Source organism: Tympanuchus pallidicinctus, unplaced genomic scaffold, assembly GCF_026119805.1.
Source record: "Tympanuchus pallidicinctus isolate F22 unplaced genomic scaffold, pur_lepc_1.0 scaffold36, whole genome shotgun sequence".
NCBI classification, from domain to species: Eukaryota; Metazoa; Chordata; class Aves; order Galliformes; family Phasianidae; genus Tympanuchus; species Tympanuchus pallidicinctus.
The window spans coordinates 470,542-538,808 of NW_026294754.1; the positions used below are offsets into that span (position 1 = coordinate 470,542).

Consider the following 68,267-nt stretch of genomic DNA (forward strand, 5'->3'; position numbering starts at 1 on the left):
CAAGGTGCTGACCTCAGAGCCTAAATCTGCTGTGTGATCTGGGCGAGTTTTCCACATCCAATTCCAGGCTGGATGTGGCTCTGGGCAGCCTGGGCTGCTGGTTGGCGGCCTGCACACAGCAGAGGGTTGGAGCTGGATGAGCATTGAGCTCCTTTGCAACCCAGGCCATTCTATCATTCCATGATTCTACCTCCTGGCTCAAACCAGGTCCCTCAGCACCAGCAATGTGCCCAACAGCTGCACACAGCTCACCCTCTCTGTGGCAATCAGGACTTTGCCCACAGAGGATATGGGAGCAGCAACGTTTGTGTGCTGTGCGCTGCCATGGGGCCTGCATGCAGAGCTCAGCTCTGTGCTGCTGGACAGATGCGATGAAAATCATGGCCAAAGGGAGGGGATTTGGGCCAGAACTCCTTCAGTGCAACCTGTCTGGGGGGATTTCAGCATGGGACAATGGGGGAGCGGGATGGGATGGGGATGGCGAAGGCACACAGATGATGGCACTGATGTGCTCCAGCCAGACCTACAGAGATGGCACAGGATCTGCTGTGCTCACTGCCTGCCCTTGCCTGTGTGGGCATCCGAAGGCTGCTTTGAACACCAGGTGATTAACACAGCAAACGTGTCTGCTCTGCAACAGGCATGCAGTGCAGTTCCTGCTCTGTGCACTCACTGCTGCCTTATGCTCTCTTTGGGGACATAAAAAGGAAATCCAATATTAACAGAGAGAAGGAACGGGAAACAGGTGGGTGAGGAGAGGGAGGCTGTGGGGGAATGGGAACTAATAAAAGGATGAAAACCTGGGTGCCCAAAATTAAGCAGTAAATCTGGATTTAGTGGCTGAAATGAAAGCAGATAGATTGCCTTAACTTATACATTCTCTTTCTTTCACTGAGCTGGGAAAACTGTGGTATGACAGCATGGGAATAAATATTTTAAAATTCGATTTTCAAGCTCCAGAAGATGGGATGTTTGCAGGAATTCACTGTTGCCAGCTGTTAGCCTGTGCCCCAGCACAGGAACTGCAGCACTTAGCACTTGGCTGGGCTGAATCTACTGCAGGAACACCTGATTTTCATCAAACGAGGCTCTCATGCCTCATTCACCCTCGAGATGTACATCTAACAGTTATTTCTGATGCCTGAAAACCAGCCTGAAGCTGGAATTACCTCTCCCAAACCTGGCCTGGATACCCCAGTGTGCGCTGTGCTGTCGGCCTGCAGAGCTCCATGCTGAGGTGGGGGCTCCTTCCTCCCAGCCTCGTGCTGGCAGGGCAGTGTGAGAAGCTGAAACATCTTTGGCTTGTGTAAGCACTGCCCTGTGACAGCACAAACGTATCTGTGCTATCGGCATTGTTCCCATCCTAAATCCTAAGCAGCTCCATTGCAGCAGCCAGGAAGAGCATGAATTCCATCCCAGCTGAAAGCAGGGCAGATGTCTGCAGGGAACAGGGCTGGCTGTGGCACTGCTCGGCCTTTGGGGGGTTGGACTCGATGGTCGTCCCTTCCAATCCCTAGAGTTCTGTGATTTCGGGCATTCCCTGTCCTGTCCCACAGCTGTCCCTGCAGCTCAGGTTTGAGAAGCGGGCGCAGCCTTCACGTTCCTGAGCCCAAAAGTGAAAACATGAAGGCAAACACGCGGCCGTAAGCTCAGCGGCTGTGCTACGGGCTGGGGCACGGCTCTGTGCTCAGCATCCTTCAACCCACAGCGGCTCCACTGCGCCTCCTCTGCAAAACGCCTCCAGGAAACCACTCGTCCGAGTACTTTAACCCGGAGACCTCACATAGAGCCTCAGAAAAAAGAAAAAAAACAAGAAGAAAATGCGGAAAGGTTGAAGAAAAGAAACAGGCTTTCCTGGAAGGTCCTGGAACGGGGATCCGCGGGAGCGCGCGGGGGGAGCGCCCCGCATGGCTGTCATTGCGCCTCTCTCCCGCCAGGGGGCAGCAAAGAGCCGCACGGGGCTCCGCTCCGGCCAACGCCGCCCCCAACTCCCAGCCCCGATCCCGAATGACAGAACGGCCTGGGTTGCAAAGGAGCACAGCGCTCATCCAGCTCCAAGCCCTGCTGTGTGCAGGTTTCCAACCAGCAGCCCAGGCTGCCCAGAGCCACATCCAGCCTGGCCTTGAATGCCTGCAGGGATGGGGCATCCACAGCCTCCTTGGGCAACCTGTGCCAGTGCCTCACCACCCTCTGCCTCAAAAACTTCCTCCTCATCTCCAACCCAAACCTCCCCTGTCTCACTTTAAAACCATTCCCCCTTGTCCTATCAAGAGGGAGTTTGCTGTGACAGTGTTGGTTTGGGGTGATGTATGTTTGCCAATCCAGTGCATCATGGAAAGGCAGATCTTGGCGATAAGGAAGAGCAGGACAGCATGGATGTGGGAGATGCAGGTGTTGAGGGCTCTGGGACACTCTCTCCAAGTCACAGCAGTCAGAACAGCCTTAAGGATCAGAAGATAGGATAGAAGGACAAAGAGCAAGTCCAAACCCCGCATGGAGGGAAGCACAAAAAGGCCACAGATATTGCTGCGTCTGCCTGCATGTTTGATGGTGCCTGGACGCAAGCAGAAAGGATGGAAGATCTTCCTGGTCTGGAGAAATACAGCTGGGTCCGTAGGATCGGGACGGGCAGCTGGAGAACTGCTATGTTCATAGAATCATCAAATCACGAAGGCTGGAAAAGCCCTCCAAGATCCCCAACCCCAACCCACCCACCATGGCCACTGACCGTGTCCCCAGTGCCACATCCCCACAGTTCCTGAACGCCTCCAGGGACGCTGATCCCAAAACCTCCACGGGCAGCTGTGCCACTGATCACCACTCTTTGGAAAAGGAGTTTTTGCTAAATCCAACCTGACCCTCCCCTGGCACAACGTGAGGCCGTTATCTCTCATCCCACTCCATGATGGAGTCAGTGAGGATGGAGGAATGTCGCTGTGGGTGACGGATGGCCTCATCATGGTCAAAGGCTACAGCCAGAATGAAGACACATTCAGTGTCTGTGAGGCTGTGAATGAAAAACGCTTGGAAGAGGCAGACGCTAAGCTGATCTCTTTGGCTCCAGCCACAGCAGCCTCAGTGTGGTTGGGATCTCAGATGTGGACAGGCCCTGGGCTGCCACAGCTGGCAGAGAGAGGAGGAGGTTCATGGGTACGGGCAGGCTCTGCTCTCATTAACGACAACAGGGACCATGCAGTTCCCCAGCAGCACCAGGAGATACATGGAGGAGACAGCTGAGTGGTTCTCCATGATGCAAAGCCACCCAGGAAGAATGTCAGCATCCTGGTCTGGCTGCTGTTGGTCCCAAGTGGGGTGAGACAGGGATGCTCCATCTTGTCCTTAAAGAGCTGAGGGTCACAAGCCACACTACAAAAACAGGCTGAGGGAGCTGGGCTTGTTGAGCATGGAGAAGAGAAGCTGCGGGGTGACCTCAGTGCAGCCTGCAGTGCCTCAAGGGAGCCTGCAGACAGGAGGGGAGTCAGCTCTGTGCAAGGGGAGATGGCAGCAGGACAAGGGGAAATGGTTTGGAGTTGAGGGAGGGCAGCTGGAGGTTGGATGTCAGGGGGAAGTTGTTTAGAGAGAGAGTGGTGAGGGGCTGGAACAGCTGCCCAGAGAGGCTGTGATGCCCCGTCCATCCCTGGAGGTGTTGGAGGCCAGGTTGGATGGGGCCCTGGGCAGCCTGGGCTGCTGTGAGATGGGGAGGTTGGTGGCCCTGCATTGGTGGGGGGTTGGAGCTTCGTGATCCTTGAGCTCCCTTCCAACCCAAACCATTCTGTGATGCTGTGATTCACACACACAGTGAAAACCACAAGTAGTCCTGGGGTCCTTTGGCCCAAAGCACTTCAATCAGAGGCTTCACCATGACCAGCAGCACTGTGACACAGCAGAGCCTGGCAGGATGAATGTGCTCATCTCCCTGCATGCACACACTGACACAGACACCAAGCAGTGAAAGAAAAGGGCTGACAGTGGGTCAGACACTGATCTGCATGTGGGAATACTGCTGCTTAAGAGCAGAGATCAGGAGACCTTGATTCTTTCAAACCAGCAAAACAACACGCCATGTACAAACCCACGGAGGGAAAGAAGGTCTTACTAAGCTGAAAGAAAGCGTTTACTGACAAAGCAACATCTGGAAATTGACCATGGATAGCAGTAAACTGGAAATCAGAAGGAAGCTGCATCAAAGCTGGATGTCTCAGAGGATCCCCGCACTAGAATACAGAAGTGGAACTGCTTTTATGGGCAGTTTTCTAAAGGAAGTTTTCTGGCAGGTGAAGGCAGGGTCTCCTGCTGCCAGGAGGGATGGGGAAAGGACTAAGCAACTCTCACATGTGGGGTCCTTTCCCCACAGTACCTGCAGACTGTTCTGCATGTCTAACTCTGATCCTCCTGTCTGCCTTGGAAGGGACACCAACCAGAGGGACCCCCACGTTCCCTTGGGTGGTTTGGTGAGTGGAAAACGGTCTGAAGAGATGCAGGGCTGCCTCTTCCCCCTCATAACCAGGGGAAAATGGGATTTTGGGTGTTTGAGAGTTTCCCATCGCTGCGGAAGCCCTTGGGAAGGGGGCAGAGCACAGCTCTGTGGAGCAGTGCCCACCTCATGGAGCTGACGTGGTGCACAGGGGGTGGTGGAGGGGCTTTACTGCAAAGAGAAACTACCTCAGGGAAGTGCCAGCTCAAAGGTCTAAACCGTGGACACTGGTTTGATGGAGATCTGGCAGGGGAAGGATGTATCCCCATCCTGGACACTGGGGTGTAAATGCCAGGGAGTGACACACAGAAGTAGAGCAAGCCTTGAACACGTCCCTGGAGGTGTTCAAGGCCAGGTTGATGAGGCCCTGGGCAGCCTGGGCTGCTATGAAATGTGGAGGTTGGTGGCCCTGCCTGCGGTGGGGCTTGGAGCTTCGTGATCCTTGAGCTCCCTTCCAACCCAAACCATTCTGTGATGCTGTGATTCTGTGCACAGGGCTGGACCCCTTCCCAGCTCAGCCCTTACACCCAGTGCCCGTGGCTCAGATTCAGGGTTGGGGGTGACCTCCCTGCAGCACAGCTCCATCTGCACGGGGGCACACTGTGTCACGGGGGGCTTTTCACAGTGGGGTGCAGCTGAGCTGCTTTCTGTGGATCAGGGTACCTGGAGGAGACCTGGGAGCCCTCCCAGCCCAGATGGGTGCTGTAGGAATCTGTGGCTGGGCTGGATAAGAAAGCATCCCAGTGCTTGTGCCCATGGCTGATGTCCACTGCAAAGAGGTGCGTGTGGGGTTCTGTGAGTGCTGTTATGGACTCAAAGTAAAGGAGGAAATGGGTGTGGAGGAGAAAAAAGTGTGAAGACAGAAATTCACAGTGAGGGTTTTATTGCTGCTGTGCCCCCTCAGCACATGCAAGCAGCTTCTCCATGAAATGTCCTGCCAGCACCCATGGGTGCCTGTGGGGAGCGAGAGTTCAGTCAGGGTTGGGGTTAGGGTCAGCCTGGCCTCTTTTTTCTGTTGTTTCTTTTTTCTTCCCTCCTTTCATTCTTTCTTAAAGCTGTGCCTCAGTTTCCCTGCCTGGAGAGGAGCGTTGGCTTTCATTTGGCTTTGGGTTTGAGAGCTGAGCTGCTCCTGGTCGGAGCACTGGGCTGCTGAAGACAGACGGAAAGCAAAGCTGCTGCCCGGCCTGCTCCTCACATTACCCTGAGGTCTGATCCTCCTCTTGCCCACGCTGGAGGATTTGCAATATGAATGGACAGAACAAAGCACATCCCGGAGCAGAAGTGGTGCCTCCAGCTGCAGTCTGCCTGCCTGGTGGGAAGGGGATGGCATACAGCTGCAGCTCTGGGGGCGACAGGCAGCTGAGACGAAGTGGGTCTGGCAGCACTTCCAGCCTGAACGCTCCTGGAAGCCCAGGTAGAGAGGATTGCATTTTGCTGTATCTCACTTGTTGGAGACAGGCGTGGTGTGGCAGCACTCAGCCACTCTGGGATCCCTTTCCTAATGGGGACCTTGCCCTGCCTGAAGCATTCTGGGACCTTTGGGGTGAGAGGCTGCCCTGCCTCAGTTTCCCCACTGCTGAACACCAAACACCAGCCGAACTGATGGTGGATCAGGAGCTGCGCCTGCATGGGGATGTGGGGGGCTCTCTGAGCTCCCAAAAGCCTTCCTGCGTGCAGGGAAGCGAGGCTGTGTGCCACAGAATTAGGGTCACACACAGGGTCATAGAATCATCAGGCCATGAAGGTCAGAAAAACCCTTTTAGACCCCCAAGTCCAACCCCAACTCATCCCATCACACCTGCTGACCACATCCCTCAGTGCCACATCTCCGTGGTTCTTAAACACCTCCATCCCTGCTGACTCCCCCACCTCCCTGGAGAAGAGGGGTTGGCCACCAGGACGTGTCCCACTTGTCCTTTGGGATTATGGTCCCCGGTCACCGCCATGGGATGGAGGGCAGCTGGGAAGTCCCACAGCTGCAGGACACGTGTCCAGCCCTTGGTGAGTAACCGGGGGCCACGAGCTCTCCTGGCTCTGCTTTGAAAATACAAATAAATACCAAAGAAGCACTAAATATTTTCCAGTTGGCTGCTACACTGCCTCAGCAGAAGTGTTTTCTGCTGTCTCAGAATTGTGACGCAGCACAAAAGTGAGCCAAAAGCCCTTATCACTGCCCTGCTGTTTGCACCAGCCGTGTTATCGCCCCGTGGCAACCACACGCAGCCGTGACTCAGCACAGCGCTGCTGGGAGCTCCTTGCAGCATCCTGCTGCAGAACGCAGGCTTGAGAGCCCACCCGAGTGCTCTGCTGCAGGGCAGCCCCAGCACCGTGGGCCTTGAGGTGGGGGAGCCAATATCTGTGGGCTGTTGTCTGCGCTCGGCTCGGCTCAGTGCAGCCGTCTCACCCCATGCGGTGCTGTCAGGCTTTGTGTGCAGCGACCTGGTGCTGTGCAGTGGTCCCACTGAGTGCAGCGGTCGAATATGGTGTGATGGTCGCAGGCTGTGTGCTGGTCTCGTGTTGTACAGCAGTCCTCTGGAGGCTGGTGGCCTTGCCTGGGGCAGGGGAGTGGGAACTTGATGATCCTCGAGGTCCCCTCCAACCCAAACCATTCTACGACGCAGTGCTGTGCAATGGCCTCGTGTTGTGCAGCAATCCCAGGTTGCAAGGTTTAGATTGGGCATGAAAAGTAATTCCTTCATGGAGAAGGTGGTTAAGAGAGGAATGCCCGTGGAGTCCCCACCCCTGGGGGGATTTAAAAGGGCCCAAGGGCTGAGCGGTGGGGGCTGGTAGGTCAGGTTAATGGCTGCGCTTGGCAATCTTGAATCACAGAATCACACAGAACTGTAGGGGTTGGAAGGGACCTCCAGAGATCATCGAGTCCAACCCCCTGCCAAAGCAGGTTCCCTACAGCAGGTCGCACAGGTCGGCATCCAGGCAGGTCTTGAACATCTCCAGAGCAGGAGACTCCACCACCTCCCTGCAGCCTGTTCCAGTGCTCCGTCACCTCACTGTACAGAAGTTCTTGCGCATGAGGTCTTGAAGGTCTTTCCTGACCTCAACGATTCTGTGAGCTGAGTAAAATCTGTGACGGACTTCAGGTCCATCCCCGGTCCACTGCCAGCATTCATTGCTTCAAATGCACTGGGGGAACATAACTTATGCAGAAAGTGCAGTGCTCGCCATTCCTCATCCATGCTGCAAACAGGAGGAGGAAGGCCCAGCTCCGAGCACAGCACTGCACCTTCCTGGCCCCACAGGAGCCTTCTTTGCTCGCAGGTACCTTCCATTAGCAAGTGCCTGGAGCTGCACAGTCTGGGACACAGTTCTTGTGGTTCCCACTGGGTATTTGGCGGATGGGGGTCCTTCCCTGCTCCCTTCTTGCCTGGCGATGGGGAACACTCACTGTCCAGCCTTGGGCAGTGGCCTTGCAGCCACTTCCTGCTCTCCTGAGCCCACAGCTGTGAGTTTGGGCCCTGCACTGTAGAAGTTCCCTAGAAGGAATTCCATGCTGAGGGGGCTCGAGTCGCTTGTAGGACATGAGTGACATACAGGACTTTAAGGCACAGTGGCACCTGTGAGATGCAGTGCTGCACATAGAACACGACTGCCACATGCAGTGCACAATACCAAGAGCAGGACACAGTGTGACAAGTAGGACACAGCGTCACTTGTAGGAAACGGTGTCCCATATAGGACGTAACATAATAGTATAGCTTATATAATAATATAATAGTATAGCAGTCAACATCTCATAATGCTTGAAGACATTTTTGCACTGCTGCCTTCCTGGTCAGGGCGCTGTGATTTACGGTCTGTGTATTTCACCTGAATGGTCCCAGAAGGGACCTTCTCTGTGGGTCTGCTTCTTCACCTTCCCTCCTCCCGTGCTCACCTCCTGCACAGAACCCCCTGGGAACACCTTTAGGAACCCCACACTGATGGAGGAGCAGATGGGGGGCTCAGCTCCCTCTTGAACCAGCTGTGCTGTGTTCACTTGGCACCACTGTCAGCATTTTGGGCAGTAGCGATGAAGAAGACCCTGAAATCCTCCCCTGCGTCACCTCTCTCCTCCAGGAAAGAGGTGAAGGAAAGGACAAGGAAAACAATGGGAGGAAAACCCGGTTTTCCCATAGCTACCACAGCTGCACAGCAGTGTGACCCCAGGAAACGACAGCAGCTGCTGGGTGGAGGCTTGCCCAGACCCCAGCCCACTTCTGCTAACCCCAAGCAGGCGGCGGTGCGGTGGGCGCAGCCCGGTGCTGGATTTATCTGGGGCTGCAGTCAGGGTGGTGAGGAACTATCTGGTGTGGGGCTGGCAGGGTGTGGGGCTGCCGGGGGGCGATAGGGGGGCAGAGGGCTGCACGGCAGCTGATAGGGGGTGTTGTGCTGTGGGGGTGCTGCTCCCAGCACGGCACGAAGGGCTGAGGCTGCTCCAGGAGCCCATTGCACTGTGCCCCAATACACCCCATCCTGGTGTTCTCGGGGCTTGGTTTGCCCCCAGCCCAAGGCAGAGGCTCTGGTGGGAGAACAGAAGCTGGGACTCTTGGCCACGGGTCTGCATCCTTGTGCTGAGTAGATGGAGGTTTTTGAGGCAGAGGGTGGTGAGGCACTGGCACAGGTTGCCCAAGGAGGCTGTGGATGCCCCATCCCTGCAGGCATTCAAGGCCAGGCTGGATGTGGCTCTGGGCAGCCTGGGCTGCTGCTTGGCGACCTGCACACAGCAGGGCTTGGAGCTGGATGAGCATTGAGCTCCTTTGCAGCCCAGGCCGTTCTGTTATTCTATGATTCTCTGACATGCTGGCAATGATCCTGGGCTCCCTGGTGAGGAGCAGGGGTGAGAGCAAATCATCAGCTCAGTTATAGGCAGGGAAAAGCTTACCTCAAATGGAACTGCCTTGGGACACCTCCTCAGCCATACTGAGCTGCTTTGGCCCCTTTCTGGATTCCTTCTTTTGCTGAGGGATAAGCCAGCAGTTGTGTAATTAAATCATTCACTTCTGTCTGAATATGCTGGCTCTCACACCTGACCTCGTGTCTCACATCCCTTCTGAACAGAGCCTGGAGAATTCCTTTACAAGGATATGGGGAAAGGGATGTGTGAGCAGGGCCAGGGCCCTTTGCTGCAGAGCCCAGAGCTCCTCTGTGCAATTCCGTGCATTTCTGCTGTGAACAGCCCCAAACTGCACATGAGACCAGAGTTTCAGACACATAAGATTTCCCATGATATTAAATCAGCACAGCACAAGGCTGTAAGGCAGCTCCAGTGCTGATGTTTGCACTGTAAGTAACTCACATGGCATGAAGCTCAGGCTCTGAGTGCCTGGCATTGAATCACAAGAATAATGACCTGAGCACAGCCAGGGCTGCTCTGTGCCTCTTGGATCAGAGCAAACATGCATGCAGGGTAAAGTCAGGATCCCAAACTGAGACACCCAGGTTAGGAGTGAGCCCCAGACCCCCGTGAATTTCACTGCACTCCTAAAGGCAGCAGCTAGAACCAGTGCTTTGCTTTGTGTTTTATTCACTGCTGAAGTCAGAAGTTCACTAACAACCAGCAACGCAGAAATGCTGTGTTCCTGACCTGTGCAGATGGAATGAACAGGTCCTGCAGCAGCATCCAGGCTGCAGAGCTGGGGCACTGACCTCTGTCTGCACAGACCCGATGCTGTGCACCAGCAGATGCTGTGGGAGCAGAGCAGTGCTCATGGAACCCACTGTTACATTCCCCCTCGGTTTATTGCTGTGGCACAGAAGCCATTTGAACTGCCTTTCAGCTGGGTGATGAGCCAGGGCTCAGTTGGATGGCTCTCCTTACAGCAATAACATGGAACTTTCTGCCTGCTGCAAAACCATCTGCTCTGACTGCACTGTGCCGTGCCCGTACATCTTCTGGGCTTTTTCTGCCTCCTGTTCCCTCCCAAGGAAAAGGGATCCTCAGAAATCCTCCGTGTCTGTGTTCAGGCATGGCAAGGTGAATCAGTTATGGTGCTTCAGGCCAGCTGGTTGCTGCTCCCATTTTCCTAAATTCGTTATGAAGTTTGTCCTGAGAGGGCCCAGAGCAGAAGCTCTGCCTGTCCCTTTGGGTCTGCGGCTGTTCTGTAAGACTCTGCTCTGGTTCCCATTTTGGGGTTCACCTGGGCAGTAGCCTGAAGGCTGCTGTTGCCCCTGGAGCAGCTCTGCATCAGCAGCATGGCAAGGGTAGGTCAGCTGTGCACCACGTGAGCTTGTCATGGCACAGTGAAGAGCACCTCTGCCCCATTTCCTCTGCCTCCCCCCTCCCGTGGCTCTCAGGACCACCATCATCCATCTCACAGAGATGTGACCCTGCTCCACAGTGCACCCATGAGAGTGGAGCTGAGTGGCCCATGGTGTGGGGCAGGGACCTGAGGTTTCTTTCCTCTCTGCCTGCTTTTCCATGGAGTACAGAAAGTCGGCATTTATTGACCACAGATCCTCGTTAACAGTAATCCTGCAGCGCTCTCCTCTGAGCACTGCGTCTGACGCTCACTGTTGTCCCAGCCACCCCTCCCCAAACTCTGTCATACTGCAGGCTCACAGGCAGAAGAAAAACATCATTATCTTTTTATTGGAAGTTCAGCTTCACCGAGCTGAAAATGAGACTCCCATCACAGATGAGGCAAACGCGTTGCTAATAATAAACCCAGATGTAGCTTGGATTTTATCCTTTGTGCGGGTCTGCCAGGCAAAGCAGACTGCAGGAAGAGAAGTAATAACCATGAGAGGGGCACTCCAGGCTGTTCACTGCCTCCCAGCTGAGCACGCAGCTGTCCTGGCCAGCTCTGTTCAGCGCTGTGCTGGCTGACACATGATGGAGTATCTCTGTGCCACGGAGGGTTGCACATATTCTAAGAGTCTCGGTGAGAACTGAAGAGCTTCCGAAGCCTTCAGATCTCTTCAGGAACCGCGGGTGCGTGGCTCTGCCTCTGCTCTTTAGGTGAGAGCTGCTGCAGGCTCCGGCCAGCTGTGCGATGCGCTTATCTGCAGCCCGCACCCTGCAGGCGTTATCGGCGCACTGCGGGCGCTGCCTCGCTGCGGGAAGGGGCCCACGGGCCGCGTGGGACTGAGGAATTCCAAATATAAATGAGCGCATAATTCGATAAATAGATAGTGCAGCGTAAGAATTTCTCCTAGGGGGCTGCAGCAAGAATCTGTAGTGTGATTACATCCATCGGTGATCCCAACTGGATCACATTCGGATGCCCGATGAATCGCAGAGTGGTTTCAGTTGGAAGGGACGTTTAAAAAGCTTCTGGCTCAATTCCCCTGCGCTGAGTGAGGACACCCACAGCTGCATGGGGTGCTCAGAGTGCTGTGTTTGTGCCACTGCTCAGTGTTGTTCCATGGAGGTCAGTGAACCAGCACTGATCTGTCAGTGGCACAGGTCAGAGGTCCGGATCACGGAATCATAGAACCATAGAATCCTAGAGGCTGGAAGAGACCTCCCACGATCATCAAGTCCAAACGTCAATCCATCCCTGTCGTGCCCATTAATACAATGATAGAATCACTTGACTTGGAAGGGGTCCTTAAAGGTCATCTAGCTCAACAACCCTGCAACAGAATCATTAAGGCTGGAACAGACCTCTAAGATCAAATCCAACCATCAGCCCATCACCGCCATGCCCACTGACCACATCTCCAATGGATGAAGCTTTCTAGACTGCCTCTGGAAAGAGCCAAACCCCACAGTCCTGCTGGGGTTCTGCATGCCTCCCACCCTGGCTTAGTGTGCCTGTGCACAGGAGCACCAAAAACCCATTTCAAATGGAGACTGAGGCCCAGAGCCAAGCAGAAGACTTTGGTGAGGCTCTGAACCAGGACGTGACTGGTCTGGTTGTAGAGTGGCTGATCCTACTGTCCTTATGCAAGGTCTTCTACTTCCCAGAAAAGAGAACACAAGGGAGATTTAGACTGGACTGAAGGAAAATAATGAGGCTGATGAAGCACTGGTGCAGGTTGCCCAGAGAAGTGGTTGATGTCCCATCCCTGGAGACAGCCAAACTCAGGCTGGACAGGGCTCTGAGCACCTGATGGAGCTGTGGCTGTCCCTGCTCAGTCCTAAGGGCTTTTAAAGATTCCTTCCAACTCAAATAACCCTACTGTGCTACAATCCTACGCTCCAGAGTTGCATAGCTGCACCCAGAGACAACAGTCCTCAGCATTCCCAGGCAGCTGCTCTGGGCAGAAGGGCGAGGAAAGTGCCCAGGCTCATTGCCACCTGTCTGAGAAATACCCCCCACGTTTAGGGATCCTATGAATGCTGCAGAGGAGACAACATTTGGGCACTGCAGGCGCGAAGCCATGTGAATGCATCATGCAGAGGGGGCTTGGTGCCTTCTGTAGGGGTGCTACATGAGGGCTGCAGTGGGGACGGCGAGATAAGGGCTGCTGCGTCCAGAGCCGCCTGCTAAGCAAGCTGGTCACTGCTTTTCATGGAAGACCACGCCTTGTGCACACTGACCAGCCCGGGACAAACCCCCCGGTGTGGACCCCCACCCGTCCCAGCCAATGACCCCACGGCGCGGGGTGGGGAGGAGCTGTCAGCAGGGGATAAAAACCCCCGGGGTCTGCAGCTCAGCTCCAAGCTCTGAGTGCTCCCACAGCCGCACGCCAACCCCGCCGCCACCATGGTGCATTGGTCCGCCGAGGAGAAGCAGCTCATCACCAGCATCTGGGGCAAAGTCAACGTGGAGGAATGCGGTGCCGAAGCCCTGGCCAGGTGAGTCTGCTCCAGGATGGGCTCAGCTGCTCCCCGGATACTGAAACCACTGCAGTTTTAGGAGGGAGTGTTAATGGTGTGTGCTTGTGTCTCTCGTCTCTCCGCAGGCTGCTGATCGTCTACCCCTGGACCCAGAGGTTCTTTGATAACTTCGGGAACCTCTCCAGCCCCACGGCCATCATTGGTAACCCAAAGGTCCGTGCTCATGGCAAGAAAGTGCTGAGCTCCTTTGGGGAAGCCGTGAAGAACCTGGACAACATCAAGAACACCTACGCCAAGCTGTCGGAGCTGCACTGCGAGAAGCTGCACGTGGACCCCGAGAACTTCAGGGTGAGCTGTGCTGAGGTTGTCCGTCTGTCCCTCCGGCCTGTGGAGCATTGCCTGGAGGGTTCTGGGGGAACTTAAGTAGCAGATATTTTAGGTATTGAAGAGAAAGGGGCTGGCTTGGACGGAAAGTGCTTAAGAAAGAGAGGGAAGGCTGTGCATCTAGTAATTTGAAGGAAGGGGCTCCAGGCTGTGACAAATCTGGGGACAGATAGAGGGAGATGCTCTGAGTGCCTGGAGGTTGGAAAAAAGCAGAAGGAAGGTGAGAGGCTGAGTAGGGCTGAGGGTCAAGGGGACGAGGGCCATGTGCAGTTTCTCCTTGGCACACCGTGCCTCAGGGATGACATATATGGGAGGAGAGGGAAAAGCCAATGTGGGATGAAGATGCAGGGATCATCAGGGGCTGGGTGCTGATGGGGAGAGATCAGCAGGCTGGGATTAGAGTCAGAGAGGTCTGGGTGTGGAACAGGGTCAGAAGATGAAGGAGGGGGGCCGAGGGGAGCAGAGGAGAGCAGGGTGCAGGGGTGGGCTGTGGCTGTGGGGGTTGGATGAGGCCCTTGGCTTCCATTCCTGCCCCTGCTCTGGGGATGCAGCAGACAGACGTGGCACTGACTTGAGCCCCAGCTCCAGCAGGCATGGGGATTCACGGCAGGAAAAAAAACAAATTCAGGAACATTTTGGGAATACAGTGGAGAGGCTGGAGAAAGCAGGTGGGAGACAAGGACGGAACAGGTGGATCTTGGTGTCTGTGGTGAGCACAGGACATTTTCCTGCAGAAAGAGCATCTCTGAACCCCTCAGAGCTGCAGCCTCTGGGTCCTGTGCAGGGCAGGGGATGCTCCACACCGTGCTGACCGCATTGCTTCCCTTCTCCCTGCAGCTCCTGGGGAACATCCTCATCATCGTGCTGGCCGCTCACTTCACCAAGGACTTCACCCCCACCTGCCAGGCTGTCTGGCAGAAGCTGGTCGGCGTGGTGGCCCATGCCCTGGCCTACAAGTACCACTGAGCTCCCAGAGCAGGAAACAGCTGTGAGAGTCAATAAAAAAGCACATTGTCTGAACTGCTTGGTGTGCTCCTGTTGTGGGGAGGGTGGGAGGAAGGGGCACCAGAAGGGAAAGAGGGCTCAGGGCTCTGGGGAGTGTCATGGACTAAAAAGACAGTCAGGTTTGCCAAAGGGGGGACATCTGGGGACACGTGGGGACAGAGGCCTCTCATCCAGCACTTGGCACGTCCCAGCCCACCAAGCGGTGCTTTCAGTCTGCAGAAATCACCAGGGAATATTTCTGACCTCTTCTGCACAGAAGGCAGAGCTGCAGGGCCGGACGCTTCTCAGCCTGCAGTGTGTGCAAGGGTAAAGATTTGGAGAGATTCCCTCAAGGCGGCTCAGACTGAAAAATGTATCCTCAAGGTGATAAAAAGCGTTTTCTGTATCAGATGAAAATGCTCTTTCCAGGAGCCTTGGGCATTCTGAGCAGAAGATGCTCCCTGCAAGAAGATGTCTGCAGAGCAGGGGCTGAGGGCAGTTTTTACATGGGATCAGACAATCTTGACTCAGATTGGCTTAATGAACAACGGTTTTTCACTGTAATGGAAGGGTTCTGTCTAAGAACATCAGTCTTCTTCAGAAGTAAGTTAAAAAGCAACAGGGAAAGATGAAGAAACTCGTGATTTAGGAATGTGTTTCCTGCCTTCCTGCAGATAAAGCAGGGATTTGCACTTGTGACCCCTGTGAGCCACACATCCAGCCTGAGTGATAGGCAGAGGATGCAGGGATGGGGGGAAAAAGCAAAAAGCCAACAGAAACCAGAACAGCTTTCCTACAATACAACACCCTCCTGTCCACCAGCAAATGGCATTTCAGCATTATTTCATAGAATCATACAATCACAGGTTCAAAACCATTCCCCCTTGTCCTATCACTACCCACCCTTGCACACAGCCATTCCCCCTCCTGTTTATATGCTCCTCACTTTGGCCATCACAGAAACAAACAGGGAGCAAAGATGCTTACAGGATTTCAGCTGTCAACTTAAGCCCTTGTGAGTTCTGGAGGAGAGAGAAGAGTGACTGGCTGTGGTCCAGAGGCTTCATCTGCCACTGCTGCTGATAAGTAAAGCTTGGCGCAGGGTGCTGCGTGCTGCAATCAGAGTGACCAACAAACATTGCTTCTTTTGTGAGCTGCCTTTTGCTGCCAGCAGGATGATTTATCCATAATGTCTTCAATATCTTCATCAATGATGTTAGCAGTGGGGTCGAGTGCACCCTCAGCAGTTTGCTGATGGCCCCGAGCCGCGGGGCGCAGTGACACAGCAGGGGGACGGGATGCCACCCAGGGGGACACAGACAGGCTGAGCACTGGGGCCAGCTGAACCTCGTCAGGTTCGACAAATCCAAGTGCAAGGTCTGCACCTGGGTCAAGGCAGCCCCCGTTAGCGATACAAGCTGGAGGATGAAAGGATTGAGTGCAGCCCTGCCGAAAAAGACCTGGGGGTGCTGATGGATGGAAGCTGGGCGTGAGCCAGCACTGTGCCCTCACAGCCCAGAAAGCCGACTGCATCCTGGGCTGCAGCAAAACAAGAGCAACCAGCAGGTCGGGGAGGTGATCCTCCTCTGCTCTGCGCCGTGAGGCCTCACCTGGAGCCCTGCGTCCAGATGCGGAGTGCAGGAGAGACGTGGAGCTGTTGGAGAGCATCCAGAGGAGGGCCACGAAAACCATCCAGGGATGGAACAGCTCTCCTGCGAGGACAGCTGGGAGCTGGGGCTGCGCAGGTGGAGAAGGGAAGGGAAGGCTGCGAGGTGAGCTGAGAGCAGCCTGTCAGCTCTGAAGGGGAGCAACAGGAGAGAAGGGGACAGGCTCCTGAGCAGGGTCTGCTGGCAGAACAAGGGGAAATGGCTTCAAGCTCCACGACAGGAGATTTAGGTTGGATGTAAGGAAAAAGTCTGTTACAGTGAGGGTGGTGAGCACTGAACAGGCTGCCCAGAGTTGAGCTGGATGCTCCGTCCCTGGAGGCTTTGCAGGCAAGGCTGGGTCAGGCCCTGGGCAACCTGATGGAGCTGTGTGTCCCTGTGCAGGGCAGGGCAGTTGGACTCAATTGCCCTCAAAGGTTCCTTCCAACTACAGTGATCCTATGATTCTGTAAAATAGGAGAGTTCCTGTCCGTGGAATTGGCATTGCCCAGCGTGCACCAAGAAGCTGAGAACCACACATGGGGCTCCTCCAGTCAGACCAAAGGAGACAGCAGGATGGAAGGATGCTGGGGAAGGGTTGTGGGTGAAGTGAATCTGTCCCATGTGGGTGCAAATGAGCTCTGACTTAGAGAGATGCATGAGATGGAGTCATCCCTGAAGAAGACCTCCAAAGCAGAGTGCAGGGCTGGGACTGTCTGAGCTGTCTGAGTGTTCTTTGCTTTTTGCTGAGCATCCCTCAGTCATCTCACTGCTTGGCAGAAAGAGCTGAATGCTTCTTGCCAGTCTTGCAGACACCATCCAGTTTGAATCCACCTCACTGTGAGCTCATTGTGAACCACGGCCCAGCTGCTGCAAAGTGGGGCATGCAGCCTCAGGTTCTACTCAGGAGCAAAAGAGAAATCAAGTGAAGGTCAGCAAGCCTCAGGAGCTGCTTCTTCATCTCTTGGTTTAGTATCTCCCCTTACACCTGGGTTGGAAGTCTGGATCTGCCCTTGTGGGATGGAGCTCCTGAGCTGCAGGACAGCAGCCACCAGCTCACCATCCCATCCCGTTTGCAAGGAATCTGCAACTTGCATCTGTAGAGCAATTTGTTGTCATTGCAACCTCCTCATTTCATGTCTACACCAAATGAGGAAGCATTTGCAGGAACAAATTGCTCACTCGTAGTTAGCATAACCAGAGCTGCCATTGGTAAAACAGTGCAGTTTGTGGCCAGGTGGCCAATTTATTGCAGCTGAAGTCAGGCAGGGCTCAGCTCCTCACTGTCGCAGGCTACTTGCATAACTGAGTGCAACAGAGCATCCCATGGTGCATCGTTATAAAATGACAGTGCAAAGAGTGCTTTGCTTGTTTTTTTGACAGCCTCTCCTGCTGCCAAAAAAACACTTTGATTCAATGGACAACTATGGACAATAACCATGGAGAACTGCTATGGGTGACTATGGAGAACCACGCAACACAAAGAATAGCTATGGAGAACTACTGTGGGCAGCAATTATGGACAATAGGAAGGGACAACAGCTGTGAAGCTCTTTATGAGTACTGACAAGAAAGGAGAATCTTGAATTCAAAGCATGAGGCCTACATTTGGGATAAGCATTGGGCTCTCGTTTCCCGGAAAGCCTCTGATCCTTCAGTTTTGGGGCTGATGACGCCTGGAGCTGTTCACGATGGATTCCCAGGAGTGCAGGCACCAAAGCACCATTGAGAATCTGAAAACAAGGCCAAGGTAAAGGCTGTGAGCTCTTTGACATCACTGCTCATTTCACTGGATCTCTTCCACAAGATCAGTCCTCGAACACTGGCAGTGACACTGGAAACCTGTGGCCGTGGAAGGGCCGTGCAGGGAGCTCCACCTGCACTCAGGGCTGCGGCTGCGAGAGCACGAGTGTGAAATGAAGCCGGTCCACTCAAAGGCAGAGGGGCATGGGCCCCTTTTCCCCTTGGACAGCATCCAAATTCGCTATCTTTCTTTCTGCAGCTCAGCTCCCTCCCCAGACGCAACCAATGGAAATGTCAACTGAGATTAGGGCAAGCCGTGAGTAGTGTATAAAAATCCACGGGCAGCCTCTGGCCCCACTTCCTACTCATTGTTCAGGGAAGCCCAAAGCAAGCCCTACGGCTGCCACCATGGTGCACTGGTCTGCTGAGGAGAAGCAGCTCATCACCGGCCTCTGGGGCAAGATCAATGTGGCCGACTGCGGGGCCGAAGCCCTGGCCAGGTAGGTCCAGCCATGGGCACCGGCTCAGCTGCTCCCTGGGTAGGGAAATGGCTGCAATTGGAGGTGTGTTCTTGTGTGCCCCATCTCTCTGCAGGCTGCTGATTGTCTACCCCTGGACCCAGAGGTTCTTTGCGTCCTTTGGGAACCTCTCCAGCCCCACCGCCATCCTTGGTAACCCCATGGTCCGTGCCCATGGCAAGAAAGTGCTCACCTCCTTTGGGGAGGCTGTGAAGAACCTGGACAACATCAAGAAGAACTTTGCCCAGCTGAGCAAACTGCACTGTGACAAGCTGCATGTGGACCCCGAGAACTTCAGGGTGAGCCTCTAGGGAGAACAGGCAGCACTTATGGGACTGAGGTGTGCGAGAGGAGGGATGCACGCTGGTGGGGTGGATGAGCACAAAATGTGGGGTGATTTACGTGCAGTCTGCAGAGTGAATGGAGAGAAACAACATCAGCCTGGAGCAGCAAGGGAGGAGAAGAGAAGAAACAAAGACAGGATTGGTGGGGAGGAGATGAGCTTGGACATGAGGGAATGGTTAATCCAGGACAGAAAATAGACACAGCCATTTCAACAGAATGGGGGCATCTGAGTCAAAGAGAGCCAAGGCAGTGGGGAAACGAAGGGAGAGAAAAAGCACATCCAGAGCTGAGAGGGGTCACTGGCACAGCCGGTGTAGAGAAGGTGTTTGGGGAGGAGGGGGCTACAGCACGTTCCAGCATCCCAGCGAGTGCCAGAGTGCCAGGAACAGTGCATGGGCTGCAGGAAATGGGCTCCTTGCATCGTGATGGATCTCCATCACTGCCCTGGGATGGCTGCGTGCTATGGAGGAGCTGGGAACAGCACTGGCTGATGGCTTCTCTTCTTCCTCCTTTGCCAGCTCCTTGGGGACATCCTGATCGTCGTCCTGGCCTCCCACATCGGCAAGGACTTCACTCCTGCCAGCCAGGCTGCCTGGCAGAAGATGGTGCGTGTGGTGGCCCATGCACTGGCCCATGAATACCACTGAGCCACGTGGAGATGCTGCCGGAGTCCTCGGGGTCTCTGGGCTGTAACTGCCAAATAAACACTGCTGCAGTCAGGATAGAGTCTCTGCCTCTCTGTAGGGTCAGGGTGGGGGCTGGGAATGGAACGAGGTGCTCACATACGCGGTACTGCAGGACGTGTCTTGTTTCCATGAATTCCTGCAGGTGAGATTTGTCTGAGCTGGATAAGCACAGGGAGCATTCAAGACCTGAGCAAATAAACATACCCCAAAATACAAACAGGACACTGGTTCTGCACTGAGGCATCAGCAACATCCCTGCATTTAATGCTGTAAACTTCCACAGTTCGAGTGGAACAAATCTTTGCACAAAAACGTGCAGTTGCAGTGAGATGAGGTGTGTTGTTTGTAACATCTTTGGTGGAAGGAAGCGTGAAAGGGAGCCAGGAGTTGGACTCTATGATCCTTTTTGTCCCTCCTAACTTGGGATATTCTGTGATTTTATGGTACTGGTTTTCTGCCCTCGTCCAAATTGTTTTAATTCTCAAATTATTAAAGGCAGAATTTAATAGTCGCAGGAGTCTATTATGGCAAAAAGATATTCCAAGAATGATCATTCCACACACAGAAAGGACAGAGCACTTGGTTTCACTGCCCCTACACCCAGCTTTTCAGCAGCAAAAGTTCCCTGAAGTCCCCTCACTGTGCAGACGGTGCTCTCCAGGCTCCCATCCCCATTTGAGCCCAGATGTGGCTCGCAGCATGCCCAAGGTTGCAGAGCAGCTCGGGGAAACCTCTGGATCCTGGCACAAAGAATTCCTACCCACGCCCTCCTGCCCTGTTATCAGGGAGAAGGCAGAAGTCACAGCTACAGTGCAGGCACGCACCCAACTCAGCTGTTTGTAGCCCTTCTACCAAGCCCTTTCCAAAGCAAATGTGCAGAGAACTGGTGCATCTTTGAGCACAAGTGTCAGCCACAGCCCATGGCCTGTGCCAGTGCCTTGCTCCATGGCCATCCACCCCTGGGTCAGCAGGTCCTGGCCCCATTACGTCCAGCTCCAGTCCTGCTTGCTGGCTGCAGCCTGGCAGCCCCAGGCAGCTCTCCCAACACACTGCCATGTCACTGGGTCAGGTCAGGTGCTGCCTTCCTGCTGCCAGTGAGGCTGTCCCTGCTGTACCCAGTGTGTCCCACCTTCCCTAGGTCACCCGTGCACTGATGCCATGCAAGTGATCTCTGTGTTCTCTGTTCTGAGCCCACCTTGTTTCCCTCTGCCTGCAGGCTCTTTGAGGCAGGAGCTCTGCACCCTGCTGCCCCCAGCTCACTTAATGCTACCCCAAAGTCAGCAAGCTGCTCAATAGCTGATGGGAAAGAACAAGGAGGACCCAAGCCTGGCGGGAAGAGGAAGAGAGAGAAACCACATGCGTGTGGTTGGTGTGCTGGGAGGAAGGACCCAACAGACCCAAGTTGTGGTCTCCTGCCTCAAGCAAGGCGGAGTGCTGTGGTTTGGAACTGTGTGAGGGGCACCAAGCTGACAGCACTGGGGTGGGCACACGGTGCCATGCCCACACCGTGCGTGGGGATGAATGGGGATGCATGGGGATGCATGGGGATGTATGGGGATGTATGGGGATGTATGGGGATGTATGGGGATGTATGGGGATGTATGGGGATGTATGGGGATGCATGGGGATGTATGGGGATGTATGGGGTTGTATGGGGATGTATGGGGATGTATGGGGATGTATGGGGATGTATGGGGATGCATGGGGATGTATGGGGATGTATGGGGATGCATGGGGATGTATGGGGATGTATGGGGATGTATGGGGATGTACGGGGATGCATGGGGATGTATGGGGATGTATGGGGATGTATGGGGATGTATGGGGATGCATGGGGATGTATGGGGATGTATGGGGATGTATGGGGATGTATGGGGATGTATGGGGATGCATGGGGATGTATGGGGATGTATGGGGATGTATGGGGATGCATGGGGATGTATGGGGATGCATGGGGATGCATGGGGATGTATGGGGTTGTATGGGGATGTATGGGGATGTATGGGGATGTATGGGGATGTACGGGGATGTATGGGGATGCATGGGGATGTATGGGGATGCATGGGGATGTATGGGGATGTATGGGGATGTATGGGGATGTATGGGGATGCATGGGGATGCATGGGGATGCATGGGGATGCATGGGGATGCATGGGGATGCATGGGGATGCATGGGGATGTATGGGGATGTATGGGGATGTACGGCGCAGTCACAGAGCTGCAGAGCGGGGAGCCGGGGGGGCTGGGCGGTGGTGTGGCCACAGATCTGGGCACTTTGCCCTGTGCCCCACCCTGATGCCGCGTTCCCTCCCCCGAGGTGCCAAGGCTGGGGGCCCCTCCTGAGATGCAGCCAATTGCGGGGTGCACGGGGAAGAGGAGGGGCCCGGCGGAGCGGATAAAAGTGGGCACGCAGACGGCCGCTCACCAGCGTGCGATCCCCGCGGGAGCAGAGCCCAGACCTCCTCCGTACCGACAGCCACACGCTACCCTCCAACCGCCGCCATGGTGCACTGGTCTGCTGAGGAGAAGCAGCTCATCACCGGCCTCTGGGGCAAGGTCAATGTGGCCGACTGCGGGGCCGAAGCCCTGGCCAGGTAGGTCCAGCTATGGGCACCGGCTCAGCTGCTCCCTGGGTAGGGAAATGGCTGCAATTGGAGGTGTGTGTGCTTCTGTTCCCTACAGGCTGCTGATTGTCTACCCCTGGACCCAGAGGTTCTTTGCGTCCTTTGGAAACCTCTCCAGCCCCACCGCCATCCTTGGCAACCCCATGGTCCGTGCCCATGGCAAGAAAGTGCTCACCTCCTTTGGGGATGCTGTGAAGAACCTGGACAACATCAAGAACACCTTCTCCCAACTGTCCGAGCTGCACTGTGACAAGCTGCATGTGGACCCCGAGAACTTCAGGGTGAGCCGTGCTCTTGCCTGGGTCCCAGGCCAATGCATCTCCAAGAGGAGATTCCCCTGTGTCCCCTAGGACCCATGTGTGGGTGTTCCCCATAGATCTCCCCTAGGTGGAATTGGAGGCTGGGGTCAGAGGTGAGACACATAGAGAGGAAGGGGACCAACCTGCAGCAGTGAGAAAGGAATGAAGGGGATGGAGGGGCTGACGGGTGGGTGACAGTGAGGGTACAAAGGAGAAGGAAAGGCAGTGAGGAGGTGGCTGCAGTGCAGAAATGGAGGGGAGAGCAAAGCAAAAGCCACTGTTGGAGTGGAAAGAAGTCTGAGCCAAGGGGAAAGTGAAGGAGCAAGAGTGCAACATGGCATGGAGATGGGCGAGGAGCAAGGGACAGTGGCTGGATGCTGAGAGCCAAGCAGTGAGATGGGAGGGGTGGTGGAGGTCCCACATGCCAGCAGGAGTGTGGCTGTGCTGCCCACTCCCCGGAGCTCCCACCTGCAGCCAAATGGAGGATTTCTGCATAGCCTGTGGCTCTTCTCATAGTAGTAGCAGAGGGAGGAAATATGGCCCGACAGGGTGAGATGGAAAGCTTTGGGCCCAGCAGCTCAGCCAAGACAGGAACTGGTGTGTTTTGCACATTGTACATTTTGATGTTTAGACTGAACATTAATTCAGATTAATGAGTTTAAGGTATGTCTTAACAAGGGCTGTACTTTATAGGGTCATCTTTAAGCCTAGGTAGGTTTCCCTGGTGCCGGTGCAAGCACTGGCACAGAGAGGGGCTGGCTTCGGGGCACTGCTAACAGAGGGTCCTCCCATCCCCACAGCTCCTGGGTGACATCCTCATCATCGTCCTGGCCGCCCACTTCAGCAAGGACTTCACTCCTGAATGCCAGGCTGCCTGGCAGAAGCTGGTCCGTGTCGTGGCCCATGCCCTGGCTCGCAAGTACCACTAAGCACCAGCAGCAAAGATCCCGGAGCACCCTACAGCTACTGCATGCACCTGCAGAAATGCTCCGAGGCTGACAGCTTGTGACAGGCAAATAAAGTCCATTCAGTGACACTCATCTGCTGTCTGTGTGTCCCTGTGCAGCCTGGGGCTGGGGTGGGGGACGTGGGCACGGTGGGAGCTCAGGGGAGGCAGGGTTGGCTCTATGGAGTGCTTTGTGCTCAGTGGGGTTTTATGGGGTTCTGTGGGATCTGTCTCTGGAAAGCAAACCTGCAAGCCCACGTCTGGGCAGGCACAGCTCTGGGAGGTTTGCACTGGGGCTATGTCTGTGGAAATGAGTTTTCTTACTGACACAGAGGAATCATATATTTAAGAGAGAATAAACAAAGTGAAGGCTTTAATCCTTCCTGGCTCATTTCTGGCATTCAGCCTCCCTGAAAGGAGCTGACTCATGCTAGCCCAGCAGCCAGCTGGGTGGGGGCAGGTTGCAGATAAACATTTTGCTATCAAGACTTGCACAGACCTTGTTTATGCGCTTCTTCACCCTGCACTGCCCATTCTGCAGTTCTGGGTGGGGGAGGAGAGGGGGATTAATCCTGTCAGCATTGGTAACTATTAATGATGATCTGGAACCACAAATCAATTGATGCCATCTGCACGCAAACCGTAGAGGTGTTTAAATGCGCACAGAGCAGGGCTCCCTAGGGTGGGGGTTGTTCTTGGCACGGGAGAACCACTCATCCTATTGAGATGAGCACGGGGCAGCAAAAGCAGCTGGCACGACGTGCTGCTTTCTAAGGGGAAACAGAGGGGATGCACCAAGAACCCCCGGCACCAAGTCTGCACCGCTGTCCCTGCTCCATCCCTGCCCATGGCATCCCCCTCACCTCCTCTGACTCACTGCTGGTATCAAAGCCCACATTGCCCCATGGCCCCATGGCCCCTCCTCAAGCACTCTGCTCAGTGGAAGGAGGGTGTCCTTGCTGTCACAAGGACAGAAGACACTTTGTGTTGAGACAGAAAGCGCTGTCTTCCTTGCAGGTGTCTGGGCACAGTGAGAGTCGTGCTCAGGTATCACCAGCCAAAGGCAGATGTAGGCAACTCTAATCCACGATTCAGATCTACTCCATGGTGTAAAATAAGGTATACAACTAGAAGGGAAAAGGGTATTAAAAGGCTGAAGGTCTCCCTCAGTATTTTCTTTCTTTTGATTGATTTTCCTCCCATTCCTTTATTTTTGGTACAAGGCCAGGAGGACACTGAATAAGCGGTGCTCAGCGGAGCTGGATTTTACCTCAGTGATCTTTCCCAACCTTAAACGATTCAATGATTCAGTGATTCTACAGAGGAAGGCAAGCCCAGGGCTCTGAGGAGGAGCTCAGCCCCTTTCCAGCTCTGCTGCCATACGAGCACCCTCCCCTCCTGCTGCTGCTTCAACATGCCCCTGTGCCTCTTGGATGTCACTGGTTACAGATACCAATAATTCATTCTTCTGATCCTTCATGCAATGGTAGCTCCACTTGTTTAGAGTGAGCACTCTCACGCAGGGGCGCTGCTCCTGGGAAGGCACCCAGCGCTGTGCTCCCAGGGGCGGCACAGGAGAGCGCTTTGCGAGGTGTCTGAACAGCTCCTCAACCCGGGGAAGATGTGGTTCGTGCCAGCTTTGTCATAGAATCGTAGAATCATTCAGGCTGGAAAAGCCCTCCAAGATCTCTAAGCACAACCCCAACCCACCCCAGCATGCCCACTGATCACATCCCTCTGTGGCTCTGGAACCCCTCTGGGGATGGTGACTCCACCGCCACCATGGGCAGCTGTGCCACTGCATCGTCACGCTCTGGGAGAAGAAATGTTTTCCAATATCCAACCTCTATCTCCCCTCGCTGGGGGAGGATCCAACTGTTGGACACCCCCGAGCTGAGCTTTTGCTGTTTTCTGAGCCCACATCAGATGCAGCAGAGACAACTTTGGAGTTCAAAGCATGTTTCCCCTGTTCTTCACGGATGTGAACACAAGCAGAACCAGAGTGAAAGCGGCGATCCTGTTCAGTCCCTGTGCAGCAGCTCGGCATGTGGCCTTGTCACCTTACAGCTGATGGGTGTAACTGGGTCTTGTCACTGGTCCACTGGCCCCAAAATGGAAAGTAAACGGCCCAGGTCGTGGTTTGTCATAGTAATGGGGTTAAAGTCCATTTCAGTGTTCGTGGAGCCCGTGGTGCCTCTGCTGCTGGAACAACCCTGTGCTGCATGCTGGCAAATGTCATGGGGCAGCTTTGGGAGAGGTGCGTGTGGAGGCCCATGCATGTGTTGCAAATGGAGGCTGGCTCTTGGTTTGATATCAGGAAAAATTTCTTTACAGAAAGGATTTTTAACCACTGGAATTGGCTCCCCAGGGAGGCGATGGAGTCACCATCCCTGGATGTGCTTAAAGACTGTTTGGATGATGTGGTGCTCAGGGACACGATTTAATGGAGGATTGGCAGAGTGAGGGTAGGATGGTTGGACTTGATGATCTTTAAGGTCTTTTCCAACCTGAGCAATTCCATGGTTCCATGACTCTACGTGCAGCCCTTTCTGTGAAAAGAGGCCCAGGTCTGCAGGGCAGCGCTGGGGGAAGGGTCAGAGCCGGGATGACCGGAGGCCCCTTGGCTGCTGCCACACCCTGACAGCCCCTCCTGCCCCCCAGCACAACCCCCACCCGTCCCAGCCAATGACCCCACGGCGCGGGGTGGGGAGGAGCTGTCAGCAGGGGATAAAAACCCCCGGGGTCTGCAGCTCAGCTCCAAGCTCTGAGTGCTCCCACAGCCGCACGCCAACCCCGCCGCCACCATGGTGCATTGGTCCGCCGAGGAGAAGCAGCTCATCACCAGCATCTGGGGCAAAGTCAACGTGGAGGAATGCGGCGCCGAAGCCCTGGCCAGGTGAGTCTGCTCCAGGATGGGCTCAGCTGCTCCCCGGATACTGAAACCACTGCAGTTTTAGGAGGGAGTGTTAATGGTGTGTGCTTGTGTCCCTCGTCTCTCCGCAGGCTGCTGATCGTCTACCCCTGGACCCAGAGGTTCTTTGCGTCCTTTGGGAACCTCTCCAGCCCCACGGCCATCATGGGCAACCCCAGGGTCCGTGCTCACGGTAAGAAAGTGCTGAGCTCCTTTGGGGAAGCCGTGAGGAACCTGGACAACATCAAGAACACCTACGCCAAGCTGTCGGAGCTGCACTGCGACAAGTTGCACGTGGACCCCGAGAACTTCAGGGTGAGCTGTTGGCACGAGGAGATGTTGGCAGCCTGAGCCCGTTCCCTGTGCAATGCCTTGCTTTGAAACACGGGGGCTGCCCCAGCCACGCTGGCTGAGCACTTTCTATCTGGTGGAGTCAGCATCCCTGCATAGACCCAGTGAGTGCAGAAGTCTTTGCAGGAGGGCAGGTGGCTTTCAGGCTGAAAAGTTCCATTTTTTTGTGTCGGTGTAGCAATGGGAAGGAGGAAGTACTGTGAGACTGTAAGCTAAAGGAGGCATTTGGGTTGAGAACAAATGAAAGCAAACTAGAGGAAGGCGCAGGCTGGACTGGAGGAAGCAGAGGTGGAGGGATGTTCAGCAGAGCACTGAAGGAAGTCATACATCCTATAGAATTCTGTGATTCTATGGGAAGAACAGCAGCTCTGAAATGACAGAGCAGGTTTATGGCTTATCCAGTATGGGCTGCCTGTCTGGATCATAGAACCATAGAACCACAGAATGGCTCAGGTTGGAAGGGGCTTTTCAGCCCCTCAGTCTCACCCCCTGCCGTGGGCTGGGTGTCCTCTGCCTCAGGCTGCCCAGGTCCCCATCCAGCCTGGCCTTGGGCACCTCCAGGGATGGGGCTCCTACAGATTCTCTGGGCAACCTGGGTTAGAATGGGCAGTCTTTCTTCCCTTAACTTCTGCAAATAAGAATGTGTAGATTTCCTCATTTACAACAAACAAACAAACAAACAAACAAATAAATTACAAGCGGCGTTTTGCAAGGTGGATATTAGGCCAAACCAGCATCCCGAGAATGGAGGAAAACGGTCTCAAGGCTTTTTCTCCACCTGCTCTCCCTTTATTTTCACAAGGATGGAGCAGACCACTTTTTTTTCCCCCCAAACTCAGAGGTTTCTAGGCAAAGAGTGAGCACTTGGGCCCAGCAGCCCCAGCAGCAAGCGCTGAGGCTGTGCTGGGTAGGAAGAGGAGATGCTTCCTGGCCGTCCAAGCAGCACTAATCTTTCCTGCTCTCCACTTTCTCCCGCAGCTCCTTGGGGACATCCTGATCATCGTTCTGGCTTCCCACTTTGCCAGGGATTTCACTCCTGCCTGCCAATTTGCCTGGCAGAAGCTGGTCAACGTTGTGGCTCATGCTCTGGCCCGCAAGTATCACTGAGCTGCATCACAGCATGGCCATAGCCCCCAATAAACACCTGGAATGCATGTGGTCTGTCTGTCTGTGTTGGGGGGTATGGGGAGAGTCATGGGGCTGCTGAGGCAGGGTTCTCATCACTCTGGGGTGCAGCCATGCGTGTGCTCTGCCTTGCATGCACACGGGGCTGGGGGGAGAAACACACACCAAATGCTGGAACACACTTGCAAGGGGTCTGGCACTGGGAGGGCATCAGAGAGGGCTGCAGGAGTAACTGGGGACTGGGAAGAATGCAAGCCTGTTCTCCTGATGCTAAATTAATCAGAAATGAGATGATTCTATAATTTGCCCAAGGAGGCTGTGGATGCCCCATCCCTGCAGGCATTCAAGGCCAGGCTGGATGTGGCTCTGGGCAGCCTGGGCTGCTGGTTGGCGACCTGCACACAGCAGGGCTTGGAGCTGGATGAGCACTGTGTTCCTTTGCAGCCCAGGCCGTTCTATCCTTCTAAGATTCCATGATTCTGTGCAGCCAGCAGTGGGGCACACAGCTCCCTGCCTGCTGCTCCATCCCCCACCCAATGGTCCCCATGGTGCTTGGAGCTGGGCTACACATCAGGCTCAGTTGTTTGTTCATTGGGATGAGGGTTACAAGGATGGCTTTTGTCTCCTATTTTATTACTCCCAAAAAGGAAAGGTATAAGAGCATCCAGGGCTCTTTATCTCCCTCCTACACCTCAGAATCACAGAATCATAAAATCCTTAGAGTTGGAAGGGACCTCTGAAGGTCATTTGGTTCCAACTCCTCTGTATTTTACAGGGACACTACAGGTAGATCAGGTTGTCCAGGGCCCCATCCAGCCTCGCCTGGAAAGTCTCCAGGGATGGAGCATCCATCACATCTCTGGGCAGCCTGTTCAGTGCCTCACAGGACGTTGGACCCTCCTCATTCTTGGGGGCACTGCTGAGAAGTGTCCTTAGGACCTCGATGGAGGATGGTGACAGCAAAGTGACAGTAGCTCAGAACATGGAAAATGTGTTTCAGGACATAGGTGCTGCTGAAGGCTGTGGAGGGCATTGAGGTTGGGGGGGGTGGAGACACAAGGGTGGGATGGGGTGTTGCAGAGTGAGCTGATATGCTTTGTGCCTTCCATCAGGAAGGCTGTGACCACGGGGTTGGCTGTGCACGCAATCCAAGAAACGCTTTGGTCTTCCTTCACTTCTGAGGAACTGCAGCCCAGACTTCGTTCAGGTTTTGCTTTACAGTGATGGGAAAACCCTAAACCTCTATGAACTGCTGCACTGAATGAATGGGAAGCTCTTCTCATCTTCTTTGGCAGGTTGATGGATTGCTCTCCTCACTCACAGCAGCTCCTCTCAGAGCTGAGGCAGAGCTGCCAACCTCTGATGAATGAGCACACAGTGCTGCCTCAGAGAGCAATAAGAGAATTTCCACAGTGACAGCAGGGAAACAACTGAATGGGCTGTGTGAGAGGACTGCTAAAATTAGTTGGAAGAGACATTGGGTTGTAATAGAAATCAGCAAACAGAGCTGAGCTGTGGATGCAACCTCCCTCTTTGGGTGATGTCCACCTCTGGGAGCTGCCCTCTGCAGGAACACCGTGCACAGCTGTGCAAACACTGGGTGCAAGGTGGAGATTCCTGCTTCATAGAATCACAGAACGGCCTGGGTTGCACAGGAGCACAGCGCTCATCCAGCTCCAAGCCCTGCTGTGTGCAGGTCGCCAAGCAGCAGCCCAGGCTGCCCAGAGCCACATCCAGCCTGGCCTTGAATGCCTGCAGGGATGGGGCATCCACAGCCTCCTTGGGCAACCTGTGCCAGTGCCTCACCGCCCTCTGCCTCCAAAACTTCCTCCTCACATCCAACACAAACCTCCCCTGTCTCAGTTTACAACAGATAGCATGCACAGCTTTCGTGGGTGTTAAGGAAAAGAAGCAGTCAGCCAGTGCTAGGATAGCTGATGGAGTTGGTGCCATGAAAAATGCTGCTGTGGTATTTTGGTGCTTATGGGAGAAACTGCTGTGTTTGCTCCACAGGGAACCTCTTGTTTGGAAATAAACAGCTCACAATTTGTGCTTAAAGACCCGCTGAATCCACCAAACCCCAGAGCACTTTAAGAAATCCTGATGGAAAGCTTGATGCAGGTGTGAGGAGGCGGTGGCGTCGAGCGCTGATGAACTGACAGATCTGCTCAGATCCCCACGCTTGCTGCTGCAAGAGCAGCAGAATAAAGCAGCTCAATCCTCTTTTGGCATGAGCCAAAAATATTCCTTCAGGACTGCCTGGGAGCAGCACCTCCACTTCTTTTCCACATTGCTATCAAGATCTGATGTCACTGCAACAGCAGCACTGCTGCAAAGAGCTGGAGAAACGTGATTTGCATATGAAGGGATTTTTGATCCATTCCCTTTCGGTTACTTTGGAGGAATGATGGTCTGAAACCCCACCGGGAATCCTATTGGTGCTTCTGCCTCATTTTCCCTTCTTTTTTTTTCACCCCTTCTGCTTCTCCCGCCCCTGTTTGGTGCCCTTGTATCCCAGATTTGCTTTAGCAGGAACACCAGAGATGTTCTTATTTTCCATCCAGGGCAAAAGTGGAAGGATATCAGCACTGAGAGGGTGAGGCAGGAGTTCCTTTTCCATATCCCAAGGACTCCTTTGGACAGAAGGACATGAAGCAAACTCACAGACCAAATTATTTTCCTTTCAGTTTGTTGGTCTGTTATCACATCTCCATCTTTCTTTGTCCTGTGCACATCATGGCTGCTGTGCAGACACACACTGAAATGAGCAACTCCTGAATAGGGACCCACTTTTTTACTACGTGGAAAACAACAGCTGAGGGCATTAATGTGATTTAGATGTATCCACACCATCAAACTGGAGTGGCTGGCGTGGTCTGAACCAGCCTCACCTTTGTCCATACAGAAACTGTGGCACCATCACAGAATCAAAATAACAGCATCACAGAATGGTTTGGGTTGGAAGGGAGCTCAAGGATCACGAAGCTCCAACCCCCCCCCAATGCAGGGCCACCAACCTCCCCATCTCACAGCAGCCCAGGCTGCCCAGGGCCCCATCCAACCTGGCCTCCAACACCTCCAGGGATGGACGGGGCATCTCACCATGCCATGCATTCCTCCTGATATTTGAGAGAAGGCAAACAGGACAAGAATCTCCTGGGTGCTGCCCAGCTTCACTACAGGCTTCACTGCAGGGCTGTGCAGCACCTGCTGGGTGGAGGATATGCTCACCCTGACCCACAGGCTCTGATACCACTTCCTGCAGGCACAGCCATCCACAGAGCTTCTGCTTCACCCCACCTCTGCCTGCAGGGAAGAATTCCCAGTCACGGAGGGGAGAAATTCATTATGGAATTGTTTCTGTTTTGGGATTTTTATTTCATTAACATCCTTTATTTTACACATACAAAGTTTCCAGTGTTCGGCAACATTAGAGAGAAAAAAAACCCTTCCAGTGAGAAAGAAGAGCAAAATTACTGCTCCTGGCTCTTTCTTCATTTTTTCAGCCTGTGTCCTGGGTGATTAACTTAGTTGAAATGCATGAATGTGAAACACAAGCTTTGCCAGACGTGCTCTGGACTGCACTGCTGGATCGTTTTCCATTGGCATCTTAGGACAATATTCCAGCAAAGCGCTCCATAAATACTAGCCCTGACCTTCACTTTTTCTGCTTTGCCTCTTTGCTTTGGTTACCCTGTTCCATAACATGGAGAAAATAAAATGCGTGCACCTTTAAAAGGATGCGCTGGGATTCCCCTGCTGGCGTTCAAAAAACGATGCTTGTGTCACCACGTGGAAGGGCTTTCGCACAGCCAACATGTAGGCTCAGCCACTAAAGAGTTTAAACCTTCTCAAACACAGGGAGAGAGAAGAATGAGACACCTCTCCTGTCCTTGTAGGCAGGGATGTGTATGTTTTTCCAGGGACACAAAAACCTACAGATGCACTACATTTTACCCCACATTCAGTGACAAAACTAAGCAATGTTTCCGGAGTCCCAGGTGGCTCTCACTGCTGCTGGGATTTCACGTGGGTGTTACAAAAACAGGCAGCTTCTCCTGCATGTGAAATGCTGGGGCAGCAGAGTGATTCCCTCCCCCTCTGCCTCGCGTGTCGAAGGACATCAGCCAAACAGAGGTAAGCGGGTTGGGGGCAGCCATGTGTTTCCATGTCAGTCTCACTTTATCACTGATGATTTCATTTCACAAATGTTATTTTCTCTGCAGATTTTGTAATGAGAGATTGTTTTGTTTCACAGTCTGCTTGCATGTCGATCACTCACTGTCCTGCAGCTCTGACACGCTTCCCTTTATCAACCCTCCTGCTAAAACATCACCTAGCCATCAGGCAGCTACGGCCTTTACACCCTGTGACTGCCTGTTTCCAACCATCTGTCCATCTGCTCCTCCATCCATCCATCCATTTACCCATTTATCCACCCCTCCCTCCCTCCCTCCCTCCACCCACCCACCCACCCATCCATCCATCTGCCCCTCCATCCATCCATCCATCCATCCATCCATCCATCCATCCATCCATCCCTCCATCCCTCCTCCATCCATCCATCCATCCATCCATCTGCCCCTCCATCCATCCATCCATCCATCCATCCATCCATCCATCCATCCATCCATCCATCCCTCCACCCACCCATCCACCCATCCATCCATCCATCCATCCATCCATCCATCCATCCATCCATCCCTCCATCCCTCCATCCATCCATCCATCCATCCATCCATCCAACCACCCATCCATCCATCCATCCATCCATCCATCCATCCATCCATCCCTCCATCCATCCATCCATCCATCCATCCATCCATCCATCCATCCATCCATCCATCCATCCACCCATCCATCCATCCATCCATCCCTCCATCCATCCATCCCTCCATCCATCCATCCATCCATCCATCCATCCATCCATCCATCCATCCATCCATCCATCCATCCATCCCTCCACCCACCCACCCACCCATCCATCCATCCATCCATCCATCCATCCATCCATCCATCCATCCATCCATCCATCCATCTGCCCCTCCATCCATCCATCCATCCATCCATCCATCCATCCATCCATCCATCCATCCATCCATCCACCCACCCACCCACCCACATAGATTTTCACCACCTCTTCCTCTGTCTCCTCTCTCTGCTCTCCCCTGCCCCTGTGCTCTTGCTGTGCCACAGGGGCACTGCAGGGATGCAGAGCTGATATCCACTGGATGAAGGCGAGGACGTTTCTACCGAGAGCAATCTCCAGTGCTATAATTGCACATTGCAGGCAGGATTTAAGACTCTAATGTCAGACTCTGAGAACTGTGTTTTCGTCATGAGATCTTTCACAAAACACCAATTATACTCCATCTGCTGGTGGGATGGTGTCTGCTACGCCTCTGAAGCAGCGGGTGCTGAGCACACTTGGAGATGGGACAACACGGTAGGTGAAGCGTCCCTTCCATCCCTTCTGGTCCTTGCACACCAGGAGCCTGGCAGATGCTGCTGTGAGACGTGGCTGAGCATTTTGCTCTGTTGACAGTCTCCATCCTCATCCTTCTGGGCACAGGGCTAAGCATCCCCCGCAGCCACAGCACCCACAGCTCCCCCTGGCACGGCACTGAGCCGCACAGCCATCCCTCAGGATGCAGACACGTGGCTCACCTCTTTACCAGGGACTGAAGGAGGGTGGGAGGAGAAGACGGGGGATATTCCTGCCTCAGGATCACCGTGCAGCAATCAAGCTGAGCAGCTGAGGGGAGCACAGGGCGCAGGATGGGACGCATAGGCTCTGGGTGCAAGGCTCCATCCGTGCTGTGGTGCTATTGGTAAAGGAAAGCCCTTTCCCCCCCCGTTTTATGAATATTCACTCAGGACACAGCAGCTGATGATGCACAGAATGAATAGCACAACGTTTTTATTTCTGCTGGTAGCCTGAAGCACATTTCCAGATAGATGATGAAAGTCGGGAAGATGCTCAGGTCTGAGCACACAGATTCAACTACCCAACTATATTTTCATGTCACAGATAATTATGGCATCCTGGAAAGCTGACTGCTAATTTAGCTAATTATTTAGCTGGCAAAGTAAAGTGTAGAGGCACAGATGTCTGGATCCTTGTTTGAGACATAGGGCAGTTGGAAACAGACTAATGCTATTTTCCATGGAACGTTAATGAATTTAGCCACACGCCCTCCGATTAAACAATATCGTGTTCCTTGTTTGCTTAGGCAGATGGAGTGTGAGTTCCTTGAGTGCTGAGGGCTGGGAAATTTTGGCTCCTTCCTCATCAGCCACTGCAGCCCCTGGTGAGAGCAGCAAAGCCATGCAAAGCTATCTGCGTTGTTTTACACCCTTTTGTTTCACCTGCAACCCCAAAGCGTGCACATGCTGCAGCCAGAGTTCAGCCTTTTTGAGCTTGTATGATTATCCTTCACAAAGCACTGCATTTCCCTGAGGTGGCTGTGGGCTGTGGATTGGGAGCTGTGGGCTGAGAGTTCTGCAGAAGAAATGAGAGCTGAGAACACATTGCTCCATCTCACCTGTAAGTCTGTGCTCCGAAAACATCACGGCTAAGAATGAGAGTTGCTGTACATATTATTGCTCCCACCGATCAAAATACCACTGCGTTGAATGGCTTGACGAGCTGTCACTAAGAATGACAACCAAAACTGGAATAGTAAATCATCTTTGAAGTGCAGGGAAATAATAACATTCTAAATTTTCCATTGCATTAATGAAGTTAGACTCACGGGAGTGACAGGGTCCCCTTGGGGGTCGGGACAGACAACTTTCAGTAATTCCTTCTGTTTCTGTGGCTTCCAGGGACCATCACGAAGGAATTATAGAATTCCAGGCTGGTTTGGATCCTTAAAGCGCACCCAGCCCTACACCTCAATGGGCACAGACACCAGAGCCCACAGCCCCATCCATGGCCTTGGGCAATTGAATGCAGGACCCATCCCCGTTGTGCCTGGTACTGGGTGGGAACAACACAGAGCAAAGAGCAGCATTTTCTTCTTTCCCTTCGGCTTATGGGTAGGATGAGAATAGCTAAGGCTGCAGATGGAAGACAGGAAGACCAGCAAGACCACATCTGCCGAGAGCCTGGCCATGGTGAAGGCTCAGCAGCTGGGTGGAGGGCAGTGGTTGGTGCAGATGGGGCATCCTGCACTGGAAATCTGAAAATTCAGCACAGAAGCTGAGAGCTGGCCGGGCAAGTGAGCCTGTAAGTGAGACCAGGCAGAGGGATGGGGACATGGCCTAGGAGGGAGAAGCCCATCTGGAGACACTGAGGAGGACGCTAATGGAGATGAGGATCGTGGACGTTTTATCAGGGCAGGAGAGCAATGTCATCCATGGGGGCCAAAAGGGGCTGCAGCAGTACCCTGGGAGGAAGGTAGCCTTGCTGCAATAGATAACGTTATTTTCTATTGTGCAGGTGAGGAGCCTGTGGAAATGAAGCAGAACCAAGGGCTGGGCTGACACTGCACCATGTTAGTTCCTGCTCCGGTGTGTCTTCGAGGGGAGCAGAAACAAGATCTCTACAAGGAGCCTTAGACTGTGCTGGTTTTCATTGCCCTTAAAATCTCATCCTGCATTACCTTGTAGCGTTCATGAGAATGAAGTCTTTAGCCCAGGCTGCTCTCAGCCCAAACTGAACATGCACCCCAGGAACAGCAGCCAGGCTCAGCCTTTCCTGCTGGCAGGCCTTCCCGGGATGGCTCAGTTCCACCACTGGGTGTTCCTCCCTTTTGGTCTCATGTACCTGCTTGCAGTGCTGGGAAATGGCACCATCCTGCTGGTTGTGAGAGTGCATCGCCAGCTCCACCAGCCCATGTACTATTTCCTTTCGATGCTGGCCACCACAGACCTGGGCCTGACTCTGTCCACCCTGCCCACCGTGCTGCGCGTCTTCTGGTTGGGTGCCACGGAAATCAGCTTCCCCGCCTGCCTCATCCAGATGTTCTGCATCCACACCTTCTCCTTCATGGAGTCCTCAGTGCTCCTGGCCATGGCCTTTGATCGCTACGTGGCCATCCGCTGCCCACTGAGGTACTGCTCCATCCTCACCAGTGCCAGGGTAGCACAGATCGGGGTGGGGATCATCTGCCGATGCACACTGTCGCTTCTCCCATTGATCTGCCTCCTGACGTGGCTGCCTTTCTGCAGCTCACGTGCGCTTTCTCACCCCTACTGTCTGCACCAGGACATTATAAGGCTGGCGTGCACAGATGCCACCCTGAACAGCCTGTACGGCTTCGCCTTGGTGCTGGTCGCAATCCTGGACTTTGTTCTCATTGCACTGTCCTACGTCATGATCTTCAGGACTGTGCTAGGCATCGCCTCCAGGGAGGAGCGGGCCAAAGCCCTAAACACTTGCGTCTCTCACTTCTGTGCTGTCCTTATCTTCTACATCCCTTTGGCTGGGCTGTCCATTATGCACCGGTATGGAAGGAATGCTCCACCTATTAGCCATGCTGTCATGGCCAATGTCTACCTCTTTGTCCCACCTATATTGAACCCAATCCTCTACAGCATGAAAAGCAAGGCTATTTGCAAAGGCCTCCTGGGGCTCCTGTGTCGGAGAGCAGCCTGGCCTGGCCGTGCCCAGAGCTGTTAGAATCATAGAATAGTTTGAGTTGGAGGGGACCCTTACAGACCATCAGGTCCCACTCCCCACAGCTAACAGGGACACCCTCAGCTCCATCAGTGCTCAGAGCCCCATCCCCTGACCTTGAGTGTCTCCAGGAACGGGACACCACCACGTCTCTGTGCCACTGCCTCACCATCCTTATTGTAAACAACTTTTTCCTTATAAATAAACCAGATCTCCTCTGTTCTAATTTGAAATCATTTCCCTTTGCCCTATCACACAGCCCCTGTTAAAGTTTGCCCCTTCTTTCTTACCGCCCCTGTAGGTACTGCAAGTCACTCTCAGGTTTCCCGATTAGGTGGGACTCTTTCCTGCATGAAATGCCCAGAAAAAGTGCCAGTTCAAACAGAAGCAGGAGGCTATGAGAGCTGTAAGTTACTGGGAAGAGCATATTACAAAGAGTGCTCAGAAAGCTGAACGCTCTTCAAAGGCATCAAAAGCAGGAGTCCAGCTGGGAAATGGGGGAAGTGCTTGGTGATGAGAGCTGTACTTAGGAGCAGACAGCTCAGAAGATCTTGATCAGTCTGAAGCTGGTATGGAGGAGAGATTCCACCAAAAAATATCACTTAGATATCATGAACTCCCAGTACTCGGTGTTGCTCACCTGAGCCTGGAACAAAGCTGGATGTGAAATTGCAGAGCTGCTGGACAGGGGCATCACTGTGCCACAAATGGTCGCAGTGCTGGAGGACAGGTGATCATCAACTTCCCTTCACCTGCAATGGGGTCTCCACGTGATTTCCCTGAGACCTGCTGATCGGCGTGCAGGATTTCCTCTCCTGATGGGATGACAGTGGTTTTGAGAAAGAATATTGTGAACAAGCACCTGAGTAAGCATTTATGGGTAAAACTTTTAGAGTCAGCTGGGCTCCTGCAGGGGGAAAACCTCGTAGGGCAGTGGGACTTCTCCGAGGGTGGCTCCAGCTGGAGGATCCTGTTGATGTAACACACCTGGATGTCACGGAGACTTTGACTAAATTGCATTAAAGCAATCACTTTGTAAGGGGGTTGGAGGAAAGCCTCACCCTGGGATGGGAAGCTGATGAATGAAGGGTAGGTCGTTTCCAGTCCAGAGAAGAGAGTCATCAGGGGTCTCTCCAGTGGATGTCCTTGAACTCATTTTGTTCTACACTTCCACCAGTGACCTGGATAAGTGCAGAGCACACTGAACTCTCAAAGCTTACAAACAACGTGAGGTTGGGCACTGTATTGGTAGTAACTATCTTCTGTATTTTTATAAGATTGTTTAGATGTTCATTGCAATAGCAGTACATTTCTGGCTCTGGACAGTATTTGTCCTTCCTTTTTCTATAACAAGCTCTTGAGTGTACCATAGCTGCAACTCATGGAGTTCAGATCTTATTTGGACGATAGTCCCATAGAAGTGGATCTCAAAGCAAGGGGTTGTGGCACAGCTGACAGACAGAAGCTTGCTGCGTGGCAGTAGAGGTATGTAATACACCTGACAGCCTCGCTGTTGATATTTCTTTAGGACATTCACAAGGAATGAGGAAGCGTTATGAGATCTTATCAAACTCAGTGCTCAGTCCTGCCAATCCAGGAAGATTGCCTGAGGAAGGGAACTTTGTGCTCTTTGGGTCACGTCAGCAAACCCATCAGCAAAACACTTACGTTGAAGAGAACTGGTCCCAAGACAGACTACTGGGGGACACTGCTCATCACCAGCCTCTGCTTGCACACAGTGCCATACAACACAGTCCTCTGTCTGTGGCCTTCCAACCAATCCTTATCCATCAAATAGCCTACCCCTCAAATCCACGTCCCTCAGATTAGTACTCCAGGTGAGCCCTGCCCAGCGCAGTGCAGAGTCTTGACCCAGGTGCAGACCTTGCATTGGATTTGCTGACGACACCAAGCTGAGTGGTGCGGTTGATAGGGTGGAAGGAAGGGATGCCATTCAGAGGGACCTCGACAGGCTGGAGGGCTGGGCAAGGGTGAACCTAATGAGGTTCAACACGGCAAAGTGCAAGGTTTTGCATTTGGGCCGGAAGAACCCCAGGCACCCGTACAGGCTGGGAGGAGTGGGCCTTGAGAGCAGCTCGGCAGAGAAGGACCTGGGGGTCCTGATGGACGAGAGACTGAACATGAGGCAGCAGTGCGCTCTGGCAGCTCGAAAGGCAAATGGGATCCTGGGCTCCATCAGGAGAGGGGTGGTCAGCAGGGACAGGGAGGTGATCGTCCCTCTCTACTCAGCTCTTGTGAGGCCCCACCTGGAGTCCTGTGTCCAGGTGTGGAGCCCTCAGTACAAGAAAGACATTGAGATGTTGGAAAGGGTCCAGAGGAGGGCGACTGAGATGAGCAGGGGGCTGGACCACCTCCCCTATGAGGACAGGCTGAGGGAGTTGGGCTTGTTCAGCCTGGAGAAGAGAAGCTGCGGGGTGACCTCATGGCAGCCTATCAATACCTGAAGGGAACCTACAGCCAGGAGGGGAGTAAACTCTTCACAAGGGCTGACAACAGCAGGGCGAGGGGAAATGGATCCAAGTTGAGGGAGGGAAGATTGAGGTTGGATGTTAGGGGGAAGTTCTTCACAAGGAGAGCGGTTAGGGCCTGGAACGGGCTGCCCAGGGAGGTTGTGGATGCCCCGTCCTTGGACGTGTTCAAGGCCAGGTTGGACGGGGTCCTGGGCAACCTGATCTGAATGTGGATGTTTGGTGGCCCTGCTGGGCAGGGGGTTGGAACTACATGATCCTTGAGGTCCCTTCCAACCCGGGTGATTCTGTGATCTGTGATTTGTCGAACCTGACGAGGTTCAGCTGGCCCCAGTGCTCAGCCTGTCTGTGTCCCCCTGGGTGGCATCCCGTCCCCCTGCTGTGTCACTGCGCCCCGCGGCTCGGGGCCATCAGCAAACTGCTGAGGATGCACCCGACCCCACTGCCAATGGTGTTGATGAAGATATTAAAGAGTGTTGGCCCCAGCACTGACTGCTGTGGGACACCACTTCTCACTGATCTCCATCCAGACGTTGAGTCATTGGCCACCACTCGATCCTGCAGTCGATTCTTTATCCACCAAACAGTCCACCCATCAAACCCTTGTCTTTCCGATTTGGAGAAAGGGATGCTGTGGGACATTGTGTCAAAGGCCTTACTGAAGTCCAGATAGGTGACATCAGTGGCACTTCGCTTGCCCCCTGTTGCAGCAACACCATCATGGAAGGCCATAGGTCGGTTAGGCAGGATTTGCCCTTGGTGCAGCCATACTGGTTCTCCCATATCCCCTCCCTGTGTTCCACGTGCCTTAGCACAGCTTCCAGGAGGAGCTGCTCCCTGGCACAGAGGTGAGACTGACAGGCTGGTATTTACTGGGGTCGTCCTTTTTACCCTTTTTAAAAGGGTATGATGTTACCTTTTTTTCCCAGTCACCAGGGGCTTCACCTGATTGCCACAGCTTTTCAAACACTGCAGCAAGTGGCTTGCTAACTACAGCAGCCAATTCCCTTTGGACTTGTTGGAGCAAGGAGCATGCCCATGGAGTTCTTGGAGCAGGTCCAGAGGAGGACCACAAAGATGATCAGAGGGCTGGAGCACCTCCCCGATGAGGACAGGCTGAAGGGACTGTGGCTATGCAGCCTGCAGAAGAGAAGGCTCCGAGGAGACCTTATGGGGGCCTTCCAGAAAATGAAGGGGCCTACAGGAAAGCTGGGGAGGGAGCTTTTTATAAGAACAGGACAAGGGGAAATGGTTTTAAACTGGAAGAGGGCAGATTTAGACCAGATATCAGAAATAAATTCTTTCCTGTGAGGGAGGTGAGACACTGGCACAGGTTGCCCAGCCAGGCTGTGGATGCCCCCTGCCTGGATGCCCTCAAGGCCAGGCTGGATGGGGCTGTGAGCAACCTGGGCTATGGGAGGTGTCCCTGCCTGCAGCAGGGGGTTGGAAATGGATGATGTTAAAAGTCCCTTAAAACCATTCTGTGATTCAATGATTCTGTGACTCACTGGGCACGTCTGCTTCTGCTTTTTTGGCTGATCCGTAAATTCAAAGGAAATGATGCAATCATTTTCCCCTCAGCACAAGAAAGATATTGAGTCCCTGGAGCACGTCTAGAGAAGGGCAAGGAAGCTGTGAAGGGTCTGGAACTCAAGTCTTACGGGGAGCAGCTCAGAGAATCGGGATGAGGAGGTTCAGGGGAGACATTATGGCTCTCTCCAACTCCCTGAAAGGAGATTGTGGAGAGGTGAGGGTCAGCCTCTGCTACCAAGTGACAGAGACAGAAGAAGAGGGAATGGCCTCAAGAAGCAACAGATGAGGGTCAGGTCAGATACTAGGAGAACTTCCTTCTTGGAAGGAGTTGTCAGTCACTGGGACAGGCAGCCCAGGGAGGTGACTGAGTCTCCTTCCCTGGAGGTGTTCAAGGAGAGGGTGGATGTAGTAATTAGGACACAGTTCAGTGGGAAATACTGGTGGTAAGTGGAGGGTCGGACTAGACAGTCTTAGAGATCTTTTCCAACAACAATGCTTCTATGATTCCATGTATGATTAATACTAGTGGAAATAAAACCCATTGGCAAGTCAGAGACTGCCACGGAGTCTTGCCTTGGGTTGCCATCGGGAGCTGAGAAGGACTAGAAACATGGTGTGCAGTCAAGCAGGACTTGAATGTGTTGTTCAGGAGACAGAATGAACATTTGCAGGGATCCTCTCTGTGGGTGCAGTGAGATGTGATCCTAATGAGAGGAGAGAGTGATGTTGGTAAGAACTCCCTGTCAGGGCAGTGGTGACTTTTAGGCACTGTCCTCAGGAGATTGGCCTCCTGAAAGCACTGGACTGCCCACCCATCTATTCAGGTTTGTCCTTTTTCAGTCAAGAGATCATTTTTCAGTATGGGTTCTAAAACATCACCCAAAGCCACATCACTCCATGAAATTGTGTTTAGTCCCTGGTTTTGGTACGGGCCTCCATGGCCTTCCCACCACTTTGTCCAGCCAACTCACAAGAAGGGGCACCATGGACTGGATAGACTCACGTTCCCTTCCGAATGGCTTCAAGCTGTGCCAGGGGAGATTCAGGCTGGACATTAGGAAATACTACTTCTCCAAAAGAGTGGTCAGGCACTGCAATGGATGCCCGGGGAGGTGGTGGAGTCACCGACCCTGGAGGTGTTCAAGGAAAGGCTGGATGTTGTGTTGAGGGACATGGTGAGAGCTATTGGTGATAGGATGGACTGGATGATCTTGTGGGTCTTTTCCAACCTTGGTGACTCCATGATTCTAAGATTCTCTCCCCAGCGACCACCCCACCCTGCAGCACAGTGATCCAGATTTGACAGATCTATTGATTTACACAGAGGGGAACCCAAGAGCAGGACGCTAAGCACTTGCTACTGTCTGATATTATTGGATGGTGATGGCATATCAGCACATAGCAAAGGCTGATGTAAGTGATGCAGCCCCTTGACATGTATCTGGTCAACAAAGATCCCCTGGGGTCCTTTCGAGACCTCTCCCGCTTCCACTGTAGGATACAGGGCAGTGGGCAATGATCTGAGAGGAGGACAGTTCCCATGTGCTCAAGGACAATGAGAATAACCAGGGATTTTTTGTGTCCTGCAGAAAAATGGGGATCCTGCCTCACCAGAAAGGCTGTGGGTGGGCATCAGAGCATGAAGAACAGTGCAGCTCTGCCTTAGGCAGGACTGCTCTCGGAACGGCTCTTAGACGAACTGAAGTTGAGTCTCTGCTCCTGTCTTTCCCTGCCTAGTGCCTGTGGTCTGTGAAGCACTGCTTCTGCACTGCCAGAAGAATGAAGGGAGCTGAAATTTGACCCTCCTCCAGAAAAGGGTCTGACAATCCTTTTTTCTCCTCCTGTCTGCTTCTCCTTCCATTTCCCTCCCTCAGCATAAGTATATTTTCCCTTCTGGGGCCCATCTCCTGCCTGTCCACTGGTATCCAGCTCAGACACAGACAGGGAGCAGAGCCTCCCCGTGGACAGCCCTGTTATCAGGGCTGCAGTGGAGACACAGAGAGCTCCAAGCAGTGCCAAGCTAGATGGGAGATCTGTACCTGGTAACACTGCTCACATTGCAGACACACAGCAGAGGTCCAGAACATGTTAGAGTCAGATTCAAAATTTGAATTTGGCTTCCCATCTGAGCTTCACTGAATAATCCAGTCATAGAGTCATAGAATCGCAAGGTTGGAAACGAGATCAACTAGTCCAACTTTGCTCCCATTACCATTGCTACCACAAGCCTCAAAACCATATCTCATAGCTCCTCATACAGCTGCATTCAGCCTCCTAACTTTCTCACATACCGAGCAGTGATTTTGTAAAACATGTTTTATGTCATCACAGAGAAATTCTGATATTTTTCAAAGGATTTAATTTCACGTAGTCCAAAGAACACTCTGCATGTGAGACTTACTGCTGCAGTTCTTCCTGAGACACTTAGGAAAAGTAACGGAAAGGAAAATGTAGAGATCTCTGCAAAAATGCTCTCCGTGTGCTCCAAGCATGAAGGAAAGGTTCTCTGAACAAAGAGTCACAGAGTAAACCCCATCAATTGACCAGGGTTCCGTATAACTGATGAGCTCAGTTTGTGGCACAGAGACACGGGTCAGATTCCCTTCCTCTGAAAGAGGACAACTATCTTGTCCCTCAGTTGTTTGGTTCTGACCCCGTAAATGATGGGGTTTACTGCGGGGGGCAACAGTATGTAGATATCAGCCACCAATATATGGATGTGCTGAGGGATGCTGTGTCCAAACCGGTGGGTGAGGAATGTGAAGAGGCCAGAGACATAAAACGCAAGGATGACACAGATGTGGGATACACACGTGTTAAAGGCCTTGAGCTGCGTGTCAGATGATGACAGCTTCAGTACCACCCACAGGATCATGGCGTAGGACACAGCGATCACCGTGAGGTCAGCTCCTATCACTGCAAAAGCCACAAAGATGCCGTAGGCAGCATTGACTCTGGTGTCCTCACATACCAGCTTCACCACGGCCATGTGTTCACAGTAGGAATGGGAGATGACACGATGCTGGCAGAAGGCTTTCCTCTCGAGCAGGAAGCAGCCAGGGCTCACCATGAGGACTCCACGCAGCAGCACCAGGCTCCCGAGAGCTGCCACCACCGGCATGGAGAGGATGCTGGAGTGCCGCAGGGGATGGCAAATGGCAAAGTAGCGATCCAAGGCCATGGCCATGAGCACGCCTGACTCCACTGCTGTGAAGGTGTGCACAAAGAACAACTGAACGAGGCAGGAAACAAAGCCAATCTCCCTGGAGCCCCACCAGAAGATGGCGAGCGTTTTGGGCAGCATGGATGTAGAGAGGACCAGGTCAGTGAAGGCCAGCATGGCCAGGAAGAGGTACATGGGCTCATGCAGGCTTGACTCCGTCTTGATGACGATGAGAAGGATGATGTTCCCCAGCACAGCTACGGCGTACATGATGCAGAAGGGGAAGGCAATCCAGAACTGCTCCTTCTCCAGCCCAGGAATGCCAAGCAGGAGGAAGGAGGGGGGGTGGGAAGGGCTGGTGGAGTTCAGAGAAGACATGAAGCCCTTCTTGTCTCTTGCCTACCCTCAAGGCTGCTGTCACAAAGCATCCAGCACCCTCGAGGTGATGTGGTCAGCAGCAAACACAGACGTCAGGGAGACGTGGATTTAGAAGTGCAAGAGAGCCAGCCCTGGGACAGCTGCTTGCACTGGTTCAGGAGAGCACGTTTCCCACAAGTGTCTGTCAGTTCCCACTTACAAGTGTCCCTGTCTGTCCCTCATTCTGAGGCTCTTGGCGCATGCAGAACAGATTGTCAGTGATGCAGATGCAAAGCAGTCCAAAGCAAACCTGGAAAAGGGCACAGAGGGGATGCAAAGTCATTGGCAGCAACCCTCCAGCTCCGCAGAAGCTTTGTTCTGAAGCAAGCTGCCCGCTGCTGTGAGCAGAGGCACTGGGTGTTTGCCATGGGTGAGAAACACGCAACTGCAGAGCAAAGCCCGAGGCAGTGGCCCCGCATTTGGAGAAGCCCCCTCCACGGCAGTGCTCCTGCAGTGCCCATTCCTGTCCTGCAGACTGCAGCTCACTCAGCCCCCAAACATGGCTGAGCTCCCGGGATTTTCCCTATAGGTGGGGACAGGGATTGCTTGAGAAGCCCTGCAGCACAGCCAGGGCAGTGCTGGGGACCTGGCAAGAGCCTTCAGAAACTGCCCTGGGGCCGTGGTCACTTGTGTGGGAGAGGTGCAGCAGCAGCAAGAAGGGAGGGCACGGCACGTCCAGGGAGAGCGCGAGCCTCAAGACCAGCCACGTTCTGCCCCAGCCCTCCATACTCACCCGCCTTCTGCAGGTTTCCAAGCAGGGACTGGGCACTGTGGGGACCAGGAGATATTTATAAGCCACAGGTAAATCTTAGCAGAGTTCTGAATTTCCCCTGCCGATTAGCAGGTAATTAGGGAGAGAAAAAACAAACAGAAATCAACTTTTAATCACCTCAGTGCAGGTGAGCTCATAGTCTGTGAAAAACTTTGGTCAGTTTTCTTTCAGTACCTTCCAGAGTTTGTTGAGTTACTTGCCCCATGTTGTGGCTCATTGAACCTCCCTGTGTGATTTTTGTGGTGTCCACACAATATGGGATCACTGAATGGTTTGGGTTGGAAGGGACCAGTAAAGGTCATCAGGGTCATGCCCCTTGGGTGCCATGCTGGGGATCCTGCGGCTCCCTGTCCTCTCTCCACCACCGTCCAACCATCCTCCCACCCTTCCCTCCCCTCTATCTCTCTCCTTATCCCTCCCATTCCCTTATTTTAGGCCTTTTGCGTGTGAACTGAGGACTGTCCTTACCCTTCTGGTGTCAGCTGGGGCCCAAAGAATGCTCAGCCAACCCAGTCTATGGCTTCACAGTCCGTCACGGGATTCTCCCTGCGACCTCCTGACCTGTGCGCCTGATTTCTGCTCCTGATAAATGCTGCTGGACTCCATAGAATGCAATTAAACACTATGGTGAGCCCTGGAAAGTAGGAAAATGCTTCTAGATCTCATTTAAGTCCTGTGAGAAGCCCAGGGCTGAAACAACACCTATTCCATGCCCTCTTCTTACCTAACTACTGACCCTGGCCCTGGAGCAGCTGAACCAGGGTACCAAGACATGCCAGTGTCCATCACCCTCCTCTCTAAACGAAACAACGGATGCAAATTTTGGCTTACTTAGTTGGGGAAGAAATACCAATTAGCAAAGAGGAAGAGGAAGGCTACTTCTTTGCATGGCCATTCACAAGGTGAAGGAAGAGATCAGCAAGTAGAGGCAGACCTCATAAAAGTGTCAGTAACCATCCAAAACGTATCCCTGACTGAGCTGCAAGTTTTGTGAAAACATTTGAGATTGCATCCATGTGATCCGTTTGTTCCCTGGATGCTCCAGCGCTGGGAACATGGGGCCAACAGAGCAGATTGATAGAGCAAAGAAGCCAGGATGCTGGAATACCTCACCACAGAAGGGAATATTGTCAACGCTGCTGGAGAAAGGGACAATCCTTCCCTCACTTGACACAGTATTCCAGGTGAGGCCTTACCTGGGCAGAGCAGAGGGGAGGATCCCCTGCCTTGCCCTGCTGGCCACGCTCCTTCTAATGCACCCCAGGATCCCATTGCCCTTCCTGTCCAGCAGGGCACACTGCTGTCGTCCACCAGCACCCCCAGTCCTTCTCTGCAGAGCTCCTCTCCAGCAGCTCACGTCCCAACCTCTGCTGATACCTGCGCTTGTTCCTTCCCAGGTGCAAGGCTCAACACTTGCTTTTGTCACACCTCACCTGGTTTGTTCCTGCCCAGCTCTCCGGCCTGTCCAGGTCTTGCTGAATGGCAGCACAGCCTTCAGGTCTGTCAGCCACTCCTCCCAGCTTTGTATCATTGGTGCACTTTCTGAGGGTGGACACCTATACACTCATCAAGGTTGGAGATAAAGATATTGAACAAGACTGGACACAGCCCTGACCCCTGGGGAGCACTGCTAGTCACGGGCCTTCAACAGGACACTGCAGCACTGATCACAACCCTCTGAGCTCGTCCAGTCAGCCAGTTCTCAGCCCACCTCAGCATCCACTCATCTATCGCACACTTTCTCAGCTTCAATATCAGGATGTTGTGGGAGACTGTATCAGAAGCCTTGCTGAAGTCAAGGTAGATGATGTCCACTGCTCTCCCCCCACCTACTCAGACAGAGATGCCATCACAGAAGCCTATGAGGGTGGTTGAGCACGATTTTCCTTTGGAGAATCCATGCTGACTATTCCTGATGACCGTCTTCTCTTTCATTTGCTTGCAGATGGCATCCAGAACAAGCTGTTCTGTCACCTTTCCAGGGACAGAGGTTGGACTGACTGGCCTGTAGTTTCCTGGATCCTCCTTCTTCCCCTTTTTGAGGACCGCAGTGACACAGGCTCTCCTCCAGTCTTCAGGCACCTCTCCTGTTCTCCAAGACCTGTCAGAGATGACAGGGAGCTGTTTGGCAATCTCCTCTGCCAGCTCCCTCAACACACGTGGATGCATCCCATCCGGGCCCATGGATTTCTGCACATCCATCCCAGATGCTCTGGGACCACCCCTTCCACAGTGTAAGCGAAGCTCTCAGTTTCCCAGGCTCTCTCTCTTCCCTCCAGTGTCCAGAAGTCCCGAGGGGCAGACATTGAAGTGATGACCGAAGCAAAGAAGGCATTTGGCATCTCCACCTTCTCAGCATCTCCCATTACCAGGACACCTCCCTTGTTCAGCAGGGGAACCCACACTGTCCTGAGTCGTCCTTTTACTGTTGGCATATGAAAGAGGAGCTCTTCTTATTTATCTTCTCCACCAGCTCAAGCTCCAGGCAAGCTTCAGCCTTCCTCATTGCTTCCCTGCAGACCCTGACAACACTCCTATAGTTGTCCCAAGAGGACAGGCCCTTTTTCTGCATTTCATGAACCTTCTTCTTCCCTTTGATCTTATCCATGAGCTCCTTGCTCATCCACGCAGGTCTCCTGCCTCCTTTCCCCAGCTTCCTACTGTTAGGGATGCACAAGTCTTGAGCTTGGAAGAAGTGCTGTAAATGTTGCCAAGATCTCGTGAGCCCCTTTACATTCTAGCACTCTAGGCCATGAGATCCCTCCAAGTAGGCCTTGAAAAAGATCAGAGTTGACTCTCTGGATGTCCAGGATAGCAATCCTACTTTTTTGCTTTACTTCTTCCACGTGAGATCCTGAACTCGACCATCTCATGATCGCTAAATCCAAAGGTGCCCCCAACCTTCACATCCCTAACAACCCCATCCCTGCTGGAAAAGGACAAGGTCCAGAAGCAGCTTTGGGCCGTAGACTACTGTGGAGAGAGGTACCTGAGGGAATGAGCTGTGCTGGAGGACATATATAGTGACCTGGAAAAGGAGCACGTATCCCAAACTCCAGAGAGCACCGTGTGCGCATGTTCCACGTGGTGGAAGTTTGCAGAGTGCACTCCTGACGTATGCCAGCTCAGGGGAAGTAGTGATATGGAAAGTTGCAGAGCAGAGGTGTGCATATTTTTGCTGGGGCTGTGTTGAGTGAAGAGGAATTGTCTTGGACTGATGTCTGGGTTGTTGTTGAGTGACGGCTGTGCACCCAGAGCCACCTGGCAGGGAAGAGCTGCTGTCACAATGGATGGCAGCAGGGACTGAACCTAATTACTACCTTGTACAGCTCAAATGCAGTCTGCAGGCTACGGGATGGACCTGCCTGATGTAAAGGAACAAATGGTGGGTGAATTTGCTGACCAGCTGTGATGATATTCCTGTGTCACCACTGGTATCCAGCTCAGACACAGAGCAGGGAGCAGGGCCTCCCCGTGGGCAGCCCTCATTGTCACATCTGTGGAGACAGAGAGCTCCAAGCAGTGCCAGGCCAGGTCGGAGATGTCCTCTGCGCCTGGGAACGCTGCTCACGTTGCACACGGAGCAGAGGTCCAGAGCATGTGAGAGTCAGATTCAATACTTGAATTTGGGTCCACATCTGAGCTTCACCGTGTTGAGCCTCCTACCTTTCTGATATTCCAGGCAGAGGTTTAGTAAAACATGTTTACTGGTTTATTGGGATGTTTGACTGATGGTGGTAGAGCACAGTCTTGTGAGCAATGATCTCTCTATGACCCGTCACTACCAATAATTTCATCGGTGAGAAAGTTTGTTTTTTTTAGGAAGGTTTGCATTTACGTAGGCTCTTATGAATTGTCTTCTCTAGGAATGTTTTGGATGTGTCTACTTCACAAACATCAAACAAAAGGGTGAATGTAGAGCATGAGATTCAATGTTCCCCGATTCCTCTACAAGGACAGCTGTCATTCACATCTGAGCACATTCACACAGCCCAGAGAACAGTGTTGGCAAAATGAGGGCTGCTACAGAAAGGTCTTTTGGAGATGCTCAGTGTGAGGGTCAGACTGGAAATATTTGTATTTGAAGAATATTTAGTTGCCCAATTGTTAAAGTATTTTATCATAGAGGATTTTAAGTTCTTCCCAGCACTGTAAAAGGCAGATTGAAAGTCTTTTTGCCATCTTTAATTACACAGGAAATCTTTAATTACGCTAGTAAAAGAAAATCTACCAAGAATGCTCACCATGTGTTCCATGAACTGAGAAATTGTATTTCCTGGAACAAAGACTCTCAGCATTAACTGTTCAAATATATGGAAGTCATCAGCAGAAAATGAGAACCATTTGTGACGTACAGACACGAGTCAGATTCCCCTTTGCTGGAAGAGGATAACTATCTTGTTCCTGAGTTTCTTGGTTCTCAGCCCATAAATGATGGGGTTTAAAGTGGAGGGCACCAGCATGTAGAGGTTGGCCACCATTATATGGATGTGCTGAGGGATGCTGTGTCCAAACCGGTGGGCAAGGAATGTGAAGAGTCCAGAGACATAAAATGTAAGGAGGACGCAGAGGTGGGATACACACGTGTTAAAGGCCTTGAGCTGCGTGTTTGAGGATGACAGCTTTGTTATCTCTCGCAGGATCATTGTGTAGGACACAACAATCACCGTAAGGTCAGCTCCTATCACTGCAAAAGCCACAGAGAGGCCGTAGGCAGCATTGACTCTGGTGTCCTCACATATCAGCTTCACCACGGCCATGTGTTCACAGTAGGAATGGGAGATGACACGATGCTGGCAGAAGGCCTTCCTATGGAGCAGGAAGCACATGGGACTCACCATGAGGACTCCACGCAGCAGCACCAGGGTCCCGAGAGCTGCCACCACCGGCATGGAGAGGATGCTGGAGTGCCGCAGGGGATGGCAAATGGCAAAGTAGCGATCCAAGGCCATGGCCATGAGCACGCCTGACTCCACTGCTGTGAAGGTGTGCACGAAGAACAACTGAACGAGGCAGGAAACAAAGCCAATCTCCCTGGAGCCCCACCAGAAGATGGCGAGCGTTTTGGGCAGCATGGATGTAGAGAGGACCAGGTCAGTGAAGGCCAGCATGGCCAGGAAGAGGTACATGGGCTCATGCAGGCTTGACTCCGTCTTGATGACGATGAGAAGGATGATGTTCCCCAGCACAGCTACGGCGTACATGATGCAGAAGGGGAAGGCAATCCAGAACTGCTCCTTCTCCAGCCCAGGAATGCCAAGCAGGAGGAAGGAGGGGGGGTGGGAGGGGCTGGTGGAGTTCAGAGAAGACATGAAGCCCTTCTTGTCTCTTGCCTACCCTGAGGACTCTAACATCCTGTAACAAAGCATCCAACACCCTGGAGATGATGTTGTCAGCAACAAACACAGACGTCAGGGAGACATGGATTTAGAAGTGCAAGAGAGCCAGCCCTGGGACAGCTGCTTGCACTGGTTCAGGAGAGCACGTTTCCCACAAGTGTCTGTCAGTTCACAGAGTCACAGAATCACAGAATGGCCAGGGTTGGAAGGGACCTCAAGGATCATGAATCTTCAACCCCCTGCCACATGCAGGGCCACCAGCCTCCACTTTTAATGCTAAACCAGGCTGCCCAGGGCCCCATCCAACCTGGCCTTGAACACCTCCAAGGACAGGGCATCCACAGCCTCTCTGGGCAGCTGTTCCAGCACCTCACCACTCCCTGGGTAAAGAACTTCCCCCTTCCCCCCCCACTTGGAAGTTCCCACTTATAAGTATCCCTGTCTGTCCCACTTCACCAAGTGTCTTAAGAATCCTAGAAGCATAGAATTGCTTAGGTTGGAAAAGACCTTAAAGGTCATCAGGTCCAATCACAGCCCAACCCATACTCTCACAACCCACTCCTAAATCATATCTCTGAGCACCACATCCATACAATTTTTAAACACATCCAGGGATGGGGACTCGACTACCTCCCTGTGCAGCCCATTGCGGTGCTTTACAGCCCTTTCTGTACAGAAGTGTTTCCTGAGATCCAGCCTAACCCTCCCCTGGCACAACTTGAGGCCATTTCCCCTCATCCTGTCACCAGTGAGAAGAGACCAGCCCTGCTCAGCTGCAGTCACCTTTCAGCTGTTGGAAGAGAGCAATCAGGTCTCCCCTCAGACTCTTTTCCCCAGACTGAGCAGCCCCACTTCCTTCAGTCTCTCCCCATAGGCCACATTCTCCAAGCCTTCCCCAGCCTTGTTGCCCTTCTTTGGCCCTGCTGCAGCACCTCCATGTCCTTTCTGTACTGAGGTGCCCCAAACTGAACGCAGATCTCAAGGTAAGGCCTCACCAGTACCAAGTACAGGGCAGGATGACTTCCCCAGTCCTGCTCACCACTCCATTCCTCATACAAGCCAGGATGCCATTGGCCTTCTTGGCTACCTGGGCACACTGCTGGCTCACATTCAGCTGACTGTCCATCAGCACACCAAGGTCCCTTTCCATCAGGCAGCTTTCCAGCCACTCCTCCTCAAGCCTGTAGGGTTGCCTGGGGTTGTTGTGACCAAAATGCAGGACCTGACACTTGGCCCTATTGAAACTCATACAGCATGCAAAATGGATTGTTGCTGAATTTGAATTTGCAAATAAGAACTTGCAGATGCAAAGCAGTCCAAAGCAAACCTGGAAAAGGGCAGAGAGGGGATGCAAAGTCATTGGCAGCAACCCTCCAGCTCCGCAGAAGCTTTGTTCTGAAGCAAGCTGCCTGCTGCTGTGAGCAGAGGCACTGGGTGTTTGCCATGGGTGAGAAACACGCAACTGCAGAGCAAAGCCCCGAGGCAGTGGCCCCGCATTTGGAGAAGCCCCCTCCACGGCAGTGCTCCTGCAGTGCCCATTCCTGTCCTGCAGACTGCAGCTCACTCAGCCCCCAAACATGGCTGAGCTCCCGGGATTTTCCCTATAGGTGGGGACAGGGATTGCTTGAGAAGCCCTGCAGCACAGCCAGGGCAGTGCTGGGGACCTGGCAAGAGCCTTCAGAAACTGCCCTGGGGCCGTGGTCACTTGTGTGGGAGAGGTGCAGCAGCAGCAAGAAGGGAGGGCACGGCACGTCCAGGGAGAGCGCGAGCCTCAAGACCAGCCACGTTCTGCCCCAGCCCTCCATACTCACCCGCCTTCTGCAGGTTTCCAGGCAGGGACTGGGCACTGTGGGGACCAGGAGATATTTATAAGCCACAGGTAAATCTTAGCAGAGTTCTGAATTTCCCCTGCCGATTAGCATGTAATTAGGGAGACAAAAAAGAAACAGAAAAGAAATCAACTTTTATCCACCTCAATGCTGATGATCTCATCGTCTGTTGTACAGTTTTGATCTAAAACTTTGGTCAGTTTTCTGTCTGTATCTTTCAGTTTTCTATAGTTTTTTACAGTTTTTTTTATAGTTTTCTTGCAGTATCTTCCAGAGTTTGTTGAGTTACTTGCTCTGCACTGGGGCACGCTGTACCTCCCTGTGCTGTTTCTGTGGTGTCCATGCAGTATAGCATCAAAGATTGATTTGGGTTGGGCAGGTCCCTTAAAGGTAGTCTAAGCCTCCTTCTCTGTCATTGCCAGGGACATCTTCCTCTTGATGAAGTTTCTTATTACATTTCTGCATCAAATCTTTGGCCATGTCAATTTCTGTAAGAAATTTCTGTAAGAAACCTTTGTTTTTTTTCTTTTGGACTGTCTTAAACTCTATCAATCCCAACAATCAGTGAACGTATCAACACTGATAGTTCATTTCCAACCGCTGCACTGGTCTCATGTCACTCCTTGTTGACTCCTTTGCCAATTCTGTGCTCCAGTGACTTCCTGTTCTCTCTCCATTTGTATGCAAGCTTTCCTTGCGTTCTGCCTTCCCCTACTTCTCTCTCCTTATTTCTCCTTTCCCTTTTCTCTCCCTTTTTCAAGAGACTTTGGTTCTTTCCTCTTCCTCTGTGAGGTACTTGGGGCTGAGTGAAGACCAGCAAACTCTGTGCATCCCCACCTGTGGCACCTGGTCCTGCTCATGGTGGAGAGAGGAATTCAGACACCGTGTGCTCTCACTGCAGCCTGCTGTTACTTCAGGATCGTGTTGACTTGGGGACTCCACAGTGAACAAGTGTATCAGGGACCCATAAGCTCCTTAAGGAAGAATTCATCATACCTCCCTTCTCTGTGGCTCTATTAACAGTCTTTCTGAGAAGTGGATGGCTAGTAAAAAAAAACCACAGCATTTTCAGGATGGTTCATTCATTTTCCTTTATTAATTTTTCTCTCAGTACAAAAGGAAACAAAATAAGGGACATATGGAGAACGAGCAGGAGCCATTTCTCAATGTCACAGCCATCTGAAAAGTGTTTGGATGCATAGCGCACCTCTGGAGAATTCATTCACACTTCTCCAATCACATTAGGCAGGTATAGATTGTTTCCATTTTTATGAAAACATGTTGCCCGTCAAGCTCTAATAAAACAGAATCTGACAAAAATGACAAGGGATGGAATTGCTTTTAAGTCCCAGGTAGAAACTGCTTGTAACTTGCTGAAATGAAAATATTTTGAAATAAAATGTGCTTTAATTTAGGAGAAAAGCTTATAGCAAAATGTGCTTCATAGAGTCCAAAGCTACAGAAATACAGACTACAAAGAGGACAATCCTTTTCCTCCAGTGTTAGCTGGCAATCAGAAGAAATCACACCACACTCCAGTGTATCATCTGCCAGCTGAAGGCCCTCAAGCAAAGCAGCATGTGCTCTGGGTGAGCATCCTCTTTCAGCACAACTAGGAGTTAGGGGCAAGATGTAAGACGGCCCTGGTGCAACAGAAGATCTGTGCTGGACAGGAGGACAGGCAGGCATAAAGTTCTCTCTGGAATTTAATACCCCACAAATGCAATCCCATAAACATCCCACGCATCCTCAGAGCCAGCGGTGCTGGTGGCTGGACAAGGTGCCAAGTGATAAACCACACGTCAAAGACAGCACAGTGATGAAAGCTTCAGGAGTGAGCAGGGCTCCCTGGTCTGCTGCTCTGGACAAGAACCACGGCTGCCTCTGTGTGCCCACTCCTGGCAGCCGTGAGGGAGGAGAGCTCTTGAACCTCTGCACTTCTGAGGTATTTGCTTGCTTTTCTTTGCTTCCATTCTCTCTGATGGAAATAATACATTTTCCTTATGCTGTTTTCCAAAATGCTTTTTTTTTTTTTCATAGCTAAACATAATTCTGTGGGCTTTCCCCAAGGATTCTGATCCATTTAGCACTAACAAAAAAGCACCCTATGACTCTTTGACTGCAAAGCATGATTCCACATGTATGTTGTGAGCCAGCGCAGAATTACGCCCCCTGGCATTTCTGTTTTGGTCTTTTCTCCTTCTCTACCTGTCCCTCCCAGTGTTCATTGTTTTGGGTGCTGGGATGACTTTTCTAGACAGTGATAGGCCGTGTCCTCGAGGGGTTACCCAGCACTTGCTAAACCACATCTAGATAGCCAATCCAGTTTGGGGCCCTAGCACAAAAAAGGCACTGACAGTGGGGAGAATATTCATCTGATAGCTAGCAGGGTGGCTGGGGCTGGATCAGTGGTACTTGAGGAGGAAAATAGGCTTGTTCAGCTTCAGAGCTTTGGCTCTTCCCAAGATGAGCAGCCTTTCCCTGCCCATGAGGACGTAACTGGGAAGAGGAAGCCAGGCTTTCACAGCGTGGTGCAGTGGGAGGATGAGAGACACAAGTGTCAGTTGAAATGAGAGGTTCAAGCCAGATAAAAAGAGGAAAAAAAGTCATAGTAAGGACAGTCAATCATTGCAACAGAGGCCCAAAGATGCTGTCCTACATCTGTCCTTGGAGGTTTCAGCAGCAGACTGGATGAACAGCTTTGCTTCCTTTCTGACCCTGAAGCTGCGCCCGCGCCGATCAGGAGTTTGGACTGGAGATGTTTGGAGCTCCCTGCCAACCCGAATTGCCCCATGGATTCTTTGATAATATTCTGCTGATGAAGATAGCAATGTTCAAGAGCTCCTGGACCTCCTGATGGAGCACAGATCACGGAAGTCCCTGGTACCTCTGGTCATCTGTGAGATGTCCTGACATGAAGGGTTTTGCTCCCAGATGACTTCCTCTCTGTTACTCACCTGTGTAGAGACAGCCAGCTAGAGATCACCCAGCCCTCTCAGCAGAGGAACTCCAGGGGCTGCTCCAGAGTCGATCTGTGGGAACAGCAAACACATTCCTGCCCGTGGCAATGCAGCCCAGATGGCTTCTGAAGATCTCCAAGGAGGGAGACTCCACAGCTACCTCGGGGATGGAGAGCACAGTTTAAAATAGCCAACAAGCCACAAGGCGAGAGATTAAGCCAAGAGGGAAAAGAAAGGATTGCTTGGATCTTTTTCTATTTACGAAGAAGAAATCATTTTTATAAAGACAAAGTACATAAAGATTTTCAATGGATTGGGGTAAGAAAAGATCTGAGAACATCTTTAAATCGGTGTGCTTCATTGCAAGACCAGTTGCACAACATCCCTTCCCAAGGTCTTTAACCTTTTTCCAAATTATGAGATGATGTCAATGAAAAATGTCTTGTACGCTGTTCTTTTTTTCTTTTCTATTCTCCAGAAAAACATTGTTGGTAAGCTACATTTCTAAGTATGTGCCTGTGGATTGGTGAAGGCCAGCCAAAACAAATGCACTTCACTGCATCATCTTTCACATCTTTATGGGCCCCAAGACTTGAAGGCTTCCATCACATTTAAAGAGTTTTATAGCTTCCCACTTAAAGAAGAGTTGTGAGACTCTTGGGAGGAGAGGCTATGAAATATTCTGATTTAATGCAGAATACCTTGGAATTGTAAGAAAAATCTGGAAGGTGGAGATCTTGAGCTCATTTGGAAATTCATACACGTGTGAAGTCAAAGAATAAAACACCTTCCACTAGGAAATAGTGATTCGTTCAGCTGGGACTATCCCTCACATTTACAACTTCCTCATTTCTCTCTTGAGAGGCTGGTTTTCCAGAATATAATTATAAATGAAAATTATTTTCACAACCCCTGTCAATAGCTGTGAGCTGTGAGGGGTCAGAGCTGCGTTAACTGGACACCCAGTAGATCAGAACAGGACTATAGAGGTGGAGCACTTTTAAAGTGCATTTCCGCACCTTTAAGGTTACCTGCAATTATTTCACTTAAAAATAAATGTTAGCTAAAACCTTTGCTAAAATGTTTTTGGACAGTGAGCACATCACGAGCAAAACCCGTGAATTAATCTGAATCATTCAGCTGTGCAAATTAGAGAGGAGATGGGGACAAAGAAGTGCAGTGTCAAGACGCTGTTAGTTTGCTGAGACATTTTTTCCTTCCCATATCTGCTGGATCAGGGTTGGATTTGGATCATCAGGGTAGACTCACTCCAGGTTTGGTGGAGTAAGCACTCTTGGAAGCAGTTTGCAGCTGTTATCTTCTTTTTACCCTGCGATAGCACCTTAGAGGATCCTACAGGGTGCTGAGTGCTGCACAGAGGACAGCCCCAACTCCAAGGACTCTGAGTGTAAAACAAGTTGAGACAGTGAGTGGGAACAGGACACAACATCCAAGCACAAGTCACTGGGCTGTTCTGTTGTTGTGTATGTGAATGAAATTTAGGATCCTCCTCTGTATCTCTTTAGTCCTCACCCCGTAGATGATGGGGTTGAGCACAGCTGGCACAAGGATGTAGATGTTCCCCATGATGATATGGACCAGCGGGGCCAGATCCTTCCCAAACCGGTGCACCACTGACAGCCCGATCAGAGGCACGTAGAAGGCCAGGACCACGCAGATATGGGCAATGCAGGTGCTGAACACCTTGAGCCTCTCCTTCCACGATGCCAGCCGCAGGACAGCCTTGAGGATCAGGAAGTAGGAGATGCAGATGAGGAGGGCGTCCAGCCCCATGACCAGCAGGATGGCGGTGAGGCCATACACCACGCTGGGGGTCGTGTTGGCGCAGGCCAGGTTCATCACGTCCTGATGCAGGCAGAAGGAGTGTGACAGCACCCGTGAGCTGCAGAAAGGAAGGGGCAGCAGGAGCAAAGGCAAGGGCAGGAAGAAGAGAACTCCTCTGACCATGGCTGCCAGCCCTATTTTTGCTGTCGTCGCGTTGGTGAGGATGGCAGCGTGCCTCAGCGGGTGGCAGATGGCCACATAGCGGTCCACAGCCATGGCCAGAAGGATGGTGGACTCAATGGCCGAGAGCGTGTGTATGAAGAACATCTGGACGAGGCAGGCTCCAAAGCTGATCTCCCTGGTGTTGAACCAGTAGAAGGCGAGGACACGTGGCACCGTGGAGGTGGACAAGGCCAGGTCGATGGCAGCCAGCATGCAGAGGAAGAAGTACATGGGAACGTGCAGGCTGGGCTCCGTCTTGACGATGAACAGCACCATGCAGTTGCCTGCGACAGCCATAACGTACACGGAGCACAAAGGGATCGCCATCCAGAAATGGGCAGCCTCCAGCCCTGGGATACTGGCCAAGATGAAGGAGGATGGGCTGAGGTCAGAGCTGTTGGGGAAGGGCATGGCATGCAGGGTGAAGAGCAGTCATGCTATGCTGTGGCACGTCCTCTGCTGCAAGGGCAAAATCAAATAAAACACATTTTTATTGCTCCTGCACAACTCTGGTTCTGCTTGAGCCTTTCCCGTATGCACTACGCTGCCATCAGAAACACAGGCTTTAAGCTGCCCTTCTGTTCACATAGATCAGAATTTTAAGAACACTGGGATTTAAAGCTGTTAAGGAGAAGCACCAATTCCTGAAACAACAGCAGTGTCACCACTCACCACCACATAGCTGTACAACCCCAGCTTCCTGGGGCAGTCTGGGAGGGCTGGAACAGAGGTGCAGACCCTGCCTGAGTCCCACAGCAAGGCTGTCTGCAGCATTGCTGAGCTTTCTGACAACAAATTCCACACCCCACCCATGTAAAACAGGGATGCTACACATTTTTACTGCAGGTTACTAGTCCAAATGGTTCTAAAAGTAGCATTTGTTTGCAAAAAACTCTGTTTTTACTGCACGTCTGTGTTGAATCACTCATCCTAAAACAGAAATCATAGCTCATTTCCCTGATGGGACGTTATTCCAATCCTGACTCTGTGATAAATAAAACTCACATGCTGTTTTTTTATGCACAATTTACAAACACAGTAGGCAGACTGTTGGTATCAAGTTGCTTGAAAGCTATTCTAGCAAGGACATTTGCAGCAAACCACTTACACCAAGATGCAAGTGAGCACCAAGATGCAAGCAGAGTGCACAAAACGCTTCAGTAATTGCCAGCAAGTGTCTGAGTCAACTTACCTGCACCCACCGAAGTGTAAGGACAGCATGATTCTCATTGCTAAAACTCTGCCATCCTATTCATTCCTTTTGAGAGAATGCAACTGGGAGAGACACAACAAGTCAACACTCCCTGGATGTTTCAGTTGATCTTTAGTCCTTCAGCACTGAGGAATGCACCAACGTTTTCAGGAATGGCTAATGGCTTTGGACTGCTAGCGTGACCAACACCATCCATAGAAGGAGCTTGCTTTATGCAGAGCAGAGAGCTGGGTCCATCCATACCTTTAATAAAACAGCAGGGAGTGCAGATTTGCTTTCCCTGGCTGATCCCCAGTGGCTGCATTTGGCAAGAGGTGAGCAATGTGGGCAGAGAAGCCATCCCAACCAGAGGAACACTGACAGCAACCACTGTGGCTGATCTCAGGAAATACTCATAAACATTGACCAGATTTGTCCCATGGAGTGAACTCCCAAGAATAAAGCAGGTGGTGGAAAAGCCTTCCCCACTGAGCAGTCCTCTCTGCTTTTCCCATCCCGTGCAGCAGTGAGAAGGGAATGTGTTCCATTTCCTGCATCTCTTCACCTCCGGTACAATGTCTGCCAAGGGTTTTGAAGTGTGTGTGTTCAGATTTCAGAACATGGGCACTCTTGGGGAATGGGCTGATATTGTCGTAGTGCTCGGTGCTGTCTTCCTCTGTTGCTGGAGCTGACCAGAATTTTTCATCTGAACTTTTTTTTCCTTTAAATTCTACAAAGCCACAATGGCCGTGTGTTGCCTCCTCCCCTTCCACTCCTTTTTTCCATCCTGTTCTCCTGCTCCTCCTCCATCTCCTCTCCTTTCCTCATTAAGCCATGCCTGTGATGTGTCTCGCACTGCCCTCTTGATTCATAGGAAATAAATCCATCAGCAAGTACTGCACATCCCATGATACAAAGTGCAGAGCTCAGGGCGTCACAGAATAGGAATTAGTAGGTTTAAGTGGCTCGTCTATCTTTTTTTCACTCCCAGATGTCAAACCACAATTAATTTTCCCATTCCCAGAAGCAGCCACTAAGATCTGTGAGTGCGTGTTCCTAATGGACAGTGCCTTATACCAGTTCTCAGATCCTGAACACCTGCCTGCTGCCCTCCAGCTGCTCCATTTGGGAAGGAAACACAAAGGCAGATGAAGCTGTGCTGAGCTGGGTGAAGCTGTGCTGGGTGATGGAGGTGCATCAGATGCACTGCATCCTCACTCCAGCATGGCTTCCAGCTGCACTAACACATACCCTATGCGTTTCCTGTGTCTCACCACCACCATCTGAATGCACGTCTCCTTGCTGGAGCACCTCTGGCTCCTCTGGCTTTTGTTGCTTCTGAGAACAGTCTGCAAATTTTCAATCAGGGAGCAGTGCTGTGTGAGGATCCTGCAAGCTGAGCATCTCCAACCGAGGCTCTTTTGTAGGCTTTCCTGCCATAAGACTTACTTGTTCTCCTACTCCTCTGATAGCAGCTGGCCCCAGCACCAGCCTGGACCGTAGGTATTCTGAGCGAAGAGCTCCCACCAGGTGCTACTCAATGCAAGCAGGAGCTGCTGTGCCTACTGTTTGGACAGAAGGTCTTGTGGTGTTCTACTGAGCAGTATTTCACCCTCTGTAAGGGCCCACGGGGACGCTGCAAAGTAACTAGCACAGCACAATGCAAAGAATGTCCTGGGAATCCTCCCCTTGGGAATCATCCCTTCTCCCTTTCCGTTTTCTCATGGAGAAGTACTCTCATTATTCTTTTCTGTCTTTATTAGAAGTGCAGATATGAATAGACCAAAAAAAGATGAAGACACCAATTCTGGGTTAGTCTGAAGTGGGAGAAGCTTAGCAACAGCCCAGTTCTGGTATGCAGTGCTGTCCCAACTCCCTCTGCTTCTTCACCCCCACAGGGTAAATGAAGACCATTCCTTCTCTGCACAAAGGCCCAATCTGCCCCAAATGTGGCTTAAAACCAATGAAAGTGCAACACAGGAGGTGTGGAAGATTTGGGGCAGTTTCATTCTGTCTGTGGGATGAAGCAAGACAAGAAGGTGGTGAAACCCTTCTGCTTGCCTGGCTGAGATCCATCTTGGTGAAGAGCAAGATGCTTGGAGACACTGCCACATCCATGTGTGACCTGACCCTGGACATCTCCATTTCCCATCCCTCTGAGGGTGACTTTTGGTGCCTGATGGATCTTAGCTGGAAGGCTGTAGCACACGGTCACTCATGTCAGGAGGAATAGATTGGAAACCTCTCATCAGTGAGAGAGCTATCCACAGCTGACCCCCACGCACCATCTGATGCACACCTAACTCATACAGTACTGTACTCAAGTACAGCAAATCCTGAAGGCTTCAAACAACTCCAACCTATTAGATAAATAGAAAAAAAAAAAAGGCTTTGTCTTCTTTTTCTTTTTTTTTCCCTTTTCAATGATACATGTATTTTATTTTAATATATGGTAGACATACTTTACATTCGATACAAAAAAACCAATGGCTTGAATATTAGACTTGGTAGGATAGTAAGGCTCAAAGAAAGCAAGAGGAGATGCAGAAGCAGCACTGTAAGTGTGTATGGCAGTTTAGAAATACAGATGAAGGTTAGGGCTGAGTTGTTTGTTAAGTGAACCAAGAGTTGTGGGTTCACTTACAATGATGTCATCTTCCAAAAACGCTCTGTGCTCAACCTCTGGAAATGATCTCCATCTTCTGGGGTGTTTCCAGTTGAACAGAATTACTCACTGTGATATCCAGAGTGACTTCGACTCGTTTGGCCTCTTCCTGTCCTGCGGAGTTTGTGGTCTTGGTTAGTTATGCAGCAACATGCAATGAGGGAGCAATGATCCCATGCAAGGGAGCCCAGGTGAAGCTTACATATGATCTGGCTGCTAGGTTCCATGAAATATATCGCAGAGGTTCCTTGCTCTGCTGCAATGTGTGACTCAAAAGGAGAAGCTCGTTTTCCTGTAATTGTTTCCCCAAAGTGTGGCTTCCACACCCAGGATGTGTGCAGGCTGTTGGAAAGGACCAAGCCTCATGCTAGGATGAAATAGGAAAGACCACAGCTCTGGGGTGAGGGATGAGCAGCTCCTTTGCCTGGCAGTGACACCCATGGGTACAGCATTAAGAAACCGGTCCACTGGTTCTGAGCACAGAAATGTCCACCAGCATTTTCTGGCAGAACTGGTGGCAGAGATTACCAGTCAGATTCACACTTCCTCCTCAGTGCCCTGAACAAAGCCTCACGGATTTGGCTGGACTTTATGCTGTAGATAATGGGGTTGAGAGCAGGTGGGATTATAAGGTAGGTGTAGGCCACCAAAGTGCTAACCAGAGGAGGAAAGTTCTTTCCAAAACGATGAATCATGGACAGTCCAATCATTGGAATGAAGAATATTAGCACAGCACAGATGTGGGAGACGCATGTGTTCAAAGCCTTGAGACACTCCTCCTTAGTTGCAAGGCTGACAACAGTTTTAATGATCAGGATGTAGGACAGCACAATGCAGATAAAGTCCATCCCTACCATTGAGAACAAAGCAATCATACCGTAGAAGATATTGACTTTTATATCTGCACACGCTAGGTTCATGATGTCAGGATGGAAGCAAAAAGAATGAGAAAGCTCGGTCTTCCCACAGTAGGTTAACCTCTTTAGCAAGAAAGGTATTGGAAGAAGGGAGACCGTGCCTCTCAGTATGATTGTCAGCCCTATCTTTGTGACAGTCGTCTTGGTCAGTATGGAGGGGTACCTGAGTGGATGGGAGATGGCAATGAAGCGATCAAACGCCATTGCCAGGAGCACAGAGGATTCGATGAAGGACAGTATGTGAATGAAATACATCTGAGTGAGACAAGCATCAAAACCAATCCTTCGGATGTTAAACCAAAAAATGCCCAGAGTAGTAGGCAGTGTACATAAAACCAGCCCCAGGTCAGTGACTGCTAGCATGGACAGAAAGTAGTACATGGGTTCGTGAAGACTTTGGGTCTTCTTTATGACGAATAGGATGATGCAGTTTCCCAAGAGAGCAATAAGGTAGAGCACACAAAAAGGGATGGAGATCCAGTGGTGAAAGGCTTCCAGGCCTGGGATGCCCATCATGAGGAAAGCTGAAGGCTGATAGAAGGAGCCATTGAATTCCCACGTGGAATGTGAGTCATGCTCCATCCCAGCTCAGATCTCACATGACCTATACCTAAAACAAATCAACAACAGAAACTCCACAGTTGGATTCTCCACCGCATAGAGAACTGTGCAATGACAAGCCCCACATTCTTCCACCTCCCCACTGTGCAGATGCCTCTGTGTCGCTTAGGACACTGTCATGATTACCTTAGTGTTGCATACGACTACACTCTCAACTGACCATTAAACTGTCAAATTATTTTTAAAAAAGAATCCACTTTTCTTAAAAAATGCATACGTTTTTTACCTGAATATTGAAGTTAAAACATTCCTGGTGAGTGCAACTACTGTTTTTTGTCCACAGATTCCACAGGCTGAGTTGCTCTTTTGAGTAAATGCTTTTTTCACAGTCATCCCAACCAAGACTAAGCTGTTAAGAAACCGACCAATGTTGGGTGCTAACTGGAGGTGGAAGGACCTGAGGATGGGAAAAATCACACTCTGGTGTCTCAGCGAAGACTTCAACGTTGGAAACAGATGAGAAACACTAATCGAAGTTTGATCGGTCGGACACAACTGCTTTGTTGAAGGACAATAAATAAGCATCATGTATTTGTTTATCATCTCCATCAGTGCCCTGGATGAAGGGATAGATTCCCCTCCCAGGCAGGTTTGCTGATGGTGCAAAGCTGGGAGGTTTGGCTGACACCCCTGAAGGCTGTGCTGCCATTCAACAAGACCTGGACTGGCTGGAGAGCTGGGCAGGGGGGAACCTGACGAGGCTTAATGAGAGGAAATATAGATTCTTGTGCCTGGGGAGGAACAGCCACAGCATCAGTAGAGGTCAATGGAAAGAATGCTGAGCTGCTGGAGAGGAGCTCTGTGGAGAAGGACCTGGGTGTCCTGGTGGGCAGCAGGTAACCATGAGCCAGCAGTGTGCCCTGTGGCCAAAAAGGCCAATGGCATCCTGGGGTGCATTGCACAGAGTGTGGCCAGCAGGGCGAGGGAGGGGATCCTTCCCCTCTGCTCTGCCCCAGTGAGGTCGCATCTGGACTCTGAGCTCTCTGGTCCCAAAAAGATCCCCAAAAGGGATCGTTTAGAGAGAATCTGGTGGAAAGACAAAGGCATGAGACAGGGCCTGGAGCATCTCCAATATGAGGAAAGCCTGAGAGACCTGGGTCTGTTCAGCCTGGGGAAAAGACTGAGAGGGGGCCTGATCAGTGTTTGTAAATATGTGAAAGGAGGTGGAAGGCAAATGGAAGAGGCCAGGTTCTTCTTGGTGGTGTGTAGCAATAGGACAAGAAGTAATGGCTTAAAACTGGAACATAGGAAGCTGTGTACTAACACGTGGAAGATCTTCTTCACGGTAAGGGTGATGGAGCACTGGCACAGGCTGCCCAGAGAGGTGGTGGAGTCTCTTCTATGAAGATATTCCAGACCCATCTGGATGCCTGCTAGTGCAACCTACTGTAGGGAACTGCTTTAGCAATGGGGTTGAACTCAGCACTATCCATTCTTCACGACAGTGCACCCAAAGATGCTGGAGAAGCTAATGGTGCTCCTGAGCTCTCTCTGTGCCTTCTGTGACTGAAAGACTGTTGGTGTGGATGGGGAAAAACAGTGGAGGTGAAAAACAAGAGCTGATTAATGAAAATAAATATTTGTGGCTACAGTCTTAATATGCTTTCTGTAGGGTACAAAGCAAGCAGGTCAAAAAGTGCCTGAATTATGAGCAGGAGGGTTTACTGCAATGCAGTTCCTTTTTGAATAAACACGCGTATCCTCCACGATGTACCTATTATGTTCCTAATATGATTTAGCCCCATTAAACTCTCAGCCTGCTCGCAACCGTGGCAATGAAACCCAAAGCTTAGCAAGGACAAACATCTTCCTGCTCTGGGGCCAAAGCGACATGTAACTGATGGGAAGTGAGGAAGAGCCCCAGAGTCATTTCCTTTCCTCCAGGGAGCCCAGCTTGGTTTTCTTTTCAGCCACACACCTCCATGACTTGCCTCGGTCAGCAGGCAGCCCCGTGTTCAGGAAGAAGGCAAGCCACACTTCATCCACGGCAGGGGGGCTGGAGATGGATCGTCTTCAAAGCCTGTTCCAACCCACACCGCCCTGCTGTCCTGTGATTCAGGAGGACCCTGGCTGTGCAAAGCACAGCTTCAGCCGCGTCCAGCAAAGGGCAGCTGTGCTTTCCCTATTGTGGCTGACGTTGGCAAAGGAAGAGGTGCGGGGGGACCTCGGGTCCCAGCTGACAGCTCGGTGCTCTCTAAGGTGAGAGCCATCCGCTCTCCCCCTTCCCGCTTACGCCACAGCATTTGGTAAGTGAGAATTAACCTGCTGCCGTCCAGACTCACCTGGAGAACGGGGCAAAAGAAGCAACTGTGTGCAGGCATTGGTGCCTGTCTGCCTGTCTCCCTTCCAGCAGCCTCTGGCAGACATCCAGGACTCTCAGAGATATTGGGATTCAGCTGCTTTCCAGCAATATGGAAGTGGATAAAACAAAAGGCTGTTAGCATCCACTGGGAAAGGGCTGGGCGTGAGCAAACTGTGGGTTGTCAGGGATTCTCCTTCTACAAGAAAGCCTTGGTGAAAAACTGGCTTTGTCAGACACTGGAAACTCCTGCCATGCTACACAACACCAAAAGAAATGGGCTTTCCTGGCTGCTGAGCTGTTCTGATTTACGGTGTGCTCCTATGGATTATAAAGAGTGATCTCCTTCCAGGCCGTTTTTTCCCTCCATGTTTTACTTGTGTATGCACAAAAATAACATAAATATGTATACAGAAATGTACAAAATGCTTAGAATATATAAAATATATAATCACACATCTATGTTTTGTACATTTACATATATAATACTTATATTATACTTGCATATATACCACATAGCACAGAGTTGTACATCCATGACCCAGCCGAAAATCGTGGGACAGCACTTAGAGCTTTGATGAGCCCTGATGAGGAAATCAACATCCACTTATAGGGCATGAATTGAAAGGTTAATGGCACCTCCTGAGCAGTGCTCCTGGCCAGCCCAGAAGGATGTGGCACTGCACTGCAGGGCTGTGCTTCTGCTCAGCATCCCGGAGCGCAGGGTAGGGGTTGGTGGGCATGCAGGTGCCTGATGGAGGGCACACGAGGGTGCTGCTCTCTCCCCCTCTCCATCCTTCACAGGCCACCCCACTGCCTGTCTCTGACCTCAGTTTTTGCCAGTAGCTTCAGCAAAGTGTTGGTGCTTTAGGGGCACCTCAATGTAGGCAAGTACAGGGTGAGCCCAGCACATCTGCGTTCTTTTTCCCCAAGAGGACACTTTGTTGTTTCCACAACTGCATCCAGCTCAAGCATCCAAGTGGGGGCTCAGCCCTTCTGTGAAGTGATGCAGATTAACGCCAGGGGCACAGCACCCGTAAGGCCTGAGTCCTGTTGGCTTTCAAGGCAAGAACAGCAATGTGCCATTCCCGCTGGCTGAGCCAGGCCGCAGGCAACGGGAGCACAGCCCGGTTCGTGCACAAAGCCCAGAGCACAGCAGCATCCCAGCACTCAGCCATCCCACCCAGCACTCCCAGCCCCGAGCAGCATTCACAGCCCCAGCAGCAGCGGGATGTGCAACCCCCCCCCACCCCAGCATCGGCCCAAAATGCCACGCTGGGATGAGCAGGAGCACAACGTGAGCGTGGCCGAGAGGCCATTCGTTGCTCAGGTACTCACCGGGTGCTGCAGCGTGGGCCTGAGATCCTTATGAGCCTGGGTTCTTTATGAGCCTGGTTTACGAGCCTGGATGCAGAGGGGAACAGCCCAGGTCGTGGCGTGGGGAGGGCAGGGTTTATAAGGCGCCCCGAGGACTGGCCTGTCCTGGCCTTGCAGCCAATCAATCGGAGCCACCGGAGCCCAGCTCCCCGTGCGCAAACAGCGTGAGGCTGACGGGTGAAAATAGTGTGTGAAGTAAATGATCTTTCCCATTTATGATGCTCCCCTGGCAGGCACGGGTTTTTTTTTTTTTTTCCTGATGGTTTATGGGGCGACGTGTTTATAGCTCCCTGTGATTTATGCCTGGCGATGCTGCTGCGCACTGGCAATACTCACCATTTTTATTGTGAGAATGGATCTGTAATGCAAATAATAATAAATTCTGCAAGAAGCATGCTTGCAGCATCTCTCCAGGGGAATAACAGGTGAAATGGTGTTGGCTGTCCTCCTTCCATAACCAGAGAGACATGAAATGTTTAATTAAAATCATAACGTGTTGCACAATAAAAACAAACTCAATATTACAAAACCAAACACAGATTAACAGATATCCCCTCCGATGTCCCAGCAGCCTGTTGTATCTAAACATCTCATGGTAATAAATTTAGCTTTACCACCTCAGCTGCAAGGTGGAAATCACTCTTAACCCCTATTGCTGTGCCTGCCAGACCAAGGCTTGTCAGAGCTAATCTAATAGTTTTCCCCCCTGGGCTACCCCACAGCAGCGTGGCAGTGGGTTGGGGGCATGGAATAGACCCTGAGAAGTGGGATTATTACACAATGGCTCTTCAACCCTCAGAAGTTACAAAAAAAAGCAATACAGGATATATATTTATATATAATACTATGAGAGTGGTGAGGAACAGCTGCCCAGAGAGGCTGTGATGCCCCGTCCATCCCTGGAGGTGTTCAAGGCCAGGTTGGATGGGGCCCTGGGCAGCCTGGGCTGCTGTGAGATGGGGAGGTTGGTGGCCCTGCATTGGTGGGGGGTTGGAGCTTCGTGATCCCTGAGCTCCCTTCCACCCAAACCATTTGTGATTCTGTGATTCTGTGATTTTATGATTACATGATTCTATGACAAGAAAGGTCTGTAAGATAATGAAAAGGGAAGAGTAGATAAATACAGAATGTTTCTATTCGTTGCCCCTGCATGCTGTGGGAGATGGAGGTACGGGTATGTAAGAAGGTGCTGGAAAATTCATGCATGATGGATTCATCATTTTCTATTGAGCCTGATGGCCAAGGAGTGGCCTCCAGTTCAGGAAACCTCTATGCTGATTACTGGCCACTGGGATACATATAATGAGAAGGACAAACTGTAAATCACCTTCCTGAAGGCCATGAATGGCCATTCTTCAGTACGAGATAGCAGGCTGTAGGGACCCTTTCTTTCATCTAGTAGAATAGTTCTTACGGTCGCCAGTGCCAACAAGGCCTATCCAGGGAACAGCTTTACATCAGAAAGTGGAAGCTGAATGGCAGATGGCCATAAGGAGCACAAAGCTTGGGGCGGTGAGTTGAGAGCAGCTGAGATGCCGTGGAGTGGAGTCTCAGAGGCAGCAGGGAGAGGACAGAGAGCAGTGCAGAAAGACACTGCGAGGAGATGGGGATGAGCACACCTGTGGGACTAAGACACCATCTTGGGAAGACAAGGCAAGGGGAGGCAGGGGGTGGGTGTAGGAACAGGCGTAGGGGTGCGTGGGCATGGAGTCACCACCACAGGCGTTTGTTCTGAATATCTCTCAGCACTGGTTTCAGCTGAGCTGAGCCTGTCTCAGGGCAAAGGCACAGAAGAGAGATCCTCCCAGGCTCCTTCCAGACCTGTTTTTTACACGTGTGTCTGGAAAAGGCATAAGCTGGAATCTCTTTGGAATGATCCAATCTGACGGAACAACAGGGTTTCTCTTCCTCTGCTTTCCTTATAGCCCAAGTTACATGCACATGTTCACATTTCATGCACCCTGGAACCTCTAGTTTGTTTCCCCTGCGATTCTGACATCATTTACCCTACATGCCAGGCAGCTTCCAGCCTCCCGTGCTGGGAGAAGGCGAACACACAGCACTGAGCCTGGAGGAAGCAATGATCTGGTTTGCAAACTTCAGCATCATCCCTGGGAAGGGCCGAGGAGAGCATTTCTCCTCCTCGCTTCGCCCGCACATGTTGAAATGATGACCCACTTCTGCCATGGATGTACATTGCAGGTTGTTTGAGGGCCAGCATGCTGAGCAGCATGGCAGCGTACATTGGCTCATGGAAGGGGCTTGTGGGGTCTTCTGGAGACGTCCTGGAGATGGAAATAACTGCTCAG

General features: G+C 52.0%; 7 protein-coding genes and 1 long non-coding RNA gene across 10 annotated transcripts; 3 read left to right on the forward strand and 5 right to left on the reverse strand.

The window, feature by feature from the left end:
- The first annotated feature begins 11,531 nt into the window (after positions 1-11,531).
- LOC128088661 (hemoglobin subunit epsilon) lies at positions 11,532-27,784 on the forward strand. 3 transcript variants are annotated; one of them, XM_052699414.1, is made up of 4 exons: positions 11,532-13,214; positions 22,182-22,211; positions 26,402-26,594; positions 27,609-27,784. In XM_052699414.1, the coding sequence occupies exons 1-4, from the start codon at positions 13,123-13,125 to the stop codon at positions 27,735-27,737; spliced, it is 444 nt and encodes a 147-aa protein (XP_052555374.1). In that variant the 5' UTR covers positions 11,532-13,122; the 3' UTR covers positions 27,738-27,784. The 3 variants fall into 3 exon arrangements, with proteins under 3 accessions (XP_052555374.1, XP_052555375.1, XP_052555373.1); XM_052699413.1 differs by lacking the exon at positions 11,532-13,214 and adding an exon at positions 18,258-18,450; XM_052699415.1 differs by lacking the exons at positions 22,182-22,211; positions 26,402-26,594; positions 27,609-27,784 and adding exons at positions 13,322-13,544; positions 14,418-14,600 and having other exon boundaries at positions 11,537-13,214.
- On the reverse strand, positions 18,553-22,356 carry LOC128088683 (uncharacterized). Its single transcript, XR_008210351.1, has 2 exons — positions 22,234-22,356; positions 18,553-18,596 (listed from the first exon to the last, which is right to left on the reverse strand). It is a non-coding gene; the product is annotated as an uncharacterized LOC128088683 (long non-coding RNA).
- Positions 21,905-23,462, forward strand: LOC128088660 (hemoglobin subunit beta). The gene is made up of 3 exons (XM_052699412.1): positions 21,905-22,093; positions 22,182-22,404; positions 23,223-23,462. Exons 1-3 carry the CDS (start codon positions 22,002-22,004, stop codon positions 23,349-23,351), a joined length of 444 nt encoding a protein of 147 aa, XP_052555372.1. The 5' UTR covers positions 21,905-22,001; the 3' UTR covers positions 23,352-23,462.
- Positions 27,785-35,421: 7,637 nt separating the features above from the next.
- Positions 35,422-36,381, forward strand: LOC128088636 (olfactory receptor 51A4-like). Its single transcript, XM_052699375.1, has one exon. It carries the CDS (start codon positions 35,422-35,424, stop codon positions 36,379-36,381), a length of 960 nt encoding a protein of 319 aa, XP_052555335.1.
- A 6,612-nt stretch (positions 36,382-42,993) lies between these two features.
- LOC128088638 (olfactory receptor 52R1-like) lies at positions 42,994-43,941 on the reverse strand. The gene has a single exon (XM_052699377.1). The coding sequence runs from the start codon at positions 43,939-43,941 to the stop codon at positions 42,994-42,996; it is 948 nt and encodes a 315-aa protein (XP_052555337.1).
- A 5,175-nt stretch (positions 43,942-49,116) lies between these two features.
- LOC128088639 (olfactory receptor 52R1-like) lies at positions 49,117-50,064 on the reverse strand. Its single transcript, XM_052699378.1, has one exon. The coding sequence runs from the start codon at positions 50,062-50,064 to the stop codon at positions 49,117-49,119; it is 948 nt and encodes a 315-aa protein (XP_052555338.1).
- Positions 50,065-56,018: 5,954 nt separating this feature from the next.
- On the reverse strand, positions 56,019-57,462 carry LOC128088637 (olfactory receptor 51E2-like). Its single transcript, XM_052699376.1, has one exon. The coding sequence runs from the start codon at positions 57,296-57,298 to the stop codon at positions 56,342-56,344; it is 957 nt and encodes a 318-aa protein (XP_052555336.1). The 5' UTR covers positions 57,299-57,462; the 3' UTR covers positions 56,019-56,341.
- A 3,034-nt stretch (positions 57,463-60,496) lies between these two features.
- Positions 60,497-64,743, reverse strand: LOC128088631 (olfactory receptor 51G2-like). The gene is made up of 2 exons (XM_052699368.1): positions 64,565-64,743; positions 60,497-62,271 (listed from the first exon to the last, which is right to left on the reverse strand). Exon 2 carries the CDS (start codon positions 62,241-62,243, stop codon positions 61,269-61,271), a length of 975 nt encoding a protein of 324 aa, XP_052555328.1. The 5' UTR covers positions 62,244-62,271; positions 64,565-64,743; the 3' UTR covers positions 60,497-61,268.
- Positions 64,744-68,267: the final 3,524 nt, after the last annotated feature.

What these genes read in the sequence shown, in the direction of transcription:
- LOC128088661 (XM_052699414.1), top strand. Translation starts at nt 13,123, where the DNA reads ATGGTGCATTGGTCCGCCGAGGAGAAGCAGCTCATCACCAGCATCTGG. An exon ending in GTCTACCCCTGGACCCAGAG is followed by an intron (nt 22,212 to 26,401) that starts GTTCTTTGCGTC and finishes CTGGACCCAGAG; the next exon opens with GTTCTTTGCGTCCTTTGGGA. An exon ending in TGGACCCCGAGAACTTCAGG is followed by an intron (nt 26,595 to 27,608) that starts GTGAGCTGTTGG and finishes TTTCTCCCGCAG; the next exon opens with CTCCTTGGGGACATCCTGAT.
- LOC128088660 (XM_052699412.1), top strand. Translation starts at nt 22,002, where the DNA reads ATGGTGCACTGGTCTGCTGAGGAGAAGCAGCTCATCACCGGCCTCTGG. An exon ending in GGGGCCGAAGCCCTGGCCAG is followed by an intron (nt 22,094 to 22,181) that starts GTAGGTCCAGCT and finishes TGTTCCCTACAG; the next exon opens with GCTGCTGATTGTCTACCCCT. An exon ending in TGGACCCCGAGAACTTCAGG is followed by an intron (nt 22,405 to 23,222) that starts GTGAGCCGTGCT and finishes CCATCCCCACAG; the next exon opens with CTCCTGGGTGACATCCTCAT.
- LOC128088636 (XM_052699375.1), top strand. Translation starts at nt 35,422, where the DNA reads ATGCACCCCAGGAACAGCAGCCAGGCTCAGCCTTTCCTGCTGGCAGGC.
- LOC128088638 (XM_052699377.1), bottom strand. Translation starts at nt 43,941, where the DNA reads ATGTCTTCTCTGAACTCCACCAGCCCTTCCCACCCCCCCTCCTTCCTC.
- LOC128088639 (XM_052699378.1), bottom strand. Translation starts at nt 50,064, where the DNA reads ATGTCTTCTCTGAACTCCACCAGCCCCTCCCACCCCCCCTCCTTCCTC.
- LOC128088637 (XM_052699376.1), bottom strand. Translation starts at nt 57,298, where the DNA reads ATGCCCTTCCCCAACAGCTCTGACCTCAGCCCATCCTCCTTCATCTTG.
- LOC128088631 (XM_052699368.1), bottom strand. Translation starts at nt 62,243, where the DNA reads ATGGAGCATGACTCACATTCCACGTGGGAATTCAATGGCTCCTTCTAT.